Source organism: Podarcis raffonei, chromosome 3 (assembly GCF_027172205.1).
Source record: "Podarcis raffonei isolate rPodRaf1 chromosome 3, rPodRaf1.pri, whole genome shotgun sequence".
NCBI classification, from domain to species: domain Eukaryota; kingdom Metazoa; phylum Chordata; class Lepidosauria; order Squamata; family Lacertidae; genus Podarcis; species Podarcis raffonei.
Genome location: NC_070604.1, coordinates 34284031 through 34355809, shown reverse-complemented (window position 1 = coordinate 34355809; position 71779 = coordinate 34284031). Strand labels below are relative to the sequence as shown.

The following is a 71779-nucleotide window of genomic DNA, read 5'->3' as shown; positions in this document are numbered from 1 at the left end:
TCTCCGACAGCCCTGGCGGGTCTACACTGTGAAACCCTGGCTTCCATAAGTGCGCTTGATGCAGGCATCCAGCATGCTCCAACCAAGTGGGACCCGATGGCAAAAGTTGGCTACCAGTCCTTCAGATCTAACGTAGGTACATTTGGAGGAGAAGGCATGTATGAAGGAAAGCCACACCTGCATTATAACAGCAACCACGCTCCTTCCCCCTGCTGCCCGATCTCTCCAGAGGAGCCCTGCCTCATTGCAGATGCTGCCCATCACTATTACCAGAGCTCCTTGCCCCTGAAAGGAAACGAGTGGCACTTTGAAGAAGAAAGGAAATACACAAATCTGGACCACTGCAACAATGAGATGTTTTTTAACTTCTTCCCTTTGCGATGACACTGACACCTTTCCGTTGTCGCTCACCTCCTCTGTATCTCTTGGCAGTGCCACGGATTGTCTGCTATCCTGAACCTCGGGTGGTTACTTATGCTTTTGTGTTGTTGTTTAGTCGTTTAGTCGTGTCCGGCTCTTCGTGACCACATGGACCAGAGCACGCCAGGCACTCCTGTTTTCCACTGCCTCCCACAGTTTGGTCAAACTCATGCTTATAGTTGAGGCAAATAAAGTTGCTGATGTTGTAGTGCTGTTCCCCTCACTTTATAGAAAAGAAGGCGGACTGAATTTGTCAGATCAGAGAATAGGTTCCCTTTCCTAAAGAGGAAACCTTTTCTCCAAAGAGTGTACAGCAGTGCATAGGCACATTCATGTTATAAGATGCATAACACACTCATAGAGAGTTGCTCTTCTGTATACATTGGCTCTTCGGGTCCTTTTCAGTGGTTCATGTACTGGAGGGAAGGACCAGTGAAGTCCCTCGCTTACATTCCTCTATTGGGTGCAATGTTTTGCATGGTTTCAGCGCATTGGGTCAGCTACTGAAAAATGCCGACTGCAGCTCATAAACAGAGCCATGTAAACCAGTACAATTGTCCTTATTTTGACCTGAGCGGTGATCTTAAAAGTGCTGATCTGGCAACACACTTTACTAAAATAGATATTCTTGCTTCTCAATAATATGCACAGAAAGCACAACTACGCTGCACTAACAAACGTAATATGACCTTAAATCAGTTTGAATATATGGAGTGAATGCCTAGACGTATCTACTGAGATGTTAGTCCCATACTTCAGTCCAAAGAGATTTATGGCCAGGACAGTGAGTACAGTGGTACCTCGGGTTAAATACTTAATTTGTTCCGCAGGCCCGTTCTTAACCTGAAACTGTTCTTAACCTGAAGCACCACTTTAGCTAATGGGGCCTCCTGCTGCTGCCACGCCACCGGAGCACAATTTCTGTTCTCATCCTGAAGCAAAGTTCTTAACCTGAAGCACTATTTCTGGGTTAGCGGAGTCTGTAACCTGAAGCATATGTAACCTGAAGCGTATGTAACCTGAGGTGCCACTGTATAGGATTGCAGCCCCTGAGTTTAAGAGGCCACAGATCCCTCTGTATGGGAGATCTATTCTTTTATTTTTGCCACCAGAAGTTTCTCCTTCCCCGTCATCAGAAGCTGCCTTTTCTAGCTGAAATTTCCTTCCAGTTTTGGCTTGTTTAGCCCCTTTGTTAGAACAAGACTACATTGAGGGCATTGCCCATACCACTGATACATCCGTTAAATGCACATTTAATGCACACGACTTCCCCCAAATAATCCTGAGAACTGTTGTTTGTTCAAGTTGCCGGGAGTTCTAGCTCTGTGAGGAGTCGCTTCTGAGGGTTTGGAAATGCTACATATATCAAATCCTAAAGACATTCAGACTTCCCCAGTTTCCAGAACCGTACCTATTTTCAAATAAACTGAGGTGTGCTCGCGCTATAAAATTTTATTAATACAAGTCTGGGATGAGAATGTTTCAGACCTTGCAGCAGTAAACTACTTTATAGTACCTCACAAGGTGCTATTATTTGGCTGTTCTCAATTGGGCTCAGTCAACTACAATTTGTCTTTTGTTCTCCGGTCTCTGCCTTCTTAGATCCCCTTTGCCTCCCTCCCAAAGCACCTTGTTACTATGGGAACCACGTTGTCAGCAGCAAGAGTGGCATTTAGTGACATTGGCAGGAGCCGGCTAAGTTGGATTTATGGGATGTTTCAAAATTTACACAGCAATTTGCGAGCCTGTAATTGGTTTCACAACCACAACAGGTGCCTCACAGTGTGACAGTGGCTTTTCTAGCTATAGGTCAGCAGAGGGAAATGTAGGTTAGTCCGTCAACTTATGCCTCAGCTCCAGATAACCTCACATTTTGTGAATTTTACTCTGTTCTGTGAAGTCTACGAATACGTCCCTCGCAAACACCACCACACATGAAAACGTTTGCAACTGTGTGGATCCAAAAACGTTAAAACCTCTTGCGCTACCAGAACATGAATGTTGGATACCACTCACAATAATTAAATTGAATAAACAAATTAAAAACACCTTTTTATAACCGATTTTTATTGGTTTTTAAACAAATGCAAGAACCATCAAACACTTATCCAGCAGTACATCTAATACTCTATGCGTTGACGCTACTGATAAGAAAACTAATGCAGTTGTACCTTGGAAGTTGGATGGAATCCGTTCCAGAAGTCCATTCGACTTCTGAAATATTCAAAAACCGAAGTGCTGCTTCTGTTTGGCTGCAGGAAGCTCCTGCAGGCAATCAGAAGCCATGGAATGTGGGCATTCAGCTTCCACAAATCGTTCACAAACTGGAACAGTCACTTCTGCGTTTGCAGGGTCCAGGAGCCAAAACGTTTGAGAACTAAGCTGTTCAAAAACCAAGGTATTGGGGATTTGTTGGGGAAGAGATAGGACCCCACCCAACCCCAGAAAATGATATTTCAAATAATGAATACTGAACATAGTTCAACAGCTACCAGCATCTTTGATGACCTTCATCTACACTGAGACACAGCACAAGAGGAAACATCAGTGGGGTGTAGACTGTGACCTGGAAGAGCAGGGTTCAAATCCTTGCTCAGCCATGAAATGAACTGGATGACCTTTGGCCAGTCAGTGTCTCTCTTGGTCTAACCCACTTCATAGGGCTGTTGTGTGGCATAAAGAAGCTGAAGAACACTGCACGACCTTGAGCTCCAAAAGCTGGGATATAAATGAGAGTGAGATATGAGAAGCCTAAATGTTATCACAGATGGTTTGTAACAGGAATAAGGAAAACTATTCAGTCTCCCACTTAACTCCACAAGGAGAAAGCACACACTGAAAATCAGCATGCAACACAGTGAGCATAGTTTTGAAGAAGGACAACTGCCCTTTAGAGTTCTTTGCCGCCACATAGTTGGATCAAATTAATAAAAGACAGTAGTAATATGAGTCGATACTCACAAAGCTGATCAGGTCACTCAATACACTTTTCTGAAAACTGAAAAAGACTGAAAGGAAGTGAAAAAGAAGCTTTGCAGAACTCAGTGCATAGTGAAATTTAATAGGTCCAACACGGTGATATTTCTGCCCTTTCTTACAGTCCAGGGTGGCCAATGGGATGCCTTCTCAATGTTGTTGGACTACAACTCCCATCAGTCCTGGCCAGCATGGGCAATGGTCAGGGATGATGGGAGGTGGCAGTCCAAAATATTATGAGAACACCGTAACTGCAGCGAGAATACTACTGGCCCCAAAATGGAAACAGGAACAACTACCGACGTTAGAAGAATGGAGAATGAAACTGATGGACTATGCAGAATTAGATAAACTAACGGGGAAGATCAGATATTTACGTGACCAAAAGTTCATCAAAGATTGGGGAAAATTTTCAGATTATTTGAAATGTATATGTGAGGAGCAAACAACGCTAGTGGGATTTCAAGAAGCTCTGTGAATGTTTGAGGAATATTGTGTTGAAGAAAAATAAGAGGGTGAAGGCATATAAAATGCAATATAAAAATTAGGAAATGTGTAATTAAAAAATTGAATAATGGATGATTGTTAGAGAGGCTGAAGGAAGTCCAAAAGAGAAAATATGTGATAAATTTAGATTGGATATTATAAATGTATATTGGAAAATTAATAAAAAATATTTATTAAAAAAACCAACAAAATATTATGAGAGCACCATCTTGGCTGCCCTTGTTACAGTCCATTGCACAAACAATCCCAGAGGGAAAAGAGCAAAGTAATGTGAGGTAACAGGTTCTGGCCCCTTTGAAGAAGACAGGTATGGCTTGCCTTGTCATATTGCTGCATGAACAAGTTATAGCTGCTGCCATTTTCATTGTGCACGGCTAGGAAAGGTCCAAGAGTCTCTCCCTGTATTTTAAGAAGTATTTCCCTGGTCTTACCACTCCAGTTTATCTACCTCATTCATCTCTTTTCAAAGACATGGATTTTTGTGAGTTAACTGAAGAATAGGAGGTAGAGCAACAGATTCAGATAAAAGGAATGCAAAGTAACAGTAAAAGTCAGTCCAAGCAGGGATGCCAATTTGAATAACACATGGGGGGGACAGGTAAGCCCCGACCAAATGAGGCGGTGCGCACACACCATTTGAAAAGCAATGTCCATTAATTGGGGAGGGCCCGACCCCCTCTAATATTTTACAGGGGGAACCAAAGACCCCTCAGCCTCTAGGAGTTGGCTCCTATGAGTCCAGGGTAGTGCTGCTGATTTATTTGGGATATAACCTTTTAAGCTGACGAGCTCAAGACTATCAGTGACAACTAATCTTGATGGCGGTGCTCTCTTTCCCACTGTCAGAAGTAAGGACTGCTTCACACAGTCCACAATTAAACGACGAAATCCTCTCCCACAAGATGGCCACCAACTTGGATGGCTTTCAAAGAGGAGTCCACAAATTCGTGGAGGATAAGGCTGTCCATCTCCGCTAGCCTCAAGGGCTACGCTCCACCTCAACTGTTGGTGGCAGCAGGACTCCAAAATGTCGGTTTGCAAGTGGAGAGAATGCTGTGGCATTCAGTTCCTTCTTGCCGTCTTAAAACAAGTCACCGATAAAGCAGCTTCCCATTTCTGCTGGCTGCCATACTTAAATCATGATCTATTCAGGGAGAGTCCAAGAAGCGACATTCAAGGAACTGGTGTTGAAATATGATGGAGCAAAACTGATGGTTGAGGGGCGGGCCTCAGAGAGTAGCTGCTTGCACCTGCTGCATTAGAGGCCAAGTTGCTATAAAACCCATTTATTTTAAGTCTCTAAGGGGAAAGGGGCACTTTCGTTTCTTTATTTTATTTAAGGATTTAGAAACCACTTCCCAATGAATGCTTCTGAAGCAGTGCTCAACACACACACACACACACACACACACACACACACAAACACACACATATTTAAAAGCCTGACGTTATCTATTAGAAATAAAAATACATAACAATCTAAAAACATGATTTAGAAGCATCAAATTACAAAACTCTACCTAGTATACACTCTTCAGGGAAAGCCCTTTTTAAAAACAAAAAACAAGTGTTCAACAACCTCCTACAAGCTAAAATATTAGGTGCTTGTTTGATTGGAAGCCACTTCCATAAAGCTTGAGTCACCTTGCACTAAGGGTGTAAAGCAGCAAAACTGGGCCTTGAAACAAATTGGGAGTCAAAGCAGCTGCTTTAGAATGGGTGTAATATCACCGCGCCGGGTTAGACCCATCCATAGTTGAATGAGCCAATTCTGAACCAAAGTTCTGGATTGTTTTTAAGCCCAGGCCCACTTAGAGCTCATTAAATTAATCTAATCTAGAGGCCACCAAGACATGAATGACAATAGTTAGCAGAAGGTTTCTTTGTCCAAAGAGTGAGGTTCAGTCAACCATTTCCCACATGGCACTGCTTAGACATTTCCTGTCAAGCAGTTATCACATTCCCACAACTCCTATGGGACCTGTGAAATTTGAGCTGGTGGTAATACTCAGGTCACCAAAAGGCCAAAGGCTACAAGACGACAACCAAAAAAATGGAAGTGTGGTATGCAGCTATCTGATTCCATTTGACTGTACCGATGACAGAAGAATGCATAGTCAGGACAGAGAGATTGTGAGGGTGTTTTTGTGTAGGACAACTCGTATAAAGGCCAGTTGAAGATTCTCAGCTGGATGGTCAGGGTGACAGGGAAAATAGTTAAGGATTTTTTAGGACAAGATGTTCCTTCAGCTTTTCACACGGATGACCCGTAGCGGCCAAAGGTATGAGCCGTGAGCGAAGTAGTGCCTGGCTGCTGGCACAAATTCACCGGGAGGCCTTAGGTAAGCCACAATATCTTAGCCTCAGGACTCCTTTCGTAACATGGAGATAAGCCATATTGGCCCACTTTATATGGTTGTTGCAGGATTGCTGCCATAACAGATGTGCAGCCCTTGAAACACTGAAAGAACACTATTTAGTGGTAATTACTATTCTTAGGGTGCCTCCAGACAGTGGTGGCCGGCGGGGCTGTGCGGGTGCGGCTGTGCTGCCCTCCAATCTACCCAATGCCACACGTCCCTCTGTTTCCTGAGAGAGACGGGGGAGGGGAAAGGGTGCTGGGGCTTGATGCAGTGTGGGCCCAGTGGAAGAGCCAGTCCAATGCTCCTGCCACTGCGCCCACATCACAATGAGCTCCCCCTGCCCTGCCCCTCTCAGTGAGCAACATCAACACACGACATTGGAAAGAAGGGAAATGCAACGCAGCTCTACCTACTGCTAGTGCCTCCAGACTGTCACTATTTTGCAGGAGGGATTCAAGGGCATATATAAAAAAATTAAATTTGCTCTGTCACCCTAGTACAATTTAAAGCGCTCTGTCACCCTACTACTAGTAGTAGTAAAGTAAGTAAATTTTATTTATACAGTGCCCTCCCCGGTCAGAGCCGGGCTCAGGGCGGCTAACATCAATAAAATTTCAGTAAAAACATAATAAGAAAAAAAAAGAAAAAGGAAAAAAAAAAATTTAAAATACAGGTTTAAATGCAATTTAAAATGCAGCCTCATTTTAAAAGTCAAAACCATAAGGGGAGGGAAACATAAGGGTCAGACTGAGTCCAAACCAAAGGCCAGGCGGAACAGCTCTGTCTTGCAGGCCTTGTGGAAAGATGTCAAGTCCCGCAGGGCCCTAGTCTCTTGTGACAGAGCGTTCCACCAAGTCGGGGCCAGTACTGAAAAGGCCCTGGCCCTAGTTGAGACCAACCTAACCACCTTGTGACTTGGGACCTCCAGAATGTTGTCATTTGTGGACCTTAAGGTCCTCCATGGGGCATACCAGGAGAGGCGGTCCCATAGGTATGTGGGTCCTAGGCTGCAATAAAATAGAAGTAAAAACACCCTGCACAGCGGCGTCTGGGGCAGAGCTTTTTTAAAGGAGATCTGCCAAAGTTGCTGAGCTTTCTTTAGGAGATACCCCAATGCTGTTGAGCTTTTTAAAGGAGATACTCCCAAAGCTGTTGAGCTTCTTTTACAAAATCAACAAAAGTTGCTGCTGAAATTTTTGGGAGCAACGGACAGTGGCTCTGCAGCCCTGAAGTGCCAGTACCGCCAGTCAACTCCCATGCTGCCCTGCAGCTCCAATGCTGCCCAGCAGTCCCCCAGAATGCCCTGTGGCACCCAGTGCAGCCCCCCCCCACCTGCCCCAGTCTTGCTATGCTACTGATCCTGCAAGCAATTCAGGTGAATGCTCATTGTCATATGAAAAGCCTGCAGACAAATAAGAAGGAATACCCTGTAAGCCCTGGGCATATTCTAACCCAGGGGTCAGCAAACTTTTTCAGCAGGGGGCTGGTCCACTGTCCCTTGGACCTTGTGGGGGGCCGGACTATATTTTTTGGGGGGGGGATGAACAAATTCCTATGCCCCACAATTAACCCAGAGATGCATTTTAAATAAAAGGACACATTCTACTCATGTAAAAACGCACTGATTCCCGGACCGTTTGTGGGCAGGATTTAGAAGGTGATTGGGCCGGATCCGGCCCCCGGGCCTTAGTTTGCCTACCCATGTTCTAACCTCTGCAGAAGCACGTAAGCAAACCGGGATGAATGTTCAATAAACAGACTGTTTGGAGGAGCCATTAGATTAACCATAATTGCAGGTCATAGCTGGTACCCCTGAAGCACAGGCAGATTTAGAGCAGTGGAAGTGGTGCGGCCGCGCAAGGTGAGGAGGGTGCCTTCTCAAAGTGCTTATCCAGCTTTGAGAAGGAGGCAGGGTCCTAGCATCCTGCTTCTCCTTGCCAAAGCCAGGCAAGTGCTTACCAGGCTTTGGGAAGGAGGAAGGAGGGCTCTAAGACCCTGCCAGAGCCTATACCACCTTCCCAAAGCCCTGTGTAAGCCAGCGCTGAGATGACTGCGGGGAGGGTGTCAAATGTTGGTCTTGCACAGGGCAGCACATTACCAAGGTCTGCCCCTGTCTGTAGGTCAAGTTGTCCTCTCTTATGGGGAGGGGTCCCACTGCTTCTGGGCTGGAGGTACATACCCATTATTGTACTCCCCGCTGCAAAAGGAGAAGCTCATCATTTAAGGCACCCTTGTGCAGAACCCATAGCTTAAAAATGCTTCGCAATATATCTATCAAAAGGCTTCATTTATATGTCTGGATTGTGTTGTCATAACCAGTCGCACCTTTCCCCCAACCAGCATATTTATTACATCCATTGCACGCTACAAGGGGATTATTCTTCATTGTGAAATGCAACCTTACACAATGTACTCTTTCCCTGAGGACAACCCATCGTAAACAGAAATTAGCGAGGGCATAAAATCATTTGTATTTACAGCCGGTAACTTTCTGTTCTTGACCAACTTACCAAGCATTGGCTGCCATATGTACTGCATAGCCAAATGCGGTTTCTGGCATTCGAGAAGAAAAGTGGCTGACAGGATAGTTGAGCAAAGACGACTAAGGCTGGCTGTTCCACCTCCCCCTTGCAGAGCGATCCCGTGTTTGGGATTCACAATGGAAGAAATGATATGTCAATTTCCTGACTAATCCCTCGTGACATTAAACCAGCATTATGATCTCTTATGCCATTGCTAAGAATGCCAGATGGTTGCATGTCAACTCCACAGCTCTCAGGTGCTGACAAATAGATGCTGAGAGTTCAGCTCCATTAATCTTTATTATCATCCTACCTTCCCTGTATTACCATGCTATTGATTTTTCCAAAATGTTTCCAATTAAGATGGTGTTCTTCATATCCCAGATGTGATGTCAGACCATAATAGCATGCTTAACAGAAGAACTTGACACATGCAACACATTAAACTGCTAGCTTTTTTACAGAAAGTAATTAATACAATTAGTAATAGCGTGATTAGAAGCATTAGGCCAGTCAACAAATTAAAGGAGTTTGCTTAATTAACTGTTTGACTTAACTCTAAATTGACAGTATTTTCATTAATGATGTCAGGCTTCTCATGTAAGAAGTTACCCAGATACATTTTTGTCTACCAGATTGTATAAAGCTCAGAATCTGTATATATGCAGACATGCTTCATGCCAGTGTCCACTGAGGTCAAAATTTTCACATATCTAAATGGATCTGCATTGTAACATTCATTGGATAAGAAAGCCCTTGTAACCATTACTGAATATACTTTCTGAGTTGACAGCTGTACCTAAACTGGATGTGTCGTGAGTAATCTAAAGTTCAATAAATTAACTTTGCTTAATCATTTGCATTCCAAAGAATACCATCTGTAAAGGAGTCACCAGTAAATGTTGCCAAACAAATGCTTATCAAAGAATTTATTATCTTCCTTATCAAGAAATATTGGGCACAATCCTGCCAAAGGTCAGCATTTTTAGGTTCAATTAATTTTAGTGAGAGATTTAAGTATACACTGATGACTGAATATGCACCATACCATTAAAGCATGTTTGCAGCACATTCTTTCCCTCAAAGAATTCTGGGTACTGTAGTTTACTCCTCACAGAGTTATGATTTCCAGTAACCCTTCACAAACTACGGTGTCCAGAATTCTTTGAAGGGAGAGGAATGTGCATCAAATGTACATAAAAAGGTAAAAAACTGTCCCATTAGAACCAATGGGATCTATGAGTGTCGTCCAGAGAGACACTGCGGATGAATGTTCTTGGCAGAACTGCACTTCAGCAACAAATGGATGTCAATTCTTAACTTGGAATAAGTTAAAATGCCAGTTTTTCTCAACTTCAAGATCCCAATCAGAGAAACATAAAAAATCTGCCCTGAGGAGGAAATTTTTACACTCAAGAAGCATGTTAATCATATGCATTTACATTTATTATCTAGTTGGTGATCTTTCACTCATAAAAGCTCTTTTAATTAGCATCCCTTCAAAACAAAGAGGAAAAACCAGATTGAGATTGTCCCTGTCTTGTTACATACCCAGACATGCATTCATCTTTGTCATCATATTTTCTTTAGCTTTTCAGGTTCAACTAGATTTGTCTTTAAAAGACAATCCTACACACAAGAGGAAAGTAGTTTGGTTTTTTTTTTATTATTTGATATGTTTTCCATTTGGACTTATCAGAAACCAAGGATAGCAACTCTATTTTCATTTTCTATTACTGTTGATGAAATCAGGGTTGGAGGCAGAAAGGTTTTAACCTATTATTCTTCCCATAGTTAACTTTGGAAGAAGGGCTGAAAGCTGAACCTAGCTAGGACTAAGCAGGAGATGTCCTCACTTCAGCTGAAGTTGATGGTTCCTGAGGAAGCCAGCATCATGGAGAGGCAGGGACAAATGTTGCAGAGTTTTGTATTTTTTTTGTTTCCCAATGGCCCTTTGCATCTATGTTCAGGAATATTCTTCAAGTCACTAGTAGTGCTTTGATGATGCAAACTGATCTATCAGAGTTCCTGGCAGAGGTTTAGATCTGGGCAGATGAGATGATACAGTAGGGAATTAAATCCTCTGAGATCCAGATACAGCACAAAAAGAGATGCTTTGCAATATTAAAAAATCTTCAGAGGCTATGTACGATTCCGGGCACAATTCAAAGTGTTGGTGCTGACCTTTAAAGCCCTAAACAGCCTCGGCCCAGTATACCTGAAGAAGCGTCTCCACCCCCATCGTTCAGCCCGGACACTGAGGTCCGGCTCTGAAGGGCTTCTGACAGTTTCCTCACTGTGAGAAGTGAAATTACAGGGAAGCAGGCAGAGGGCCTTCTCTGTAGTGGCGCCCTCCCATCAGATGTCAAGGAAATAAATAACTACAGTGGTACCTCGGGTTAAGTACTTAATTTGTTCCGCAGGTCTGTTCTTAACCTGAAACTGTTCTTAACCTGAAGCACCACTTTAGCTAATGGGGCCTCCCGCTGCCGCCGCGCCGCTGGAGCATGATTTCTGTTCTCTCTCTCTTTTTTAAAGAAATATTTATTAAAGTTTTACAAAAACATGAATACAAAAACACATGAAAAAGGAAATACATGAAAAAAGAAAAAAATAGAAGTAAAAAATACAACATACAAAAGACAAAGAAAAAATAAGAAAAAATTAAAAACAAATCCGTTTTTCATAACTTTAAACTCCTTTGCTTATTTCTTTGACCTCCTCACACCTCCCCTTTTTGTATTCCCATTTACATAATCAAGTCAGCAAATCCTTACCCTCTTTCATTTACCTTAACTCTGTATCTTAACATTTTATAACTCTGTATTTTCACCTAATATCAATTCATTTTTGCATATTCTTGTTAATTTTGTTGCTAATACCCCTTATTTTCAATCCAACATCATTTTAACATTCATTGATTTTACAGTATTTCTGCAAGTAGTCTTTAAATTTCTTCCAATCTTCTTTCACCAACTCTTCTCCCAGGTCTCGGATTCTGCCAGTCATTTCCGCCAGTTCCATATAGTCCATCACCTTCATCTGCCACTCTTCCAGGGTGGGTAAATCTTGTGTCTTCCAATACTTTGCAATCAGTATTCTTGCTGCTGTTGTTGCGTACATAAAGTAAGTTCTGTCCTTCTTTGGCACCAGTTGGCCGACTATGCCCAGGAGAAAGGTCTCTGGTTTCTTCAGGAAGGTATATTTAAATACCTTTTTCATTTCATTATAGATCATCTCCCAGAAAGCCTTAATCTTTGGGCACGTCCACCAAAGGTGAAAGAATGTACCTTCATTTTCTTTACATTTCCAACATTTATTATCGGACACATGGTAGATTTTTGCTAGCTTGACTGGTGTCATGTACCACCTGTATATCATTTTCATAATATTCTCTCTTAAGGCATTACATGCTGTAAATTTCATACCTGTGGTCCACAACTGTTCCCAGTCAGCAAACATAATGTTATGTCCAACATCTTGTGCCCATTTAATCATAGCAGATTTAACCGTTTCATCCTGAGTATTCCATTTCAACAGCAAGTTATACATTCTTGAAAGTATCTTAGTTTTGGGATCCAACAATTCTGTTTCCAATTTTGATTTTTCCACCTGGAAGCCAATTTTTTTATCTGAATTGTAGGCCTCTCTTATTTGATAATAATGTAGCCAATCTAGCACTTTATCTTTTAGTTTCTCAAAACTCTGCAATTTCAATTTGTCTCCATCTTGTTCCAAAATTTCCCAATATTTTGGCCAATTGGCCTCCATATTGAGCTTTTTCTGAGCCTTTGCTTCCATTGGTGACAACCACCTTGGGGTTTTAGTTTCCAATAGGTCTTTGTATCTAAATGCTACACTGGAGAAGTGTAGCTGCACCTGCTTCTTTTGTACTGATGAGTCCTAGGAATAGGAATACAGTGGTACCTCGGGTTAAGTACTTAATTCGTTCCGGAGGCCGGTTCTTAACCTGAAACTGTTCTTAACCTGAAGCACCACTTTAGCTAATGGGGCCTCCCACTGCTGCCATGCCGCCGGAGCACAATTTCTGTTCTCATCCTGAAGCAAAGTTCTGAACCCAAGGTAATATTTCTGGGTTAGCAGAGTCTGTAACCTGAAGCGTATGTAACCCGAGGTACCACTGTATCTGACTTTTAGAAGACATCTGATGGCAGCCCCGTTTAGAGAAGTTTTTAATGTTTGATATTTTATCACTTGATGATGATAATGATGATGATGATGATGATGGGAGCTGCACAGAGTGGCTGGGGAAATGCAGCCAGATGGGCAGGCTATGTATGAATAATATAATATAATATAATATAATATAATATAATATAATATAATATAATATAATATAATAATTATTAGGCCATTACAGTCAAAAATTAGTAATAGTTACATGTGAAGCTCTAGAGCGTTGTCTTTTTCTTTTCCAGTAAGTGATCAAGGATTCTAGGCTGCCCTGGGTCTAAAATGCTACAACAAGTCTTTTACAAGAACGCATGTCAAGATGGAGACTGTCAAAACTATGGTGGCTTCAGGAAGAAGCTTCTGTAGATTTAGTAATGCACTAATATGCATATGGGTGCCTGCATTTCTACTGTGAAAAAACAGAGCTATCAGGATTGAGCTAGCTTCTCTGTTTGGTCTCGCCTCGGCACCACCAGTTTTCTCTAAGATCTTAGTTATCTGATTGCCCATCTGAGAACAAATACAGACCACTTCACCCATCATAAAACAAACTGTGACTGCCAACTTGGGTAGTGGACTTAGATGACTGGGTGAAGACAGTCACACAGTATGTGTGTGCATGGTATTATTAATTTAATCTTAGTTATGAAAATGATATACTGCCTTTCAGGCCAACAGAATTATTAGTGAGCACCAATACTTAAAGGTATATTATTATATCATCACAGCCACCAAACTGCAATGACTATGATTCTTTGGATGAAGTAGCAACAGTTGAACTGGTATAGAACCAATGTACCTCTGTAGCTTCAGGGAAACAATAGCCCCTTTCATCTCCTTCCACACGCCTCAGACTTGCAGAAGGTAAACAAGGCTGTGCCCACTGGTTCTCCTCCCTGTCCTCTGGGTGGTGTCCAACTGCTCTGTCACAATTTGTGTGTGCCATGCGGATAGGGAAGAAATTCAGTTCAGCTTACATTTAAAGCTGAATATGTCAAATCCACAATTTCTGAAGCAATAGGAGAACTGAAACACATCCAACCTTTGAAATTCGCACAAATCTGAATTTTGCGATACAATTCTCCAACCAACCAATGTACAGTGGTACCTTGGTTCTCAAACGCATTGGTACTCAAACAACTTGGAACCCAAACAATGCAAACACAGAAGTAAGTGTTCCGGTTTGCAAACATTTTTCAGAAACCGAACGTACTCAGTTTTGAGTGTTACGCTTCCGATTTGAGTGCGACACTTCCGTTTTGAGTGTTATGCTGAGGTCTGTCTGTTTTTGCTATTTATTTTGTGTTTTTGTTTTTGTGACTCTTTTTGTGTGTGACTGTGTGGAACCCAGTTCAGTTACTGATGGATGGATTGTGTGACTGCAGTACATTGTTTCTTGCTTTCATTTTATGAATCAATGATCTCATTAGATAGCAAAATTCATGTTAAATTGCTGTTTCAAGGGTTGTTTTTAAAAGTCTGGAATGGATTAATCCATTTTGCATTACTTTCTATGGGAAAGTGCGCCTTGGTTTTGGAACGCTTTGGTTTGGGAATGGAATTCCGGAACGGATTAAGTTTGAGAACCAAGTTACCACTGTATACGCAAATACATATATTAGGGGGGAGGTATGCCTTATTGGTAAAAGATAACATGCACAAATGCTTGGTATTAGGAGAAATGGCTTGCAAAAAAATATATGTTCATCAAAACTGCATATTAAAATGTGCTCATTAGGAGAAACTTGCTCTAAAAAGCTGAAGGATTCTCATGAGGATTTAAAAACAAATTGTTGCAGAAGTATGGCGAACTGAATTTAAAGTTGGAAAAACGAGAACAGCCATTGGCAGATCCTTCCATCCCTAGTGTGTGGTACAAAATACTTCTGTCAATCTTCTGCTGAGCTCACAGAAGTGAGGAGACAAGGTCAGTTGATGTAATCTCATGCACTTAGTAATGAATGGAGAGAAGGTGTTGAAAGGGGAGATAGCCACGACTAGATTGATGAAGCATAGCTGCATGGCAAATTCAGACGCTACTGGACAAAGGACAATTTGATGGCAGGTCAAGTTCCTTCCAGTATCATGCCTTTTAATGAGAAACTGGATGAAAAGCATCAAGTGATATATGCATCAAATCTCCTTGAATATTGAGTACAAAAGAGGAGCATATCTGGAAACTGACAGAGTACCCATAAATCGCTTGCTGTTATTACACATAGCTAGTGACAATGGTTCCATAGTCCTTATCCACTCTTCCTGATTAAAAAAAAGGATTGCGGTTTTATTTCCTCCCTCGCCCATTTATATTTGCTCCATGATAATAATTTGCTGCAATGACAAACCTAGACAGCACCTTAAAAGTTAGAGACATCACCTTGCAAAACAAAGGTCCGTATAGTTAAAGCTATGGTTTTCCCAGTAGTGATGTATGGAAGTGAGAGCTGGACCATAAAGAAGGCTGGTCACCGAAGAATTGATGCTTTTGAATTATGGTGCTGGAGGAGACTCTTGAGAGTCCCATGGACTGCAAGAAGATCAAACCTATCCATTCTTACGGAAATCAGCCCTGAGTGCTCACTGGAAGGACAGATCCTGAAGCTGAGACTCCAGTACTTTGGCCACCTCATGAGAAGAGAAGACTCCCTGGAAAAGACCCTGATGTTGGGAAAGATGGAGGGCACAAGGAGAAGGGGACGACAGAGGACGAGATGGTTGGATAGTGTTATCAAAGCTACCATCATGAGTCTGACCAAACTGCGGGAGGCAGTGGAAGACAGAAGTGCCTGGTGTGCTCTGGTCCATGGGGTCACGAAGAGTCGGACACGACTAAACGACTAAACAACAACAACAATAATTTGCATAGAATGAGGCATGATCGCTTCTGATGAATGGGAATCTCAGTCTCAATGATGATTAAAAGAAAATGTGGGACCAGGGCCAAGAAACTAGTATATATAGTGGGTCAGTGCATGCTGTTTCAAGAAGTGCTTGTAGATACAATCAGAAAGGAAGAGGAGGCAAGCAGATTCACATTTAAGTTGATGCTGTGATATACACAAGTGTGGTAATTGGTGGGATGGACATATCTCTCATATGTAGTTCATTGTATACTTTTTCTCCTTTGTGATTAATTAGCACCAATAACCTGGTATCTAGCCTAAAGGCTCTTGAACAACTCAATGGCTTAATGACTGGCAAAAATAGAGAGGAAGAGGAAGAAGAAGAAGAAGCAGAAGTCTGTAGTCTTCTGTGTATTTCTGCTGAGGAAAGCATCACCTGCTGAATTTTTTACCTTTGATGCAGCTGTTAAATGCAGGTGGTTCTGCCAGAAAAAAACGTGGCAATCTTAGTCTTATTTTCAGGGTTTGCTCTTCATGACACTGAGCGCTAGACAAAACAACACCCTGAGTCTATTTTAGTAGGACCCAAGTAAGAATGGTTCACGGTGAGTTTAGAGCAGAAACCAATGCTGTCAATTAATTTGCCTAACAGCTGTGTCTTCGTATTTTCCAGAAGTAAGGACAAAGGACAAGATTCTCTGTTTAGTCCCCACCACTCATGATTTTAGGTACCTTTCCATAAAGTTCCTTTTTAAGCCAAATGACTCAGTGTGACTACGTGTGACTATTCAGAAGTCAGTTCAATACTAGGTATGTGTGGATAGGATTGCCACCTTCATTTTTTTTTTCAACATGTGCCCCCATGGCAGAAGCACAACAATACAAATCAACTTGGCGTATTTACAGTATAGCTGCTTCGTAAATGCTTGACTCTGATTCTGACCTGTCAAGACTGTTGCTGTTTCCTTCGCCCCTTGATAGATTTAAAATATCATGCCCGTCCAACAATCAAAACCCTTCAAAACAATAATTTTCTGCTAATTTCACAGACACACAGTCATGATTTGCAGAGCTATCCAAAATCCCTTTTGTGCTGGGGTTTTGAAAAACGTTTCCCACTATTCACTTGTGTCATTTACACCTATGGAAATGGCGTTGATCTTCCTTTCTTCTGGAAAAAAACTAGTTATGCTTTCTGCAGCCTAAGAAAAGACCCACAGGGAAAATACAGGACAATGACTGGATGGTGGTGGTGTATGGATGCTGTTTGATGTGCTGAACCAAGGAGGCAATTCCACGTTAAGTATCGATGTCGGCCACCAGAGACAAAATAACTCTTCCATTTTCAGTGAGCCAATAAACAAGATATCCAAATCACCAACTGCCACCTAGTGGCAAGTATTTCAATTTATAACTCAGGTTAAAAGAGACTCAACCTTCAATAAGACAAAACAGCTCCTCTATGACACCCAAACATACCCTTCACCATTTCTGTTAGGGTGGGTGCCCATGTTTTGCTTGCTAGTCTTCCAGTCTCTATGTTCATATGCATGGCCTCTATTCTGAGTTCTTCTGTTTATTCCCTTTTCACTCTTTAATCATCCTACACCTCGTTTCTTTCCATCACCTTTATCTGCTGACTTGTACTCAGTTCTTTGAATGACGAAGCCTCTCTCTGATTTTGCCATGTGCGTGTTCACTATTCTTCCTCCATATTCTGTCTGTTAATCAAATCTCTCTAAATTTCCATTTCCTTGTGCTATTTCTCCTTTGGGGTGCTCTCTCTATTGTAGCTCCTTATACTCTTTTGCTTTATATTTCCATCAGGCCTCCTCTCTGCCCTCTTTCAGAAAACAATTTAAATCTTCCTTATCTTGCATTTTCCTTTTGATGACATTCTATTTTAAGCTTCTTGTTTTATTTCCTTAATAAGTGGGCTTTGTTTTTAAAAACAGATCCTCTGTTGCAGGAGCAGCCAACAGAGTGTGGTCCCTTCCTAATGTCTGGAACTACAATTCATACTAGCCCCAGACAGCATAGGCAATGGTCAGAGATGATGGGAATTGTAGTCTACAGCTTCTGGAAAACATCCTGTTGGCTCCCCCCACCCGTAACTCCTTTTAAGCTTTCTTTTAACGTCGCCCATGAAGTGTTAAGAAGGGCTTAGCAAAAATCACCTACCTAAATGGGGCACTTTGCCAAATTTTTGTGGATTGGGAGTGAGATGAAAATCTAGTTTTTCCTCAGAAAATTCTTTTTGCCCCATGTAACGCTGAATAAAACTATTTTCGGTTCATACTGCTGGATGAAGGAAGCACACAGCTAATGGCGAATGGCCCAAGGTCAACTGGTGAACTTCATGGCTGAGTGGGGATTCGAACCCCGGTCTCCTAGTCCAACACTTTAACCATTACGCAACACTGGCTACACCATTATCAGTGTAGTATCACTGCTGATACCTAGACAGCATCTTAAAAAGTAGAGAGATCACCTTGCCAACAAAGGTCCGTATAGTAAAAGGTATTGTTTTCCCAGTAGTGATGTATGGAAGTGAAAGCTGGACTATAAAGAAGGCTGATCGCCAAAGAATTGATGCTTTTGAATTATGGTGCTGGAGGAGACTCTTGAGAGTCCCATGGACTGCAAGAAGATCAAACCTTTCCATTCTGAAGGAAATCAGCCCTGAGTGCTCACTGGAAGGACAGATCCTGAAGCTGAGGCTCCAATACTTTGGCCACCTCATGAGAAGAGAAGACTCCCTGGAAAAGACCCTGATGTTGGGAAAGATGGAGGGCACAAGGAGAAGGGGACAACAGAGGAAGAAATGGTTGGATAGTGTTCGCGAAGCTACCAGCATGAGTTTGACCAAACTGCAGGAGGCAGTGGAAGACAGAAGTGCCTGGCGTGCTCTGGTCCATGGGGTCACAAAGAGTCAGACACGACTAAACGACTAAACAACAATCACTGCTGCCTTGGGGGCAGCACTTGTCATATTTTGTGTTGTTCTACAATCCACTTGTCATGACAGGGATACAGTGGCTGATCTTGGAAGGTGTTCCTTTTCACATACAGACCACAACCTTTTATACCCTGAATGTTGGAGGCAGATTCATCAGTAAAAGCATACCTTAAGGTTGGAATCTTCACAAAGCCAAAACTTTGTGAAAAAGCTTTGATTTTTCTGGCCTTGGCATAGGGAGGATCTACACACTAGGGGAAAAACCCTCTATAAATAAGTCAGAAATTAAATTGTTGTAACAAAATTAAATAAAAAAACCCTATGGGGAAATGCGTATAATTTTTTTCTGCTCTCTGGTGCCATCTGGTGTTGCATGTTTATAGCACATGCAAATCGTTGTTTCTTTACTAATATAGCTGAGTCCATGGTTATAAATGAAACTTCTTAGTTCTCTTCCTAGACCCTTCGTTCGTTTTCTTACCCTGCAGCTCTTCCGTCATTCAGTAATGATACCTTGTCTGTGACTGGATATACCAAAATCCTTTCTGGCAGGCTTTATCTGCCTCAAGTCTAAAACAAGGATGAGGAACTGGCGGCCTCTTAGTCAGGTGGTCCTATCAAAGTAAAAGGAGGGTGTGGAAGGGAAAACCCTGGAGTAATGATGGCTACCGTAGGTCCATCCAAACAATGGAGGTGTGGCGCTCGGACTTCCTATTCCCTTGTCACCATGGCCTGCTATCAAAACTAATTGATGAACAGTGCCCTAGAATTTTAAAGTAAGCCTAGCATGTTCCACATTATGTGCAGCTTACAAGGACCCCTTTTTAATTATAGCTTGAAGTTGTTGTTCTTTTTTGCAACCTAGCAAATATACATCCATAAACATAAATCACAATTTTCCAGGGCAATTTCCCATGATAAAAAGCTTAATCAGGGCATAGTTAACAGCCCTGTGGCTGCATTCTCAACGCAACAATAAATTCTACAGCACAGCATTTATTGGTTTATTTCCTCCAGATAAGGTATTGCACAATGTGTTACTTTATCATCAAAGAGAACCAGACTTATCCCAAGGGCAACGTGCTAGAAAACACTATTAAATGATAAATACACATTCTATCCTATTATGATCCATTTTCAAAGACTGGTCTACTTGCTTGCTTTTTTTCCAAGTTCTTCAGCTTATGCAATGAAAACAGATGAGTGCCACTACTATTACTGAACGTTAAGAAAGCCTATTTTTAAATGCCATGTTTACTTTTAGGGTGGAATCCAATGTATAAACAGACAGGACTTCCTTCTCCATCCTTTCTTACAAAATCTGCTCTAGAAAATGCCCCAACCTGCCAGTTTTGGGGACATGTAGAGAGCGGCGGGGGGAGGAAAAGGGGGGAGTCCCATTGCATGAGCAGAAGTCTGTTTCACTCGTGCACAGACCCCCCCCCCACTCAATTCAAACCCTCCACTTTAAATGAATACATTTGTACAACTCAAGTGCTTCAAATTTCTTCTTTAGAACAGGTATGTTTTATAACACAACATAGCCTTTCACTTTGATTGCCAGTTTGACCAGGATTGGTGTACCATGTTTAAACTTTCTTGTTCTGGTGAGCAACCTGGCACAGAATTCTGCACCAGCTGGAATTTCCAGTCTTCAGAGGCAGCCCTATGTACAACACATTGCAGTAATCTAACCTAGAGGTTACCAGAGCATAAATGACAGAAGTTAGGCTATCCCTGTCCAGACAGGGGTGCAGCAGGACCACCAACTGGAGCTGATGAAAGGCACTCCATGTCACTGAGGCCACCTGAACCTCAAGTGACAGCAAAGGATGCAGAAGTACCCACAAGCTAGGGAACCACCCATTATCAGTGCCTCAGCTTTATATGGATTGAGCTTGAGTTGGTTGGCTCTCATCCAATCCATGATTGAGGCAAGACAACGGTCTAGAACATCCACTGCCTCACCTGCAGATGTAAAGGAGAAGTAGAACTTTGTGTCATCAACATATTGCTGACAACGTACTCCAAACTTCTAGATAACCTCACTCAGTGGTTTTATGTAAGTGTTAAACAGCACAGGTGATAAAATCGAACCCTGAGGAACCCCACATTGAAGGCTTCACAGGGCTGAAGGGCATCACCTTCTAGAGACATCCATCCAAGGAGGAGCAGAGCTACCTCAAAGTGGTGCCGGTGCCTGAAACTTGCAGTCGCTCCAGAAGGGTACCACAGTCAATACTGAAAGCCACTGAGAAGTCAAGGAGAATTAACAGGGATACATTCCCCTTTGTCATGAAAATGGTTCTAAATTAACAACCAAGAGTGCAGAACATGGTTTAAAAAAGACAGTGACTTTTTTTCCAATCTGAGCAAATACTTCTGCTTGGTTTGAATGTGTGGATGGGTTAAAAAAACTGACCCTGAGCACTTCTCCTTGAACGGAGATTGCAGATGTGTGAATATAAGTTGTGTCAATTTACTCAAGAGTTCAAAAGTGCACTGGCAATTTATGTTTAAAGTAAACAACCTGTATTTGCAGGTTGAATTGAATTCAAAATACTGCTAGAATCCAGATGTAAGCAGACCTACTGTATCCCGAGGGACTTTGGACTTATACTTCTTCCACAAAAGCATGGCAAAGCACTTTTGAAAACAGCAGCAGGACTTCATAAGCTATTTGTGACAGCGCCAGCTAAGGGGAGGAAATCTACCACACCTAGATAGTTCTTTAGATCCCAGCCACTAGGTTGGATTCTCAGATAGTTTAGTGGAACCTCTATGGAATGGAGCTCTTTTGTCCTACAGTCCCTTCCTTGGACCTCCAAAAAGCTTGTCCTCTGGAATGGTATGTGATGAGACACAGGGACACTGCAGCAGGTCACTTCTGAAAGACATCTGTGGACCCAAGCCATTGTCTCCAAGTTTAGGCTATGACCCCCCAAAAGGTTAATAAAGAATGCATTTAATTTTACTGTATAAAATATTTTGAGATTCTGCCTTGTAGCTATGAACCGTAGCCCTGTGCTTTGTCCTATAAACTAGCCATTTGTTTTATTTTTAAAAGCCTGTCTGGTGTACTGAATAGAAATACTGTATATAGACTACAGAGACTTGAGTTCAAATCTTGACTCAACAACGAAGATCACTAGGTGGCCTTCAATAAAACAACCTTCTTGTCTAACTTACTTCATAGGGATGCTGTGTGGATAAAATGATAGCAAAAACAAGCATATTGTTCTGAAGTTCCTGGGTCAAACCTACGACAAATAATATAAATCGACATTTCAAAGGGATGTGCTCGATTGTAAATAAATAAATGTAACACAAACTGGGAGAAGAAAAACATTTAGAAACTTTAGTTTTATGTTTGTAAGTACATATTTATGATAAGCGTCATACAGCAGTTGCATTCAACTCCCAAAGTACATACGCAGGAGAAGCAGCACACAGTACCTGAACATCTGTAGGAGTCCCCAAAAGCAAAAAAATCAGTTTAGTGTGACAAAACACCCAAGAGGTGTGCAGTATTCTTAGCAGTTAGGTGAAGGGTTAAACAAAGAAAAGACAAACATACTTGAGTACAGCCCTATTCTCATTTGCATAACATAATTCAAACAATGCACTTTCAAGTTCAGTGCTCCAAATTGCTTTCTTGAAATCCTTTCCTGGATCAAGAAGAGGAGAGAGGCAGCCAGTTCCCCAATGTGACTTCTCGCTCATCTTCTACCCCTTGCAATGCAGTAACTACTAGTTGTTGAAACAATGTGATGCCAAAACAGATAGCAACAACTGAAGCTGAACTTCCGACTTTGCTTCCCTTGCTTAATTTTTTTGTAAGGCTTCAGCTTACAGCAAAGTCAATGTCTCTTCTTGAAAGGCAACCCAAATACATGTATTTCAAAGTAAACATTTATTTTACATTTGTGTAGGCCACACACAGATGTAGGACAATTTCTTCACATTTTGAGCCTTCCCCCAATGCACACACACCATGTCATATGTACAGCAGTAGGTTTAGAACGATTCCTGAACTTAAGGTGCATAGGCAGATGAAGCCTTACGCTGGAAAGAGAACAGCTTATAAATTTGCTCATAAAATGACATGGCAAAAATGCCTTTTATGTTATCAAAGTCTTTTCACAACATAAACAAGTTTAAAATAATGTGTAAACTTGACTTCAGAACCAATAAAATAACCCTGCCACCCTAAATCAAATTATTTCCAGTATATATCTTTCAAAAAGATCCCCCATTTTTTAAAATAAAATTCATATATATATATATATGTATATATATACACACATTTATAACTTAAGTGTTGTTTGCTGTAATTTTTCATGCAAGAGTAAGAGATGTGACCTTCTTAGAGAGGTCTTTCTGAAAATGCAGTAAAGCTCTTCACTCGTGCAAAGAACAAAGGGGTGTACATCTTGTCGATGTCAAAAGAAGAGACTGCTGTTTCACCAGTAGACCTATAAAAGATATTACAGAAACTCATTAGACCGGTGCTGCGATATTGCAGAAAATGGTACTGAAGACAAAATTCAGCTCCCCCAAAATCTTAAGATTTCATTTTATTTTATTAGTTTCTGTAACTTACGGCTGCAGCTTATGGTTGCAAAAATGGATCTGAAAGCCATGTGGGCCAACACCTTGTAAATGCCAGGGGGAGAAATGGAATAAGAATTCCAGTAATCTCATGATTATGAGTAATGCCACCTCATAAAGCAAATAATTATTTGAACCATTAAAATTTACAAAAAAGAAAACCAAACCCTGCAACTGTTGAGTATTAAAATGATCTAATCTTGATTTGTAAAAGCCTGGGGAAGCAAACATATCTTCAGCTGACATCTGAATACTGTTTATAGTGAGAACAAATTTATCTTCAAGGGAATGGCATCTCCAAAACCATGTGCCACTACCAAGATGACCCTGTTGTGCATTCCTGAACCATGGATTAATGCAGGACAACACAAGCAAAGCATCTTCCCCATCTATCTTAAGGACTGAGTTGACTGTATCAAGCCTCATCTATTTACGAATTCTTGTAGTGGAGGAAATCCAATTGTTTTTCTTTCGCTAATGCATCCATCAGTGGAATGGGCGTAAAGGCAATTTTTAGCAATTCCTCCCCCTGTCCCACAGACTGCTTCAGGACCATCCCTAGGGGCCACCACCATGGCAAAGCCCCCATCACCACTCTTCCCTACTGGTAGAGGCTGATGGAGGGGCACTGCATCCTCACCTCCTCCAGGCACCAAACATGAGGAGTGGGACAGAAGGGCTGACTACTCTCTGTAATTAATCCCAACCAAACAGTATTCTTTCCTCTCCCCTTTTTATCCAAAAACTTACTTGTAAGTAATGTGACAAGAGTGATGAATCCAAACAAGCTTGTTGAATCTCTGGCGGCCACTGGAACACAGCTGTAGCCCTACATGAAAGCTGTGATCAGTTTCTTGCACAGGGACACGACAGAAATATCTGTACTTGTGGTAGTCAATTGGTTTCTACATGGAAACAGAAACAACATAGTGCTGTCGAGAATATGTAACAGTAAAGATAGTTGCCAAAGCTGAAAATCAGAGTTAAGGCTGCCGAATAAATGACACTGCCTGTATATTTCAATTTGTGAAAATACGTAGGTTCTATATATGATAAGCTATCATTATCATAAAACAATCACAACATGATGGTCAGAACTGAGAAACTGTAAGCGACAGAAGGCTTTCTGGGTGAAAAATCATCACCTAAGCAGTTTGAGTTTATTTTACAGAAAAATGGATGCTCTTTATATTTAAACGGTTTATAAAGATCAAAATATCTGAAAACCAGACTTATAGTAGAAAGCCCCTATTAAAAACATAGCAGTGGAGGCCTGCAAAAAATTACTGGAGGAAGACAAACAGAGGAAACAAGGTCCTTCTCAGCACCTCTGCTGCCTTCAGCTTACCTCCCGTAAAGTCTTACCTCCACCTGAATTTCTATCCCTTGACTTCAACTGATCCTTGTCCACTTTATCTCTCCCCCTGCCCACTAAAATTCTGATGTTCTACTATTTCTTGCCCATAAGCCCACATTCCTCCCCCTAAACCCGCAGCTAACAATCATTAATTATTTGATTCAGAGCAGCAGCAGCAACAGAGAGATCACAAATGAGGCATAATCTAAAGGCATGTGCAGAAACCATGTATTTGCCCAACCCCCTTCATTTATCTCCCTCAAAAGAGATTACAAATTGTTGTTAACTCTGTCTACATTTAAATGGCATTTTAAGTAACTGGTAAATTAGGTGATACCAGAAGGCAGCCTAGCATAGCAATAACAAAACAAAAAACTAAATTTATGGGTTTTAAAAAGGAAATTGAGGGACTTTGTGGAAGTACTTTGGAGGTGTATGTATCTTCTATTTATTTTGAAAAGTTGTTTGTCTATCTGTTCTCTATGCATCTTGATACCTCTTAAGATATTGTAACCAAATTTCACATAATGGTTCTTGAGATTAAGAAGCAGTTTTTTGTCTATGTTTGGATAAAGTTTGACAACATTTTGAATCAAAATGGCAGGCCAATTCTATCAAAAGTGCGCTGATTTTTGTGTGTGTCTTGGAATTTCCAAGCAACGCTGGGAACAAGGCTGACAGCTTCTTTTCAATTAAGAAATTGTGTTCAAGAAAGCATTTGCTGCTTTCTTGCTATCTTAACCAATGTCTCAGTCCTCTAGCATTTTGTTTCATATGTACCTCTTCCTTCTTCTTTGTCATTACAGCAAATACTTTGGTTTGATTGTCCGTATCCTGGGAAAGGCGATAATGGCCAAGCAGGATTGCATCCGTTCTAAGGTTTAGAAGGAAAAGACTCCATTAAAATATACTTCTCAAAGAGCTGACAATACTTCACAGATACTGCTTTCCTCTCTTTAAGTGACAAATTGGGGCTGCAACTCTCAAGCCATTTAATTTGTATTTTAGTTTGCTCCTGAATGATAATGGTACAGTATTTTAGTGCTCGCACCTTACTTTAAATCCTGACATCCCCCTTACTTAAAAGACGAGGCGCCAATCCTTTCAATGCATGACAAATAAAATTCTGTGATACGTAAACTTAACACACCTTGTGTTTTTAGTTCGTAAACGAGGAACAATAGACTGAGGTTCTTCCGGAGTTGTTAGCATCATTACTTGGCCATCTGGGAAGAATCTCATGTACCTACAAAATTAAGCAACATTAACCCGGGAAGGATGATTTTCCTTCTGTAAAATCACATAAATTTGAAAACAAAACAAAGAAATACAACTTAAACCAAGTTCCCATATATGTTTACATTTTTCCTATTTGAAAACAGATGATTATGCTGCAAGGGGCTTGTACCTGCATACAAATGTCTGTGCAGGACCACCAGAACTTGTCTGACTATTTAGTTCTGACCACCAGAACTATTTCAAATAGTTTCTTATGTAACAACAGACTGCTCCCAAATGTTCCATGTTTGGGGATGTGGGAGTCTCAAGACCAGAAAGAGGCTCACCACACTGTGTTTTGGATCTTGGTGAGGGAATGCAGCAGAACAGCGTAGGTCCCCATAATTTCACAATCACAGATTCAATGGTGCTACTGGAGCTATACCAGCAACACAAGCAGAGATATCAGTGTGAAGATTTAGCACTGGGGTGTCATAGCCAAGAGCAGTTAATGTTCTGTATGCTCATAGTTTGAGAAACACGGAAGGGTTCACAATGTGAAATACTGAGTTCAAGTGATTTTCACTGGTTTTCAACTGAAAATAGAACTATGATTTAGAAATTAAAACCTTAAACCTTGTGAAATTATACATGAGCATTATTTGTCAAGTTAGGGTCTTATCTGCTGCAGTTATCACTATTAAGAATAACCAAGCTGAACTGCACAAAGTAGTAGTTGTACCTGTAATAATCCACTTGGTGCCATGCCCTATAGAAGCCATCAAGAGACTGTTCTCCTTGACGTATGTATGTTGTCTTGCTGATGTATACTCCTATGGAATAGGAAGTAAAAAAAGAGATATATAAATTTATGAATAATGACCCACTGAGTTCTTAAATGATTCACGCTTATAAAGTAATAATTTTTTAACTTTCAATTATATTATTCCATCTAAAAACCTCTTTGAAATCCATTGGATCTCTAATATAGAGGTCACATAGTGATCCTCATCTTTCTCTTATTAATTTACATGCTGCAGTCCTATCCATTGCAACACAGATATATTTAAATAAGAGAGAAAATGCTGCTGCAATTGTCTTAAGTGCTGCTTTTCTTGGTTAATGATTGCCTTACCATCAAATCGAACTCTAGGTCTTTCCAAAAACATTTCCCTCCATGAGGTATAAGGAACCAATTTGTTACAGGTCCTGCCCCAAACCTTCAAACAAGCCTGACGCCAGATTTCAGGGTCCCTAGTAAAAGAAAAGCACAGACATAAGAAAACACAAGGAAATTGAAAATACAGGGAAGAATGTATTTGGCTGTGATGAGAAGAGACTATTTATGAATGGCATTTATGCTACAGTTTAAATTTATAGACCTGTATTTTCCTCACAGTACCAAAACTGTTAGACTAAAGTTTGGAAAAATGAACCCTACACACATTACTTCTGAGTAAACTTGCATAGGATTGTGCAGTGATGAGGACGTTTCGCCTGCTCAGAGGTAAAAGAGCAGTGGTGTGTTGTTGTTTTTTTGAGAGGTGGAGGAAGAGTTGACAACCGAGAAGCAGTAAGATTCATGAGTACAGTGGTACCTCGGGTTAAGTACTTAATTCGTTCCGGAGGTCCGTACTTAATCTGAAACTGTTCTTAACCTGAAGCACCACTTTAGCTAATGGGGCCTACCACTGCTGCTGCTCTGCCGGAGCACGATTTCTGTTCTCATCCTGAAGCAAAGTTCTTAACCTGAAGCACTATTTCTAGGTTAGCGGAGTCTGTAACCTGAAGCGTATGTAACCTGAAGTGTATGTAACCCGAAGTACCACTGTACTGGGGACCATGCAGCTCAAACCAGAATTGGAGCTAGATCGGAGACAGAATGGGACAGCCCCAGATGCACCTTAGGTCTTTAGGCCCGCAAAGCAGGAGAGCCAATCATGCTTGAACACTCCAGAAGAAATAACAAAAATGCCAGCAGCCAAGTTCATGCTGGAGAGAGAAATCTGCTAAAGTTGCTAATGGTCACAAGAGTTACCTCTGCCATAAGCAGTGATTCTTTTGATCCTCCTCATCCCCACCCCCAAAGGAGGCATTGCAAGGACAGGCAAGATTTCCACTATTTATCTCCACCCCGTTTGCCCCCCCAAATTCATAAAACAAATCTGTGAATAATTTAAATAAACCACGGAGCTGATTGGCCAGCTGGCCTGCCTGCCTCTCCCCCCGCCCCCCCCCCCGGTAAATCAAAGGTTGTTCTGTTCATGTTCTTGCTGGTTGGTTGGACTGTCAGAATAGGCAGCTGCTACTATTGTCATTGGGAGTCATTTGGCTCATATGTGCATTGAAGAAAAGAACTGCTGATGGGGTGGGGGTGGGGAGGTGGGAAGTGCTAGAGCTTCTAAATGGGAATGATCTGAATCCCATGGACGAAAGGAAGGATGGAGAACTTCAGGGTAGAAGGCAGCAGGGTAACACACCACAGAGGTTCATACGGGGGTAAGGATAGCAGCACAGTTTCCCCTGCTGGCCATGTCCTATAACTTCAGATCTCTCAAATATGTGGCAATCTAGGACCCGCCATTACTCTCATTTTGTTCATTGCAGGAAGCAGAAAGCAGGATGTGACAATGAACTGGTCTGCTCTATACTTAGCAAAACTACCTTTATAACATGGCTTTTGTTTTTCATAGTTGCTGTTATTTTATTTATTTTTTATTATTATAATAGTTATTATTATAAAATTTGTATAGTGCCTCTCATACACAAATCCCAGGGCGGTTCACAACATCAAAACACAAAATATATGACAAAAACAAGAACAAGAAAACACAAATCAATAACCCCCTCCCCTATTTTTATTCCAAGATAAAAGTCAAAAAGAACTATTCCATGAATCAAGCACAATTACAAGCACAAATTATTACCATTTTAAAGAAGTAAATTTCATGGTTTCACAGTAAGTTTTTAGTCTGTTTTTGTACTTAACACAAGTATAAACTCTGTTTATGATTAAAATATCTTATTTGTTGTTTTAATAAGGTTAAAATGTTTCTGTAATTTTCATTTCTATGTATACTGTCCTGGAATTCATTTATGCGTGAGGGAGGTGACACTATAAAATAAACACATGCTTTAAGAATACTTGATCCTTTGGCCAGTCAATTTACCAAATATTTTTAACCAAATACCCAACCCCAATTTAATCCAGACTACCAAACTATGACAGGTTTCTTAAATGATAGTTGTGTTTGTACCTGGCACAAATGTAGAAGCCTCTGCAGACCAATGATAACTGTTCTAAAGACCTCAGGTCCAGATCACTGGAAACCACCCATCGAAAAATATACATCATCAGCTCCATTGGCAACACTTTGGAAAAAACAGATAAATAGTAATTGTAGATAATTACTCCAAGCCTATTTTAGATAGCTACTTCCAAAATAAGTGGTTCTTTGGATGTGTCTAAGAATTATTCACTGTTTATTTAGAATTGTACTATTTTAATAAAGATATCATAACTATCTTTAGCTACATTAAGCATAATGTGTTAGTTCCAAACAGCTGTTTCTCCAGAGACTGCGTATATCACTAAGCAAGTTAAAGTAATGATTCTGCATGTCAACAAAATGTTTACATGAAGCATGCAACCCTCTATCACCTGCAACAAAGAATTTCAGCATCTATAAAGCCAACTCTCTTCTTCTGATGACAACTGTGTTGGATACATCACATGCTATCACCAGCATACAAGGAGAAAGAATAAGTAAACTATCAAGAATACAACCAAGCAAGAAGTCTTTAGAGTGTTATTTAAAGGGATATGATTCTTAAAACCAGCAAGAAGAAGATGGCAGTGTAAGTTCTTACAGCAACTACTAACAAGCAGCAGATCATGGTCTTTACAAATAGGCCTCCATTCACTTGGGTCAAGAAGCCTATGAAATTAAATGCAAAAACAAAAGGTAGGATTAAAAATAACTGTAAACAAAAAATAAATAAATCCCTGCACGTCCCTATTTTTATTACACATTTCTGACACTAAATATGTATTTTTAACATGGAAATTATAGTGTTAAGCCTATAGCATTCCAAATTATAACAACGAAGGACAGTCCAGATACAGGTTTACCACTTCAGTGTGATAACTAGGCCAGGCTCAAATGAAAACCCATGTCTACCTTTTTACTGTGCACACTATTTCAATATGAAAACTTCCCTTACCTGAGATATGAGTCTGATTCATATCAAGCTCAGGCTGACACAGTTTGATGGATGATTCCTGAAGAGTAAATTGCTGTTGAAAGTAGGATAGAAGGTCAGCCATCTTGCTATCATTCTCATTATCTTCAATGCTAGAAGAAGGAAGCATAAAGAGATTAGATTATCATACAACAGCCCCTTAACCATGTTTATGCTGAACCTATTAATGTCAATTAATTTTCTTCCATGCATGTGTATATCTAGAATTGCAGCCTTGTTCCTGAAAGGTAATGTTCTTTCCTATTTACACCATGTTTTAGAAACAACCTTTATTGGTTTCTGTCACCAATATTCATACTTGTCAATTTAAATGAGGGTTTTTCACCAATACAATTCTATATTTTTGTAAGTAAATTTCCAGACAGGCTCTTAGTTCTGGAAATTATTATGATACAGCTCAAACCTACACATATCTACTTAGATATAAGTACAATTGAGCTCAGTGAAACATGCTTCCAAGAAGATAAAGCTAAGGGTTCACTCTTAAGATTGCATACTTATTTGGAATTCAGCTGCATCAAACTCAGTGAAATTTATGTTTGAGTAAACAAACATAGGGTTGTACTGTGCAAACTTAAACAGGATTTCTCGCATATAAAATAACAAATATGCATTCCTTGTACAGACTATGCTTACTAATGAAATGTGTGGAAAGTCACGGTCGTGGACATTAAAAAACTGAGGCACGTAATCTTTATCAGTACAGCTCTTGGAAAAATCAGACAAAATGCTTCCAGAAGAGCAACTGAGATCAGAAAACGGGGAGAGAGGATTATCCTGCCTTTTCTTTGTTCAAGATTGCTCCCTTTCAAGAAGTTTTCTTGCCCTGAATTGACAGATGCATGTAAACATGTATTTAGAAATTGGGGGTAGGAAGAGATATTTCAGTTAGATCAGGAAAAAGCACGCAAAGAACATATAAACTACCACCCCTGCTTCTGTAATGCAACTGTCCTGACGTGCTTTTTCTGATTTTATTAAAGAGAGTCACTGGATTATAGCAGACATGTCTATGTGTCAGGTGCAGTTTGAACCCTAGATAAATCACAGAAAACATGTTAGAATGATAAATACAAACTCTTTGTGAATTCTACGCCCTCTTGGACTCTCAACATATCATTTGGCTTCTAATTTTTGTTTCAATGTAACTATGTGGGTTTGTTGTTTGTTATGTTATAAGTTGCCTTGAGCAAAATAAAGTGACTACCAAATTTAATAAAGAAAACAAAAATAAAAATAAACTTTGATCTAAGGTAAGTGTGCATAGTGCACAGCAACCTAGCAGAATACTTCAGAAGAACAATAAATGAGATCTAAACCTAACCTTTTACCATCTGAGAGTAAACCAGTATTAATGAAGGCTAAAACACACACACCAGCTTTTCAGTTAATTTATATGTCTTGGCATTAAAAAAGAAAAGAAAAAAAGACTATGACCCTGTTCATGTATTACAATAAACAATGGTATTTTTGTGATGGGCACAAGCCATAAGGAGCCTCAGGCTCACGCTGATAAACCTTGGTTTATCACAATTTGCAAATGCGGGTGATAGCTGTTGTATTTGTATGAAAAATATATTTGTAAGTTTAATAACAAGATGACGTGCACATTTTTTCAGAGGCTGGTTCCAGTGACTTTAACAGAGTTTACTCACAAGCTAAATCTATTAAGTCCTATTGAACTAAGTGCAACTTGTGTCTTAGGATCATATTTCCTTCAGAGTATGATCTAGATATAGTACAACACTCAAAATATTTGCAGGCAATATGAGTTGGATATTTAATTACTGTACTGCAACTTTTATTTAAAGATACATTATATGACACCTTTGAAGATCCTTTAGCATGAAGGATTAAAATGACCCAATTGTGTCCAAAACACAGCACTGCTAAATTACAGTGGTACCTCGGGTTAAGTACTTAATTCGTTCCGGAGGTCAGTTCTTAACCTGAAACTGTTCTTAACCTGAAGCACCACTTTAGCTAATAGGGCCTCCTGCTGCTGCCACGCCGCTGGAGCACAATTTCTGTTCTCATCCTAAAGCAAAGTTCTTAACCTGAGGTAATACTTCTGGGTTAGTGGAGTCTGTAACGTGAAGCATATGTAACCTGAAGCGTATGTAATCCGAGGTACCACTGTATATTTATTTCAATGGCACTTGGTAGCAGCAACTGTGCATAGACTTGCAACTTTACAGAGTGATTTTAGACATGTTTACTCAGACATATAAATGTCTTACTGAGTTTGATAAGAAATCCTCTCTAGTAACAGCTTAAACCTCTGCAGTTAGGTGTATTTCAACCTACTGATTTCAGAGCACTTAGGCACATCTCACTGCACAGGACTAGGGTTTAAGTGTTTAGAATTGCAGCTATTCGGCATATTCCCTCATAAGCATCTTAAGCTTTCAAAATAATAAATATATTATACTTACTAGCTTTTCCCAATACTGTCACCATCTGGAGATCGGGTATAGGTGATCTTAAACTCAATATCTGGGACCAGTTGCATAGCCAGACGATAGAACTTAATAGCTAAAAATAAAAGTAATGTATACTTAAATGAACTGCACTTACTTTACTGAGCATCTGCATCAAAAGCATGCTTATTAGCACATTTCTCAGAAGGTTGTATCTAACAATGCTGGAAAACTGCTCCAAAGGGTTGCTCCCCACCCAGAGCACTCATAAAATACCAGGAGGCAGTAGGAAAGGTGGACCAAGATCAATATTTATTTATGTAAAATAAATGCATGAATCCAAGTTCATTATCATGAATGGTTACCATGAAATAAGCAGTGTGTAATACAAACACATCTTGGGGAAAGTCTATTCCCATGCACTAAATAAATTCATACAGTCGTACCTTGGTTTTCAAATAGAACACATTCCGGAATTCCATTCAAATTCTTAAATGTTTGGAAACCAAGGAGTGGCTTCCAATTGGCTGCAGGAGCGTCCTGCAGCCAATCAGAAGCCACGGCGGATGTTCAGCTTCTGAGGCAAAGTTTGCAAACTGGATACCTACTTCCAGGTTTGCGGTGTTCGAGTTCCAAGTTGTTCATGAACTAAGCTCTTCGCAAACCAAGGTACGACTGTATACACTTCTTACACCAACAAGGACCTTAAAGCTGAACCCCTGAATCATTAAAACTGTCTAAGGACCTATAAAAGTAGTCACAATCAACCAAAGATTAAAATGTCAGCATGTCGCCTTCTATCAGTCAGGAATAGGCAATGTGGCCTTATTTTTTCTGGTCCAGTCAAGATCTGGAATAAGGTGAAATGGGAGACCAGAGAGGAGAAATAATTCTCCTGGCAACTGTATCTTCCTAGGGAAGGCTACCTCACACTATTAGTTAATGCACTAGTGTATGTTCAGCTATCATTTTTAACTGACATCAATGGGAAAGACCCAAAGAACCATGTAACTAGTCCTACAGGTTGAGGAGGGATTTGGACTTGTATGTCTTATACAACAGTCCCCAAACAGCATGACGAGCCGCTTTTCAAACTCGAGAAGTTTGGAGAGTTTGTAACACAGCAGTAGCAGCTTTGCAAAAACAACGAAGTCTTTGGCAAACAAGCAAAATAAGTGAAACATGGTTTATGCAGAGAAATGCATTACAAGCTGGGCAGATAAGTTGGCCTTCCCCCTTAAAAGTTGCAGGTATGCAATATGTCCATGGCCAGTGTATAGCATCTATACATAAGCAGTGCTTGGATGGAGTGAAGATTCTAGGGTACAGAGGCAGGCCTGGGTGTCATCAGCATATAGACACTGAAAGCGTCTTTCACCACAAGGCTTATTTTTGCTCATATCAGATAATAGTGTTTCGTGAAACCTGTATAAATCCACCAGTTCTTCAATGCAAGTTGGTTACTATCTCCTTTGTGACTATCCTCAAAGCAGCAATTGGGAGCCACCAGTAAGAACAGGGACAGAGAACCTATGGCACTCCAGAAGCTAGTGAACTACAACTTCCACCATTCCAGGCTACTGATCATTCTAGCTGCGGCTGATGGGAGTCGGGTGTTCATCATCTGGAGAACACAGGTTAGTCTTTATAAATTTCATCTAGGCCTGTGACATCTTGGTGGGCTGGCCAGTTGGCACTGACCCATTAAGACATCCTTTTCAATGGTAGTTATTGAGTTGTTGAATGTCTCTCTAGTGATGTGTACCGGTCTCCATCATTATTAACCTGCAGAAGGAACTTAAAAACGTTCCAGTTTACAAGGCTTTTGCTGTCTGAAGAATACTGTTCCTGGAAACCCTAAGATCACTAAACGGAAGAATGTTTTAAATGCTTTTTGAATGTTTTTCACTGCAACTGATTTCAGGTTTTTTAAAAAATTGTAATCATTTTTGGAATGTTTTACAGTGCATTCATTTGTTTTACAGTGCATTCATTTGTTTTTAAATGGTATATTTCTTTACAGCCTTGGGCTCCGTGGAAAGACTAGGGCATAAATTCAATAATAATCTGAACTATGCATTTAAAGCAGCAGCACACCACTTTAAACAGTCATGGGAAGAGGGACTGATTCCTAAATTACTCTGGAAACTAGCTCTTTGAAGGGGATAAGGGTTTCCTAGCAACTCTTAGTGCCCTTAACTACAGCTCCCAAGATTCTTTGGGGAACGTTATGACTGCTCAGAATGATGTAATATGACTTTAAATCTATAGTGCAGATGGGGCCTTACTGACCGTAAAAAGTATAGTGGATGTTTCAACATGTCAGTGAAAATTATGTACTCTTATTCGCGCTTAACCTTCTGTTTGAATGAAGGGAATGGATCAAATGCAGCTAGATTATAACTATGCTTTATTGGTTAAAGCATGGTGCTGATAAGGCCAAGATTGAGGGTTGGTCCCTGTATGGGAAAGCTGCATATTCCTGCATTGCAGGGGGTTACACTAGATTCTATGATATCAAATCCCATTGATTTCAAGGTAATTTATTTCTTGATCAATCAGTTAGGATCCCAGTCTTAGAATGGTAGCTCCATTAGCATCTTTCTCATATTATTCGTACCGAGTAATACAGCATCTTAAGGTCTAGCTTTATTTATTGTTAAGTAACTTTTGTAAAAGATATTACTTTTTTAAGCATTTCATTTAGTAAATGCTAGGACTGATATTGTACTCATTTATTTTAAATGGTAACAGCAGCAGTGATTTTTATAATGGGGCAGTTCAAAAATGACCTTTTTCAGTTTAGCCATGTCCAAGTCCATTTTGAATCTACCCCAACCCCCACCCTAAAAACCCGGGCTCAATTTAGGAGGGGGTTCAATACAATGTGAACTGCCCTGAGACCTGTGGGTATAGGGCAGTATGTAAACTTAATAAATAGTAATAACAACCCTTCCACACCCTTTCCAAAATGTAGAGGGGGAAAGAAAAATATAAGCAGTTAAACCTACACACTCCTCCAACACTATTGGGAATCATGAGAAAACATACTTCACCAATGCTTCCCAGTTCAATCCATATTGCATTATCATTTCCTATAATCCCTTATGACAACCAAGGAATGATCAGGCCTCTGCTATCAGGTGGCTTCCTTGCCACGGTCCTTGATAGCCTAAGTTTGGGAAGAAGGGTTTGAGGGCCTGCAGGCCACCTATTATTCGCCCACTATCAGCAACAGGTGTAAAATCTGGTTTGTTTCATACTTAGGTCCTTGGAATCCACCTGATGAACTCTAAGACCATTCATTTGAAATGGGCACATTCGGAATCAAGTTAGGGCAGAGTAGTGTACTGTCTACTACATATATATCCCACCTCTTATCCAAGGAACTTGGGTTGCAAGGTTCTCCTCCTCTCCATTTTAGTCTCACAACATCCCTATGAGGTATGTTAGGACGTGAGACTATGACTGGCCCAAGGTCACCCAGTGAACTTCATGGATGAGCGGAGGTTTTGAACCCAGGTCTCTCAACACTCTAACCACGCTGGCTTATAAAGGCCTACTGGCATGCAATGGCCCCTACATGAAAGTTGTTATAACATGAAAGAGGCTATATGATACATGAAAGGGGATATAGTGTGCAAGTCATGACTCATGGAGTGTCCTACAAAAGGGCACTATGGATATCACCAGAGTTGCATCAATTAAAGAGATTAATTTTGTGAGCATCTCTTAAAGATTATGCTTCCCTTTCAGTAACCTTCTGTGTTGAGACTGTACTGTAAGGACTGGCACTCTACCATATGTTTATGGTATAGGTGCATCTTATCAATCTCTCTTTTATAGAATAGAACATATTGTTCCAGTGCATCTTCTAGTAATAAATGCACTTTCTCCCATCTTCATTCTGTCTCATTTTGCAGAAATACCAAGTTATTCACACACAAGAATTTTATAAAGTTTTTTATTTAAAAGAACAGAAAGGTTAACATCACAGAACCAACAAGACTCAGGTGAACTAACCTAGCAGCCTGGAGTGTCGAAACCAAAATAGATGAGGTTGAAATAGGTGAAGTTGCAAAGTCTTATGCGGCAAATGCAGCACAGCCTAATACAGTCTTAGCACATCACCGAAACTGGATAAAATTCTATTATATGGGGCAAGTTGCTTTATTTTAAAAGTGTGGTATATGGCTAAAACTATCCTGTCCTAGCAATATTACATATTAGTGCAGCATCCCAACTGCACAAAGATAATATTCTATTTTATTTTAAAGGGTATACAAACAGTGCAACTCTATGTATATTTACTCTGGACACAGTAGAACTTTAAGAGTTTTACTCACACTTAAGTGGGCATACGGTTGTAGCCTAATGTTCTTCTTTGACAGGAATATCAATGTTAGGATCATTAGAAGTCATTCTTGAGTACGAACATTTTTATATAAAAGCATAACTTGCTACCGCAATTCACACAAGCAGCATGTTTCAAAGCGAAGCAACTATTTTAAGGTTCTTTTTTAAAAATAGGATTTAATAAGCATGGAAACTGGGACAGGAGCTAGTTTGTGTTTTTCAATATCGAAGTCTCTGAAAACCAGAGACAAGAACTACCCTCAACAAATAGAATAGTATGCTATTTTGTTCAGGTTAAATTTAGCAAGATCCTAAAAGACCACCCACTGCTGCCTATTCTATATGTCAAGACTACTTCTCAAATTAGCATGCTCGTAAAAATTTGTTTCACACTGAACAATAAAAGTGAAGAGAGGGATCCTTAAGAGAAATCTTATTCAAGTCAAATTAGACATCACTTTGACTTTTTTCCAGCAAAAAAATGGGATTATTGGCCAAATATCTCACTTGTACAACAGCTTTAAATTTCACTATTTTTAGCCTTTTAAGACCCCTGAAAAGCTGTTTTCAGGCAGCGGTAGCATATAATAATTTCCTGTGTGAAACAAGAGTTATTACCAAAACTTCCTCCTAAGACCATTCAAAAATGAAGATGACAAAAGCTGCATAACAGTATGTTTAGAAGGCACCTAGTCACATTGTGATCAGTAAAGCCATTTAGACACAGGCCAATATTTATGTGACTTTTTAGCACAGTATCCCTTCTGCACAGGAAATCAGCTTTCCCACAGGCGTATATATTACGTTGTGCCATTTGGATATCAAGACACTCAAGGGTGAATTTGCATGTAGAAGAGCTTGCTTAGCTATGAAGGTTCATCAGTGTCAATAGCACCTATCTGCCACTGACAGATGCTGGGTTTGTAAATATAACCAAATTCAATACAGTGGTACCGGTTATGAACTTAATTCGTTCTGGAGGTCTGTTCTTAACCTGAAACCGTTCTTAACCTGAGGTACCACTTTAGCTAATGGGGCCTCCTGCTGCCACCGCCACACGATTTCTGTTCTCATCCTGAGGTAAAGTTCTTAACCTGAGGTACTACTTCCAGGGTAGCAGAGTCTGTAATCCGAAGTGTTTGTAACCCGAGGTGTTTGTAACCCAAGGTACCACTGTACTTTATATCATTGTGGCATGTTAGCACACCACAGGTAAGACATTCTTGGATTTTGAATCCTTCCCAAGCAAAGGAACTAGGCTCCTGACAATTAATAATTTTCTGCCAAGGAGTACTTGTCAATTTACATGTGCAGTGCTAATAGAAAAATGTAGCAACAAGTTCTATATATTCCAATACATACTTCAAAATGAAATTGTCAGTTAAGTTTAGAAGTTCTTAAAAAGAAAAGGGCTTTAGAATCATTTATTAATCCTCACAACATCCCTGTGAGGTAGGGTACTGAGACATCTCTTCCCTCACCATAAGGCGACCTAATTAAATTAATGACTGAGCAGGGCATTTAACATGGTTCACCCAAGTCAAAATCAATATTCTAGCCAAGGCACCAGAGGCCCCATGTCATCTGAACTGTAGTTAGTGGTCCTTCACTTTTGCAACAGGATTCTTAATCAGAAGATGAGGGGGTGAAAACTGTCTAGCTCTCAGCTGTGTTCACAATTCTTTCCTCCCAACAATTACTGTACAAATAGTAGTTTTCACCCACAGCAGCCTATGAATTCAGTTCATATGCAACAGTTAAGATCCAGAAATTTACTGTATAAAGATTAAAACACAAACATTATATTACCTTCATAAAGAGCCCCATTTTGTTCTTGTTCCACTGCTTTCAGGAACAGTTCTCTTGCCTGTACAAAAATTAGTGAATTGTTTAAGAGTCCCTTGCCAGCAAGCCAAATAAAATTACTACTTAATCATAATATATGGCAAGTTTTATCAGCATTAAATATAAAATAAAGACACACAGAAGTGAAGTTTATCTTGTCCAACTAAATTTAAATAAATGGATTGTGTTTGTGATATGTTATTTTCTTAACCTTAAATTTTCATCACCTTGCAATACCATTTTACTTCTACTATTTGTTTTGCAGTTTTACAATTAAATCGTCCATCTACGGTAGTTCTGAAACTGGCAGTAATTCCACTCATCTGAAAATATCTCAATACAATGACCACAAGAGGATGTGCCATTGTGGATCTTTACAGCAGTTTTTCCAAGAGTAAGATAAAATTATGATTTGATACTATCATGGTGACTAGCATCTGCTGGGGGAAAAAAACAGTAACTCCTTGTAGATTCTACACCTAGGGCAAAAATCGGTGACGTATTAAGCAAGAAAGCACCTGTGGGATGATTTCCAAAAGTGAAGTCTAAGGCAGTTGTGAGAGAAAGCACAGTCGTCAGAGCACATTACAGCTGCAATATTTCTGCCAAGTCTTGCAATTAAGAACAGAACACACAAATCAGTGAAATAGAAAGTTTTTCCAACATATTGTGTTATTTTTTATAAATAAAATTTGCTCCAAAATTTCCTAGAGCTTCGAATGAAAAAGACACGGCAAAAAAGAAATGGGAAAGGGAGATAGTTATTGTCATTCCACTTTCCTTCAGAAGAAAAACTGTCTAGCTTACTAGAAAAAAGTGATTGAGGTGAATCAAGTTCTTCAGCATTTTCGGTTTTGACATGCATCTTCCTTCTGTTATGAATTCTTCCTATTTACACATGCAAGTTAAATTAGTAGGATTTTTGTCATTTTTATCTTGCTAATTTATCTATCCTAATAAAAATTTGTCCCCATCACTTTACTAATTTATCTACAATAAACATGGCTAGTCCCTTTTCTTCATTGAACTTGGATCCAGACAAGCATTTTAGGAACTGTGAGCAACATCTTCCAAATAAATATTTTAAAGCATCTTTCTGTATTTCCCAGCTTTAAGGGTAATATGTCCATATTCTGTTAATTCAGAAGATGAAACAGAATGAGAAAGTAGGGAGAGATGGCACAGCGGTAGGAACAGAAGGAGAAAAAGTAGCCCATGCTTTTTAAGTGCTTAGCCCGTAGAGATTGCATTCCATTAGCTCACTGAAGATAAGAAGCTCAAGTTCTTTACCTTTTCCTCTTTTGCTAGTTCCAGCTTTCCTTTGGTATCTACAGCCTTTACTGAAGGCCCTCTTGCCGACGTTCTGCAGGATCGAACCTCCAAACCCGTAGAGCTCACCCCTGGGGTAAGTTCAAACATCCATTGTGCTCTGAACATCTGGAGCTCTGCCTAGAAATCCAGAAACTAAATCCAATATTTGGGTAGACGTGTCTACAAGTGCAAGATATTTAGATAATTTCTTCCATGTAATGAAGCAAATGATTCTTGGTATTTTACTTTTTTAAAAAATCTGAAGGTATTATTTATTCCAGTCAGTAACTGACATTTTGCTGCTGAATTTTAGTGTATTCATAGCTACTAATTTTAGTGAGAAAGAATCACTTTGCTGTGGGCCTTTCCAGGACAAATTTGCAAGTTTGGAAACAAGCAAAATAGATTCTGGTACATCTTGTCAAACCCAGTGCAACTGAAACATCACAAAAACATGGAATGCCAATAAATGGGTTCTGACAATCATCTAAACAAACTGTTTATTATATAGTTAAGCCATCTCAGCAAGTGCTTTCTGAACAAGATTGCAAGGTCTTAATCACTAATGAATTTCTACTATTTTCTAAGCCAGTTTCTGAGTAAATATGGTGAAGAACTATTTTGGGGTATTTTCATTTGGTGAAAGTAATTGCGCTGGATCATTTAACTTGCTGAAAAATGAAGTGAATTCCTCAATCATTATTGCTGCTAAATTATAAGCTGTCCCATTTCCTATTTATTGTAAGAAAACTAAGAGTTGCAACATTCTTCAAATCCTTCGGATAAGTATGTGGCAGGTGTCACAATAAGATGCTAAGATGTCCCAATCTACACAAAAAGATAATACCCTAAAGGAAAAGGAAAAGTCTATTTGCAGAAAGAGCTTACTATAGCTCATTCTTCAAAGAGTGACCAATATACACTATGTCAGTATTTTAAAGCTTGGAAGTTAGAAAGAAGCCAGGAATTACAGCATTTTGTATGAATTAATGCACTCCCTCAGATTGTAAAGTATTTCTTATCCACAGACAGAACTTACTTCTACTGCCTCTGGAATTACTTATCTTTATGAACATTATAGCACAATAAAATCCTTAAAACTTTTCAGTCCAAAGAAACAAACGAGGCATGTTATCAAATTGCCTATCTGTTCAAAGCATTCATATACATTGGCTCTAAAGTGCAGATTGGGACAAGTATACCAACGAAAGGGCAAAAAATACACAGACCAAAGAACTAAATTATGCAGATGAGTCCATGCCCTAAAATACAATAGCAGACATACCTGAAGATTTGCTTCCCCAGACCTTTCATTGTCATCTGCTCTTACCATGTCAGAGTGACAATCTTCTTCACCTTCTGCCTGAGAGAATAAATCACATGAAATTAGTACTTATTTTAATGAAATTAGTATTGTCCCATAATTTGTTCTTATCCTACAAAACACCTAATCTAAAATCATACCGAATTTTTAAGCAGATGTTATAGATGAGCCACTATTCATACTCAAAGTATACCCTCTGAAATTATTAAATATTATAAATCAAATAATAATAATACGTATTTGCATGCAGGATTCTATGTCATTGCAACTCTGGGGTTTGTTCATCACTGCTTCATACTACAGTGGTGCCTCGCAAGACGAAATTAATCCGTTCCGCGAGTCTCTTCGTCTTGCGGTTTTTTCGTCTTGCGAAGCGTGGCTTAGCGGCTATTAACGGCTTAGCGGCTTTAAGAAAAAGGAAACAAACTCGCAAGACGTTTCGTCTTGTGAAGCAAGCCCATAGGGAAAATCGTCTAGCGAAGCGACGCAAAAACCGAAAAACCCTTTCGTCTTGCGCGTTTTTCATTTTGCGAGGCATTCGTCTTGCGGGGCACCACTGTAATGAGATGAATATTAATTGGCTACAGTTTATTAATGGGATCGTTTACTAACTTTAGACTGTGCTCAATGGTTGACCTGTCTTCTGAAAGATAACCCTGTAGCTATTTTTAAAATGAGATCTCTTCATGCAACAGATTTTTTTTAAAATAATATTTATTACTTTTAAAGATTACGGAAAAGGAAAAGAAAAAGAAAAGAGACAAGAGAAAAAAAGAAAAGAAACAATACAATACAATATATAAGCAATACAAAACACAACCTAAACACATTAAACTAAACTAAACAAAACCCTAACCCACCTTAACCCTAAACAAAACAAAACAATAACCATTTAAAAACATACATCACACCTTTTCCATACTCTATCTTTCATTCCCTTGTTTCCTCGACTTCCTCTCACCTCCCTTTTTGTATTCCACTTCTATTAATTGTTTCAGCAAATCCTTTCCATCTTTCTCTATTTTCTGTCATATTATAATTATCTTAACATATTTTTTATCATTAAAACTAGAATACTTATATATGCTTAACTCCTTATAACATTTCTGCTAAGGCCATAAAATTTCTTTCCACCATTTTTCTATCATTCATTAATTTTACAGTATTTCTATATATAAACTTTAAATTCTCTAATCTTCTTCCACCATCTCCTCTCCCTGGTTTCGGATTCTGCCAGTCCTTTCCGTCAATTCCATATAAATCAATTCCATATCATCAACCTGGAGATCTTATGTCCGAGGCTCTTAACTCTTTTCCAGGTCCCTTCTGCGGGTCTTTTTCATATTCTTTAATGCCAAAGAGCAGATCTCGAGAAGACTCCAACCTAACAATGCTTTTATTCCTTCCGGACAGGTCAGCCAAATTTCCATAGTTGAAGCTGAGGTCTATAAGATGTTTCATGACATGTTTCAAAATTCCTCCAAATCCAAAGGCCCCCAGAACTCCAATCTCCTCCAGACCCAAGTCCATGTCCCAAAAGTCAGTTAATCCCTGCATCGAGGGATCTTTCCAACTTTCCTTCTTCCGTCCAAGCCGGGATCCAATCCTCAAAATCTGGCTTTTTCTTGATTCAATCATAGAAGGCCTCAACTTGTAATCCTCAATTTGCTTCTGTAAGGCTGAGGATCCCGCTTGTATTACTTTAGGCTCAACAACCACAGCTTTCTCTTTCTCCTCCACAATCTGTCCTGCCAAAGTAGATTCTTATACCAAGTCCTGAATTATTTCTGTGTTGGTGTTCACTTTTTGACTCCAATTAGTCACTTTTTGGTCCAAATTGTCAATTTTAAAAGACATGTCATCCGTCTTCTTATGAAGCTGTTCCAGCAAGTAGCTTATCTTACATAATACCGTCACAATGGCTTCTCCTGTCAACATTATGAATGGTCCAAGGTCAATCTCTGGTTCTCACAATTACTTATCTTGCAGCTGGTGATTCCCCAGTTGCACTCCTGTGACAGTTTCAAAGACTCCCTCTAGAGGGAAACAGTCTCCACTTGTATCAATCCTTTCGAACACAATTCAAGCCATAAAAATAGTTTCAATTTCCAGTTACTTTTCCTCCTTTTTAAACGCAGAAGTGGACAATGGAAACAGTATCTTTCTCTTATATAACTAGCTGTCAAAAATGTTCTGTTCGCAGTCAATGAACTCTCCCAAAACTTCACTTTTTCTGGCAGCCCTTTTCTAGGTTCGGAGCAGTGATAATTTGGTTTTTCACTCTCTCCTGCAGGCTCGCTAAGTCCAAAATTTCCCCCCTCTTCTCCTGCTTCCAAGGGGGGTTTTGTAGTTTTAACCGATGAAAATTTAATCCTTTGCCAAAAGCTTTCAAAGACTTTAGCTTATAATGTCTTTGCTTCAATCTATTTACAAAAGGGGAAGGCGGACTTCCTGTTTAAGACCTTCCCCATTTCGGTGCCAAATTAAGGTATTTAAAGATCCAATTTTCCGTTCTACTCACGGGTAGTTGTTTAAAATCCAATTGTCCACAGGAAAAAGTCAGCGCTCTCCGGCAACAGCAATGCGGCTTCACTCCGTGAAAGAAGCAGTCAATTCAAAGCACCGTGCCACTCACCCCACGTTGCTCCGGATCCCTAAAACAGGGTTTCCCTGCGAGTGGGGAGGCGCAAAAGGTGCCAGCCGAATCCCAGGTTCACAAGCTTCTCCCGCTTGTGATTTCAATGTGTGTCCGCCTTCGCCGTGGCGGTCAGACCCTGCTTTTCACAGAGCAAGTTCCTCCCAATCGGAGGAGCTCCGCCATTGCCGGAGGTGCCAACCCGGAAGTCTCCTCTTCATGCAACAGATAAATAAAAACATAAAACAGGATACATAAAACCATTTACACAGCCTTGCAGAAGACAACCAAAAATGTTTTAAAAACATTTAAAGATGTGTTTCCTAAGATATGCTATCTTTTGGAAGAAAAGGTAAGTGGACAAATACTATTATTTACTATTAAAACTAAGACATCTATAGCTAAGCTGTGAAACAGAAACTTTTCGAGTGTAAATTTAACAATGTGGCATTCTAGGTAAAGAATTTTGTATTCACCTCATTTGTATAAAGCAGTGATGAACAAACAAGTCACAGTAACTTGACGTACAATCCTGCATGCAAATACAGAACCTTATCAGACCATGCATGAAGTAATGCTGTATTTTATTTGTTCCAGTCTTATACGCCATTTGCTCCAGATGAAAACATAGGGCAGTTTGAAACAATAAAAAATGTATATAATATATAAACCAAAATGAAGTCATTCATCCATTTAAAAAACAGCAACACTAAGCCTCAACAGTATCAAGACTATCAAGGCCTGGACAAATACACATGAAAATAGACTGTGTATATGGAATTAGTGTAGCAGCTGCAACAAAGAGCTGAAGGTGGAAAAATAAAAAATCCTCCCACTACCTCTCATGAAAGTCTCTTACTTCCATTCACAGAAACCTTCAGCCACACTCACAAGAAAGCACAGAATCAAGACAGTGGGAAGAGGAGTCATTTTAGGTGGCTTGCTATTTGATTTTTCACACTAGTTCTTGACAGGAATATTACCTGGATTGAGTTTTCCTTCACTGTGGGATCCTAAAACTCAGAAAAATCTTAATTGCAACCTGCTCAAAAGCAGGTTCATACTGGCAAAACTGATGTGCAGCACCACACCCAGCTCAGCAAATGACTCATTCTTGCTACATGGGATATAAATGCATGACACCCAAGTTCTGAGTGCTCAATACATATACTGTATACAAACCTATTAACTCATTATCAGGTGTTAAAGAAAATCATAGATAGCTTCAACTAGACTCATCCAATGAACAGATTCAAAGTTTGGGACCAAAGTGCTTTCAAAGTGGCTCAAACACTCTAAAAATATCTTAATGCTAATGTTTCCACTATTGTTTCATATAAGATCTTCCTCGAGTTCTGTGGGCTTCACTGGATGGATGGCATCAGTAGCTCTTGTATATTTATTATTATTTATTATTTATATTATTTTTATTTTGGTTAGTCGCCTCCTCTCGCCATAGGCCACTCAGGAATAGAAGCTGCTGTTGGCAGTGATGAAGTCTTCTCCAAAGACCTGGGTGTTCAAGGCTGCTCCCTGTATGTATGATGTATTTAAGTATATACAGTAATTCTACATATTCATATACACACATGCATACACACACATATTCATATACGCGCATATTCATATACACATATGTGCACATTCATATATATGCACATGCACACACACAAAATAACAGCGGTCATATGCTTAATTTTGCATCTTGGTGCTCGTATCATCTGCCCTGGACTTCAAACATGATGGATCACTGGGGAGAACTTAAGAATTTCCCCTCCAACATTTCTCCCATGACAACAGGGGTGCCGTAAGGAAAAGCTGGATCAAGTCAGAATCCCGGGATCAAATCAGAAACCGGGATGGCTTCTGCAAATCCGGAACGGCCCGTGACACCTGGGAGGGTCTGCGCACGGGACGAAAAGGAGGGCAGGTAGGAGGGAGGCGAGTTCCGCCCCGACGTGCCCCGCCCCCCTTCACGCGCCGCCAACGCCCCCCTCCCTTACCATGCTGAGGCCGAGGCAATTCCTACCCCAGGCCGCCCGTCCAACGGTCGTTCTCACGCGGCTGCGGGCGCTGTGGCTGTTTCAAGGCGCGAGCGGCCTCTTCGGCTGGTTCTTCGCGAGCGTCGGTGACGACCGGCAGCCGCGGGCCCCGTCTTTTGTGCCTTGAATAATGTCTGGTTTTTAAGTTTTCTTCACCCCCTCCTCTTACGAGCGGTTAAACAAGCCGGGAAGGGAATTTTAGTAGAGTTCTCGGTCGGAGAAGCGGACCACGCAGCGGGAGTCACTGCGAGCGCGGCGTACGGCAGCCATTTTCTCAAGGAGAGAGAGAGCGAGAGCAGGTCGCAGGCAGGCAGGCAAGCGCGCGAGCGAGTGTCGCCAACTGAGCCGCGGAGCGGACGAGGCGCGCGGTGCCAGATGGGACGCCGCTGTGCGCACGCGCGCAAACCTTTCCCCTCCTCCCACTCGGGGCGCAGAACCAGAGCGGGTGGGTGTGGCGAAGAGGAGGGACCTACTGTACCCAGAAGGCAATGCGCTAACGGTTGTTTTTTTTGGTCTTCCGTTACCCTGCGCTGCCTGCCGGGAAGTGTAGGCGGCGCAGTGTATGCCGGGAGCTGCGAAAGCGTTCTTTAAGCATTCAGCTGGGCGGTGATTGGCTGGGATGAGGCTTTCAGAAACGTCGCTCCGTGGTGTGCGATGGGGATTGTAGTTCGCGGTAGCTGAGGGCCGTTTAAGCACACAGAGGTGTTGGGGGGTGTCAAGTTGTAAACCAAACCAACCATCTGGACTTTGTGTGGTTTCAGGACTTTGGCTCTCCCCTTAAACTGAGTAATGTGCGTGACCTAAGCATGGTTTCCCACAAGCAAATCCCACGGGCCTCGGTAGCACTTCCTTGACTGGTAAGTGGCGAAAGGAGGCAGCCTAAGCGACAAGTGTTTGCCCATCTCCAATTGCCTTCCCACCACCCGAGCTACTCCCGTTTTCTCTAGAGATGCAACCAGTGCTCCCCCCACTAAAAATGTTTAGGGGCACTCTCATTTTCCTACTCATGTTGAAATACTGCCGCTCAATGAGGCCAAACTTGGATTCACCAAATGTTTAAGGTGCCATGCCGGATTTACATATAAGCTAAACAAGCTATAGCTTAGGGCCCCATTCTCTTGGGGCCCCCCAAAAATCTTAAAAGGAAAAAGAAAACTGGATGTACATTTCCAAAATATAAGATAAAAAACAAATGAAATAAATCCTACATACAGCAAAAGTTTTGTGTTGTGTATGGACCTATTAGGTTCATAAATTACCATATAGCATATATTCAACACAAAAAACAGTGACAATTTGTTGTTGACAAAGGACAGCTGGACATATAAAGGGCCCCATTACCTTCAGTAGCTTAGGGCCTCATCAAACCTAAATTCAGCCCTGTTTAGGGGTATGCGTCCCCCCAGAAAAAAAGCACTGGGTGCAACTAGGGAAAGCGGGCTGGCTGCATGAGGAGCCGGTGACAGATTTGGATACAGCATCTGGGAAGACAGACCCAAATATATATTCCCTTTTTTTAGCTTTTGGACTACATTCACGGAGAGACTGATAAGCTGAACTTCTCCCTCTCTTGACAAAAGCGTTTTGCATCCATCTTTCGGTTTCCGTCTCAAGTTCTTTCCCATCGCTTTCTGCTGTTTGCTTCCTGCAATCCTCATAAGCAATGCTGTTAGGTTTAGATTGTCCACCCATCGTGTAGGTGGCTGTTTCCTTGGCCTTTTAACATTGTAGGTAGGGTCTTCCACAGTGAAATTTATATCTTCCCAATCCTATGGCATTCGGTCACAATTCCTGTACAGGCAAGTAAACGATAAGGTTTCGTTTAAAAAGGAAAAAACTCTCTTAGGCTGCAGTGCTAAATATAATTATGTCTGGTTAGATGCAGTGGGGTTTAGTTCCAAGTAAGCATAGAATTGCACTGTCCAGCCTTCATTCTTTGCTGATACTAGGCCTAAAGTACTCTTCCTAACAAGACAGGACTGAACTGAATACCTGCTCATCCCTTGTTCTTCATCTTCCTCATTTTTATTACTTCTCCTGTGTTGAATTTCAGGTTATTCTTTGGGGCATGGGCCTATCATCTTTCCTTGCTCTATGAAGAAGTCATACACATTGATGGCACCAGTGTTGTGCATAGTGATATATAAACAAACACTGTTTATGTTGTGCTTAGCTTCTACAATGATATGTATCAAAGCTCAAGCCTTCCTGTGCAATGCTGACCGATCCTACCACTGTTCCCTCAAAGCCTGCTGTGTTGGCTGATACATTGACAAGTTCAGTGTTCCCAGTTGTTGCTGCATGTTTGAAAAAATGTCCAGGGGCCAAGCTTTGCTCATCTTAGGCTTGCATGCATTGAACTTGCTGCTTTTCCAGGAAATAAGACAAAATTTGTGCTTGCCTAACTAAATGCCATACGGGGGAGCTGCTGAGTTGCTTTTACCAGGGAAAGCTCTTGGTTGTCCCTGCTCAGTGGCCGCGTTTTCCTTTTGTGTGTGTACAGTATGTTTTTCTCTTGGTGGGCGGAAAGCTTCCCCTTGCCCATCTGAGTGTGATGAGTCTGCCTCTGCTCTGGTTTCCTTCTGATGGAAGAATCTACGGCTTCCACTAGCAGGGTTTGTACTGGCTATACAACTGTAGTTTTTAATCTTGTTTCCAGCAATTGCAGGACTTGCTTCTCCTGAAAGGGTGCGTGTGAAGCTGACAGACTTCCTTTGGAGCACTGATGTAAATTTTGTATGTCAGTCCCGCAGACATGACAGCTTTGGGGGCTTCGTAAAATCAGGTTAATCCTCAGGTTTTTGTTTATTGTCCAAATTCCTGAGATCTTAGCCATCCCTCCATGTCTGACAAGGAGTAAAATAAGAGTAGAAACTTCATTTGTTGCTTACATTTTGAATAAAATATGACTTTTGCTACTATTTTGACATCTCAAGAAGAGGCCTAAAACTTGTCTGCTTGCAAGAATATTCTGATTCGGCCTATTATCTACTGTGGGAAAGGATGTAGAGACATTGATAGTTTTTTGTTTCTGTTTGTTCGTCCTGTAGCCTTTTAGTGTGATTTGTTGACAGTATTTTAATACAAATGCTTATTTTGTGATAACGGTGGATAAAAAATAAAAACTGATCTAAAAGCAACAACTATATAATGTAATCACTAATTTTCTCTTAAAGAACAGATTAAATAATAATAAATTCTGGTGTTTTTTTTTAAAAAAAACTTGTTTCTTAAAAATAATCTGAATAATACAGGCCACCAGCAAAGTTATATATTGGGCAGCATCATCTGTAAGATATTCTAAGTTTAGTAAAAACCAAATAAAATATACAAAGCTGTCTCTTTATTTACAGTACATAAATCATATTATATTTAGTTGTAAATTTACATAGTTTAATAGATATTCACTATTAATTAGGTAATGTAGGGGAAAGCATCAATTCAAAACCTTTAAATAGCATTTTTTCCTTGCTTATTTCAAGCATGATCTCTGAGAGGTCTAGAGGGTGGGTTACACAAGGCCTTTTTGGTTTGTAATGAATTATCATGGCCCATATACTGCTCACATTTAGCTGTTGCTGTGAATACTGAGATTTTTGTTTTATTCATTGCATTTATATGCTGCCTTTCTGCCAAGGCACCTAAGGTAGTTTACAATTTACTGTACAATTGGGAGGAGAAGCAAGAGAAGGAGACCGTCTGGTTGGAGCAGGCTGCTAATGTTGCCTTTGCCTGCCTGCCTCCCTCACATGCTGCTTCCTCCTTACTGAGCAGATGGTGTCTGTTGGCCCTTTGGGGACAGGGAAGGGGCATGAATGTGACCATGTCATCCATTCATTCTTCACTACGAAACTCATTGTACTCGCTATGGAAAACTGACTCTGTAACCTCAAATAACATTATTTTAAAGAATATCTCTAGAACATCTTCTTTGCCTATATCTGTCTGTCTATCTTGTAATTATGAGTAATGTGTTTTGCTTTGTGTCACTTTCATTTATGTACTTAGTTTTCAGGTAGGAGTCACTTGAAAACAAACAGGAGGCATCCTTCTGCATTTCTCTTGATTTCCCCCCAGGGCAAATTAATCATATTGTCTGTGATGGGATTGAGCGCTTTGTTGTGTTTTTCATTTGCATGACTTAACTGTGGGAATTGCCAGCAAAGTTCAGCTTTCTCATGGTTATCTACTATATATTTTGGAATGTTGATTGTTTACCAGATCGCTATGCATTTGAACACCTTTAGTTATTGTAACCAAGGTTTGCATAATGGTTCCTAAGATGAAGGAGCAGGCTTTCCCCTGTGTTTGGATAAAATTGGACATGCATCTTGGTGGACTGAACTTTTCAAAATTGTGCTGTTTTGAACCTCTGGTTTCAAAACTGTTGGATGCAAGACTGCTAGCATACTATATAGCAAGGGATGCAGGTGGCACTGGGGCCTAAACCACTGAGCCTCTTGGGCTTGCCGATCGGATGGTCAGCGGTTCAAATCTGCTCAGTGGTGATATTGCTCTGTCCCAGCTTCTGCCAGCCTAGCAGTTTGAAAGCATACCAGTGCAAGTAGATAAATAGGTACCATTGTGACGGAAAGGTAAATTGTGCTTCCATGTGCTCCGGCTTCCATCCTAGTGTCCTGTTACACCAGAAGCAGTTTAGTCATGTTGGCCACACGACCCGGAAAGCTGTCTGTGGACAAACGTCGGCTCCTTTGGCCTGAAAGCGAGATGAGCACTGCACCCCATAGTCGCCTTTGACTGGGCTTAACCATCCAGGGGTCCTTTGCCTTTTACCTTATGTAGCCATTTTCACTTTCAGATTTGCAAACCAGTTAACTTCAGAATCGTTTGGCTGAGATCCCATTGAAACCTGCAGAAATTTTACACTCATTTTGAGCACTTAGACTCAGAAGCCTCATTTAAACAATAGGTCTTATTTTCATGAAAATCAATAAACCTAGGACCAGGGATTGAGTCCTATATCTTTTCACATTATACACCAAACAAGAAACGTTCCTTTTGTATCCTTACCACTGACTTTGCTTTTGCTTGCTACCTTGATGCTCAGCTCTTGCTGCAGGGTGGGGTTAGAATTAAAATACTAAAATGTCTCCATTACGGCTTTCAAAATGAGTGCTTTTAGACATTAACACGATTAATTTCCATTTGCCAAGATGCTATTTAACATTTCTGAAGCAGGGTCCATTACATTAAAATGACAAAAGCTTCCTTGGAAAATTAAGAATAATTAAGACCAGGGGATAACTATGTACCTTACCAAGAGTCCTATGTCTGGGCAAAGTGATATATATGTAGTGTGGCCCTCTATCCATGTGTGTGGCAGAACTCCAGGCGTGCATTGCTGGACCAAAAAATTCCCGCCTGGGTAGCATAGGGAGGATATGAATTTTGTTCTCTGTACATAGAATCAGATGGTTACTTATCACGCAGCAGACACTTTAAACCACTTCCCTACCTCCTTCCCGCTTATGGTTCCAACTGTGCAGAGAGTCAGTCTGTAGCCTCTGGCCATGAATTTAACATATCACACAATTAGGCACAAACATCACATAACGAATGACCACGCTCCACAGTTTCATCAACTAAAGCAGAATTAAAAAGCAGTGAGTGATAGCTCTGTTAAGAACCATTTTGAACACACAGTTTCATAACAAAAGCTCCTTTCCAAAGAAAAATGACAATGCGGGGTGTTTTTTAAAAGAGCTTCTTCCTTAAAGATGAAGAGCAGAGAACAAAAATACTCGGATTAAAAATATATATTAAAAGATTTATTTGCTTGTGATCTTTGACTCGTGATGAATGTTTGTCTTCAATAAAATATATTCATTGTGGCAACTAAATAAATATGTTGAAAATTTATTAACATTTTACGAAACGTTTGAGAAGAAAATCTACTGTGCTCTGAGTCAGCGACCCATTGCTAATCTTTTAATAATGAAGGCTGACATAGGGTTCCTTGTGGCTACAGGAAAACAAACACTGTGGTGCATGAATTTTCCAAGTGCTCCCCCCCTGCACTGGTTTTTTTTTAAAAAACAACCAACAACAACTATGGAGGTATCATTTGAATATGATAAGATTATATTTAGCCTTCCTGTAAGTAAGCTGACCTAATCATAAAGAAAATGATTGACAGATGGTAGACAAGAGGGAATAATGAGTCTCTTTTTCATCTCTCTTCTGAATCTGAGACAGGGGCAGCTGGTCTTGTTGATAATCCTAAACCTTCTGGAATCAGATTAATCATTGGTCTATGTTATGCTGGGATAACATTGTCCATTTATGTCTTGCATCTGTCTGGTCTATCCATCTAAATATGATTTTGACGATAAGAAATTATTATAAATTAAAGTGCCTTATTTTATCAGAATTGACAGGACTATGTCTTTGCCATTAACAAACTTTCTCTTGAATTCATTCTTCCAGTTCATATTTTTGTGCCTATAATTTTGTCAGTTTCTGGTGCTAGTATAAATTGCATTAAGTAGTTCATGTGGGCCATCTTATCAGTAGAGCACACCACACCCTCATTTGATCCCCTGTCTTCAGGCAGACCAGGAAAAACACAGATAATGATTATGAGCCACATTGAATATCCAGACATTTTGGGCTTGGAAAATGGTTAGCATTTCCCTGTATTTTTACAGACGCAAAGCCAATCCCTGAAAATATGAGCCCGGACAACATTCACACTGTTCCAGATGCTTTGTGTTTGTGCTGCCACCGGAAAAACTTCACTCTGAGAGGAAATGCAGCTGTGGAAAACGGCATCCTAGGGACTGAAATGAGTTTGCATTCTGGAGGATCTCCATCATGAATAGATATACAACTATTAAACAGCTTGGAGATGGGACTTACGGTTCTGTTCTCCTGGGAAGAAGTATTGAATCAGGGGAGCTGATCGCCATTAAGAGGTAAGAGGCTCACGTATGTTGTTGTACAACTTCAGCATTAACTCTCTGGAGACACCGTGCAGCTTAAATAGTAGGTGACTACAAGTTGACAACGTGTTTGAAGATTGTGGAATCCAACTTTGCTGGTTTTGAAACTGGGCCTGATCCATTGGATGGGGGAGTCCGAAGCAGTGTGATGTGGTACAAATATCAGCATGTTTGATAGGCCACAACCAGGGATCTGTGTTTGTTGCTCTTCAGCAGACCTGTAGGACTTGGTATTGAGTTAAACTGCAGCTTCTTGAGAATCTCTGCTTTCTAGCCTTTTGTGGCTAGGTCATGCCTGTTGAAATCTCTGAAGTTACTGGAATTTTGTGATGGAGTTACTCTACCCTTAATAGCTTCTGATCTCACTGCAACAAAATAAATTATGGGAAAAGATAAATTTACAGACTATTTTGTGCAAAATATGTTCAATTATCCACATTCAGCTTTTCAGCGAAGAATTTGGTTGCCTAGGTACAAGTTTATTTAGCACAGAATATAGAAAGCCATGGTTGTAACCAACCAGTATGTTACAGTCACATCTGTCCAGCTGACCAGATGGCTTGTGATGGGATTTTGACTCCCATGTCAATGTGGATGTGTTGTCTGTGCATGTATTGTTTATGTACAGCTTGCAGTATTTCACAATGTACTTCTTCAGAACCACAATAACAGATGAATAGCCTGGAGAAGAATAGCAGCAATGCATTTGTATTGGGAAGGTTGGCATCAAATTCATCCACAATTCATGCACTGCAGATTAATGCACTGTGCAAGCAGGAAGCTTTGTCTTCACATTGAGCTAGTTTCAGTGTTTTGCCACATACTTTTTGCCCAAATGTTATTTAATTTCCTGATCCTCAGCTTTAGTTGGATCACAAGTACTTTTAAAAAAATGTCCTGGCTCTATGCATGTTTTGATGGGCAGAGATGACTAGAACTGCAGGCATGTTCCAAATATAATGTTAGCCACAATCCAGCTATTTTTTGGTTTGTTTTAGGGTAGAAGATTGTCAACAACTGCACATGAACTAGTAGAAGGCATCATATAGTTAGAATATGTTTAGTAGCCATAGTTTAGGTTGAGGTTTGCTTTGAAATATTTTTTGAACTGCTGCCAGAATGCCTTGTTTCAGCACAAATCAGCAATTTCTCTGGCATTTTTCTACTAGAGAGAGAGAGAGGTTCTGATTTTTTTCCCTTCATTGAGAAAAAGAGAATATTCCATATTTTTTCTTGTGCTAGAGGGAGAGAAGGAGCCACTGACCCAGTTATATTTATGGCTTTGGGAGTATGTGGCACTTACATCACCATAAGGATTGCCTGATCATCATTTCACAGAGTTGTTTGAATAAGATGCTGTTCTTTCAAGTCTCATTTTGATTGAGCAGCAGTGGGAAACCTGTGACCCTCAAGATGTTGATGAATTACCACCATCCCTTACCATTGGTCATGCTGGAGTCCAACCACATTGAGGGGGGCACAGGTTCCCAGACTCTGTGCTAAAGGGTTTTTGGCTTATTTTCCAGCTAAAAGTGGAAATCTGTGGGTAGGGAGACCATTGTGCTTGTATTAAATGAATTTACCCAATCGCTTGCATTTGGTGGTGGGCAATGCTGAGGAGATGGTACAGTATATTTGTATACATGTTATAGAACTGAAGTATCATATAGGAAAACACAAACACTTTAGACAAAATCTCCAGAATGTGGAATGGACAGGATCATCAGATCAAACCCTTTACCCTGAACATAAAACAGCCAAGACCTCAAGATTTCCCCTTATGCTGAAAACCTCAATATAAATTGCGGTATAAAACAATGCTTATTTAGGGGAAAAAATCGACAACAATAAACTTTAAGAAATATGGTTGTGTGCTTTTTTAAAAAATTCAGCAAGCTGACCTAAATCACATGCAAAGAAGAATACCATGTTCTCATTTTGCGTAATTCTACTTCTGCAAGTCATGAGTGCCTCAATGATCTTATCAGAGGTTTGCATGACTTTTAAACCTCTTCAAAGCCAAAAGGAGCAAAAATACAGATTAATTAATAAAACAAAAACAAAAAAATATGTGTGCTGGCCTAGCATATGGGTGGAGTCAGTGGCGTAGCGTGGGGGGTGCAGGGGGGGCCGGCCGCCCCGGGCGCAACATCTGGGGGGGCGCACGCTCGCACTCGCAGCTCTCTGCCCCTACCGGGTTAGGGGGCACAAATTACTTGCCTTGCCCCGGGTGCTGACAACCCACGCTACGCCACTGGGTGGAGTGCCAAAGAGCTACCATTTAGACCTGTGCACAGTGGGGGGTTTTTTTCCTCCCACCACCACCATATGTGCTTTAAAAATCCTCTTAGTATTGTAAATGTGTTTCCATGTGACAGTGGCAGTGTTCAAGAAGCACAAGCCCAAAGACCTTGTTGGGCATGAAGAATTAGGGTGGTTGTTGGATCCCAGCCATAAAAGAAGCACAGCTCTGAGTATTGTGAGCTTCCATCTATTCCTTCATGGACCTAGTACATGAGTAGTATCAGATTGTGATACTGACTTCTTTACTTTGTGCTTCACAGGATGAAGAGGAAATTCTACTCCTGGGAAGAATGTATGAATCTTCGAGAAGTTAAGGTGCGTAAATCCAAAATTGCACTGGATTCCTTCAGCTTCGGGTAGAGTTGTGGTTGAAAGTCCATGGTCAGATGCTGTCTTGGGCAGCATTGCACATTTCTCCGGGGAATTGGAGTGCCTCTCGGCTGAAGAACGGATTGTGCCAATGTGCCCACTATCAGCATTCATCTTTACAAGGCCAGAGGAACATTGGTCATAACTGACTCTAAGAGTCTGAGAACTTTTTAACAGCCAGGCGCTTAAATTTAGCAGTATCTCAACTTATGTTTCTGGGACAAGCGTTCATTGTCACTTATCTTAAAGCCCTGTTTCAACAGTGTCTGTAATTGTCTTATCTTGCATTCCCAGTCCTTGAAGAAACTCAACCATGCCAATGTGGTGAAACTGAAAGAAGTTATCAGAGAAAATGATAATCTGTACTTTGTGTTTGAATACATGAAGGAGAACCTTTATCAGTTAATGAAAGAAAGGTATGTTGATTTCCACCCAAAAAAACCCCCCACCATCCAGTATAACTAACCAAAACCATGAACTACCATTTACCAAGCACTATAACTATGAAATCGTAATTCATGGTAGCGAAATCACATCAAGTATATTATAAGCATGATATTTAGGTTTTTGAACTGAGATTGCTCAGCTCCCACTTTCTTGTCTTGGAGGTCCTTGACTGGCAACTGGTGATAAGTAGGCCATGATCCAGTGAAAATGCCCGGAAGGACCAAGGATGGGGACAGGAAATGCTGCCTGAATAATCCTGGCACCACATGTATAGCATGTAGTTTGTTCTGGTACTCCTAGACTTGAATGGTTTTATTGTGAGAATATTTTATAAGCTGCTTCTGAGAGCCTCTTGGCGCTGTGAAGTAGAATTTTGAGCAGAGCAATCCGAAAGGGGGGAGGAACAGGAGGACGAATCAAAGGCAGACAAGGTGCCAGATCTGATTAAGACTGAAGGCAATGATGGGTCACTTTTCCTTTTCCGATTCCCCATCAGCATTGCAATCTGCAACAACAACAAAAATCCCTTCCCATTGCTATCAATGGGAGAGAAAATAAATATGCTAGTTCCAGGTGTGGCATACTTTTCTCCTCAAACCCGGAGTGTGTTAGAGGAATGGGAGGCCATTAGATCCAGTGGAGCCCACCCATATCCACTCCTGGCATGCTCTTTTTTGCCTTCTCTGCCCTTGCAGCAGCGGTGGTGGAGGAAGAACCACAGATCTTTCCATGGGTGCAATGAGGATGCCTGCTTCTTGGGCAGAACACCTCTGCCTGCAGATCTCCTGCTCTGTGCACTGTGGCACCCAGAACGTCCTCCTCCAATAAGGGATATATAAACGCATGCTTATTACTGCTTGTATAACTGTATCCATTCTAGCGTTCAACTGTATCTCCAGTAAATAAAGAAGTACAGCTAAGAACTCCCTTGTGTGAACATAAATCCCCCTCCTATACTTTTACCTTACAGGAACAAATTATTTCCCGAATCTACTGTCAGGAATATTATGTATCAGATTCTTCAAGGACTTGCATTCATACACAAACACGGTAAGACCTGACTAAAGGCCAAATTGGATGAGTATCTGTGACTGTATTGATGGCATGGTAGGAAGTGATATTAACAAATACTAAAGAAATATTTGAGCAGGCACTAAAGATTTTTTGTTTGTGTTCAGGAAGGTAAACATGACTTGTCGAGAGTGGTATGAGTGAGGCTGAAAACACACTCTTCTCCAGTGTGTTCCAAAAAGGCTAATGTTCGTTAAACAAAATATATTTATTGTAGAATTATACCATTTATTGCAATTCCTAATTAAGGCTGCAGCTGGAAACATCCTTACTGTTGGGGTGTAGCCCCCACTCAAGTCAACAGGACTTGCCTTTGGGTAAACATGCAACAAGACTGAGCTGCACAAAATGTATCTGTAAAGCCTGGTTATTTGAATGAACAGTTCTATTGTTAAACTGACCTCCTACCCCTGTTAGAGGATTATGGGTTGATCATGGGATGTCATCCCAGGCAGGAGCTACAGGGTTCAAGGAAAGCTGCCAAGACTGTTTTGCTGCAAAAGAAGACAGAAAGTTGTGTGGCCAGATGCCGTCTCTGAAGCCAACGCAGACCACAGTAGTTCTGTGCAATTCTGGCAATAATAATACTGACCTTGTATTGCATCATGTTGTTAAGTCGCTTTGAGACCTTTGTTTGTATAGCGATAAATGCAACTGTTAGTACTGTTAGTAATAATACAGTTGCATGGTTTACTGATATATTTGAAATGTCTTGAACATTTGCACAATAGTAATGCTAAGTGTGATTATCGTTGTTTTCTTCATGTTTAGTGATAGTGAGTGTGAAAGAGAAATTATTACCTTTCACACTTTTTTTTTTAAAGAAAGAAAAGATATTTTACCTGGTCAGATCTTCACCTCAAAATATAAAGCAGTATTAGAGGAGAACATTTTGTGGTTCATAATAGCTCAGTTTACTCTCTTGGCAACTTCTCTTAATAAAGTGTTATAATGGCGGCAATGAAAGGAGATGGGGGTCAGATATTATGTAACCGGAGTGAGGGCTTGTTATTTCCTGAATAAACTCATTCCTTGTAACTTCCAATGCACTGCAGTTTCAGAAACATGAAACAGTTTCATAAAGTGAAAACGAAGTGGATGATTTGATAGAATGGCTTTGTCTAATTAATTGCCGTTGTGTTAACTAGATTGTAAAGCAATTCAAGTGTGCCTTGATAGCTCTTTTTGGACTGTGCCACTTGGTTTGACCCTTTCCTGTTGCATGGAAGAGTTTTTAATGCTCTATTAATGAATTTCTAGCAGGAGGTCTTTTGAGCAGGGACCTGACCTCAGATTCTGTTTGCTGTGCCAGGAATCAGCCCTGGAAGATTAAGTAATACTAAAATAAAGAACCTCATAGCATATGCAGAGTACACTGAGTCACCTTTGCCAGCTGCCACATTTTGGGGTTAGGAAACAGACCATCCAAACACCCCTTTCTCAAAATTAACCACTGATTATTAGGGTTTCCAGATCTTTATATCCCCCGCCCCGGCTCCAACATTCTATGCCTTTAACTGCTTTTGCTCTGTGTACATGAGCAAATTATAGCATTTGAGTGATTCCCCAACTATAAGTCAGAGTGGACCCACTGAAATAAATTAATTTAAGTCTCTCAATTTCAATGGGTTTGCTCTGTGTATGATTAACATTGACTATCACCCTTTATCTCCATGCCGTAAAAAGCTTCCATCTACTGCTCGCAGCAGTTTTCTTCCACTGTTTGAAGAGGAGTGGGAAAGCCAGATATTTTTTTTCCGGTCAGTTGACAAGCCTGCTAGTAACTAACCACGCAAACATGCACAATGAAATGAAAATGTGGGCGGCAGAACAGACTGACTAATGTTTGTTTTCATAACTACAGGGTTTTTCCATAGGGACTTGAAACCTGAAAACCTCCTTTGCATGGGACCGGAACTTGTGAAGATAGCAGACTTTGGCCTTGCACGGGAAATCAGATCCAGACCTCCCTACACAGATTACGTATCCACAAGATGGTAAACACTTGAGCTCATATGCCTTAAGCTGTGTTCACGTTACTCATGCTCAGAGTAGATCAAATGAAATTAATGAACACTACTCATTTAGGTCTATTAATGTCAATGGGTCGACACTGAGTAGGCTATGGCTGTGTATGTGGTGTTAAAAGATTACTTCTATTCCACTCTGATTGTGATTTTGGGAATAATTAAGAGCTATCTGACGCTAACAACTTTTCAGTGCCAGGTTAAGACTTTCCTCTTTAGCCAGGCATTCGATGGAATTTGAGTTCAATGCTTTATGTTACTACCAATTTAGATTACTGATAAATTCACCCACACTCCTGGAAGCTGGTATTTCAAGTTTTAAGTTACTGGTTTTATTGCTCACATTTTGATGGCAGTGGTTTCTAACAATTTTGGACGCTTTAAAACTTGATTGTAAGTTTTCATGTTGGTGACACATTTTTTAGATGTGCATCAATTCTCAACAGTAATTCAGTTATACTAGCAAGATGGAGGTAAACCCCTTTCCAGCCCTGGGAAGAGCATGGGGTAAGGTAAAAGGTAGGTAAAGGACCCCGGACAGTTAAGTCCAGCCAAAGGCGACTATGGGGTGTGGTGCTCATCTTGCTTTTCAGGCTGAGGGAGCCGGCGTTTGTCCATAGACAGCTTTCCAGGTCATGTGGCCAGCATGACTAAACTGCTTCTGGCACAACTGAACACTGTGTTGGAACCAGAGTGCACTGAAACAGCGTTTACTTTCCCACCACAGCAATACCTATTTATCTACTTGCACTGGTATGTTTTCGAACTGCTAGGTTCGCAGGGGCTGGGACAAAGCAACGAGAGCTCAGCCTGTCGTGCGGATTCAAACTGTCAACCTTCCGATTGGCAAGCCCAAGAGGCTATGGGGTTTTAGACCACAGCACCACCCGTATGCGACACACCTACACATTGCGGCCAGCACACTAGTGTGTCACAACACACAGTTTGGAAAGCTCTGGCCCAGAGAATGTCCTGCGTTAGGTGATTTACAAATAAAATAAATAACAATTGCTCGGCACCTCACCACTTTGATTATAGTTTAGAACTTCAAGGGTTAATTATCCCTGCAAGACAGAGGATATATTGGGGAAGATCTAAGCCCTAGACAGGACAAGCAACCCTTGAATAAAATTGCTTCAGCTTCTTACCTTGAGCGATGCTCAGGGAGGGAGGTTGCGTTGGGAAACATTTTAGAGGCTCTTGTTTCCATGCTGGCAGAGAGACAGGGACCTTTTGCAATTGCTGTCCAGTGCAAATGTACTAGTCTGGTGTAAGGTTCTGCTTGGCATATTTTGTAAATGAACCCCGCTGTGTTTCCCCCTCGCTTTTGGCTTTCAGGTACAGAGCTCCTGAAGTGCTTTTGAGATCCACTAACTATAGTTCTCCCATTGATATCTGGGCTGTTGGTTGTATCATGGCAGAGGTTTACACACTCCGGCCGCTCTTCCCAGGAGCTAGCGAAATTGATACTATTTTCAAGATTTGCCAAGTGCTGGGGACGCCAAAAAAGGTAACTGTGAGCCTGTCTTCAGTGCACATGAAGGAGTATAACTCTCTGAATATGTTCTGTTCTCCCCTCCCCCCTACTATTCAACTTCTTTTCTGCTATTGACACTGGATAGCTGATTGCTAAGATGTCTCCAGTTTTATACAGTCTTGATAGAGAAAATAGTAACTTGTACTAAAAAGGAGACATTGTATGGGATGGTGGGGAGCAAAGGGAAGAAAAATGTGCTGCCTTGGAATTCATTCCAGTGGAATTCAGCATGCGTGAGAGGAAGCTGTGACCGCTCAAACTTTAGGAGAGCATTCTGCATATGCTTGGAGTCATTCTTTATTGTTGAATTGCTGTCCATAAGAATTCTATGCCAGGAACTGGCTCACATTACTGTGCCTTGGTGCTGCGAAAGAGAACACACATTGCTTAAATGGTGTACAAGCATATAGTGCATATTGATATGAGAAAGAAAGATACAATAAAGGTACAATGAATGCAGTAGAATAACAGAAACAAAATGCCTGACAACGGTCTACCTATTGAGTGGCCTGGCCAAAATATGGCGGTGATCAGCTAACCTAGGACTGCCTTACTCCACCCTGTCATTGCCTTCACTTCACCCTCCAGCTTTCTAGTCATGAGTTAGGACTTCCTGGTCTTCTCACGTGCTCTTGATTCTCTGGGATCACTTCAGCCTCTTACCTGCCCCTTCAAATATGTGAGCTGATCCGCTTGCTTCAATTATCCCAGGATCAGTTCTTAATGCAATGTTGGAAACATTGCTTATGAGGGCATGAGGGTGGCATCTTGAGCAAGGCTGCACCAGCTACATGGGTATTCATTTCCTGACCAGGCATGCTTCCGTCCTTTTCAGAATGACTGGCCCGAAGGCTACCAGCTTGCCGGCACCATGAATTTCCGCTGGCCTCAGTGCGTCCCAAACAACCTGAAGACCCTCATCCCTAACGCAAGCAGCGAGTCAATACAGCTCATGAGAGACATGTTGCAGTGGGACCCCAAAAAGCGGCCAACGGCAAGCCAGGTTTGCTCTTCTTTCATGAATATGTCTTTACAACTCTCTGCCTTGCTGACAGCTCACTCAGAGGAACAGAGGAACTTTCAAAGGTTACATGGAGGAGTGAGTTCAAAACATGTGTTGCAGACTGTTGGTTCTGACCACTATTTCCCACCTCCAGTCCCAACTCAGTGGAATATTTTTCTGATTCAGGGAAGTCTCAAGTCTCTTCACCCACTGCTGACACAGCTCTGCTTTTCTCTATTTCTTATTGTAGTTTCTAACTCTATACCTCGCTTTGTTTCTTCTATGCATTCCCATCCTTGCTATTCAGAAAAGGAGCACATGGAATTGGATTTGTGTTCACATCAGCACCTCTTAAAAACTGCAGCAGGGCGGACAGCTTTATCTGATCCTTTATTCGTTTTCAGTGGAAATAAAGCAGTGAGAACAAAACTCATACTTTGAGAATAAAGGCTGCCTGGCACTAATTGATTAACATGCACTACTAATTGGTTTAATCAAAGGGCCCTAATAAAGTGAGATTTTGTCTATTATGTTTATGATTTCTTACCTGTCCTTCACCATAAGGTCCCAGGGCAGGTTACAGCAATTTAAAAAACTGTTTAAAATAAATTGCGGTCACTGGAATAGCGTGCATCCTGAAAAAAACATTTCTCAGGTGTCAAATGCCATGGTAAAAAGGTAGCCCAATATGAGTTATGCCAGAGAGAAGTCTCTGGGCATGCAGACTGTGTGGGGAGGGTTGTGTACAACACCATAATTTTTTTTTAAAAAAATAAAATTTTGCACCCAGACATTCCAGATTTTGCCTATAGTTTGTAAATTGTGCAGATTAAACACATTATGCAAACTGCAAAATTGTTTGTGGCATGGATGAGTTGCTTTTCATTTTTGCATAAATCTGATTTTGTTGTGGAGGGGGAGAAGGAGGGTTGCAGAACATGGAAGACCAACCCGTTTCCCTTCTGAGATTTCAACAGGCATATATTTGTAGCACTAAGAAACCTACTTTTATAAAAAATGAAAGCAGCAACTACTAGAAAGTTGAATTTTGCATGTGCTATCATATTTTGGGTCTTCCTTGCCCTTAGGTGGTATTGTGGCATGCACAGAGCCCTAGATATTGGGACTGAGAAACTGCCTGTTTCTGCTTGCTTGACTCTCCTTGTTTAAAAAATTTATCTCCCTTGACTTTTAGGCTCTTCGATATCCTTACTTCCAGGTTGGCCAATTACTGGGCACCTCTCGCTCTACTCAGGAGCTGGGAAAGCAACAGAGAGACCTTCCTGATAAAGCACAAGTCCACATGAAACCCATTCCACCAGCACAGCCTCCTCCTAAAGCACAAGTTCGCCTTTCCTTCAGACCATTCCAGCAGAACCAGCCCTCCCACTCCCTGATATACCCCTACAAAACAGACACCACCGTGAGTGACCATTTAAGAGAAGACAAGCCTAGCCAGGTGGCTTTGCCAGAAATTCACAATAAGATTCCTCAGCAGGTAAGACACAGTCTTGGATGAGATGTCTGCCTTTCTAAAATGTGGATATTATCTCACTCTTGTATTTTAAATAGGATTGGCTGTGTGATTTTAAGTGCAAATGCAAAAACAGATTTCTACTTTTCTTTTTTGTTTCTGGATGCTAGGAGCTTGTTCATGTTGAGCTGATCTTTCCACAGTTGCTCTCAACACAGAGGCTACATAATGTTGCATGAATGCCGCGGCCTCTCCCATCTATTCTGCGTTAGTCTTGGGAACTCTTGACTTGGTCTCCAGTGAATTGGAAATCAAGAGTTCCTTAGTGTAGAGCAGGCAGGTGGGGCAGACCTTGGCTCTACTGATACATGGGGAATGTTTATTGAAATATGCCTGTTAGGAAGGATCCAAACTTCTACTCATTTGAACATCTGGATACTGATGGTTATACATGATCTTCTTGGGGAGGAAGTATGGTACAACCATCAAGTGAAGTTGGAGGTCTCCCCATTTGGATGACGCGTGCAGACCCAACTTCTCAAGATACATGCTACACCTTGCTCTGAGCAGGCAGTTATGTCTCTCCTGCCCATGGTGAGGCAGTAAGCCATGGGCTTCCATGGCTTTCAATTGGCTGCAGCAGCTTCCTGCAGCCAATCAGAAGCCACACTGTGATTTCTGAATGTTTTGGAAGTTGAACGGACTTCCAGAACAGATTCCGTTCGACTTCCAAGGTACGACTGTAATGGGGATTTATTTATTTGGCAGAAACCGTAGAAGAGAAAATGAAAGTGAGTGGTGGCCAGTGAGACCAGATTTTGGCAGTAAAATCACAACCCTGTTGCCAAAGGCCCATTCTCTGCCCATTGGAAGCACTTTCAATATTTATTTTGCTCATATCGCAGTTCTGATCTTCACATGCATTTCTGTTTTCTTATTTTCCTCCCGCAATGTCAGAAAGCAGACATTGGGACAGAGAAGACAAATGGGGAACTTAAACCAAAGAACCGTCGTAGATGGGGTCACATTCCCGGGACACTAAAAGACTCTGAGGATTGGGAAGACCTGGAAGATGGAGGTGTTAACTCTTCACTTGCCAGAAAGGAGCTTAAAAACAAAGGGCAGAGTGATGAAGCTCTTTGTAGGCAAGTTACTGGCCTTATTTTTCTTTATTTTTCCATAGAAGTATTTCTATACTGCTGTATCATACATACTGCTGTATCCTGCGGTATAAACATGGCTGGCTGATTTTGGTTTCAGATTTGAAAGTATCCTGGATCTCAAGCCGTCAGCTTGCTTAGGAACTGGGAACAGCGCCCCTTCCTATCTTCGGCAGGACACACCAACGTTGCAAGTTTCTGCAGCCAAACAACATTACTTGAAACATTCTAGGTATTTACCTGGTTAGTAAAAATAAATATTTACTATGACGCTTCGTAAAATATAACTCACTTTTGACGTGAGTGAGTAACCTCTAGTCCCAGACGTCCTACTGCTTATTAGCTGCAATCCTAACCACACTTACAGGGACTTCAGTGGGATTTACATCCCAGTAGATATGTTTTGTTTTCATGAAGCCATTTCCCTTAAATTTGCTACAAAATGCATTTTTGCAAACTTTATATTTAGCAACAAAAAATGTTTGGGAAACTATTTTATTACTGACTGTTGATTAGGTGTTGATCAAACTGTCTCGAGTTTATGATTGGTTGTAAAATAATGTTACATTTGTATACCATCCTTCCTGTAAGTTGCTTAGAGTGTGTTTTATTTGTGTTTTAGCTTCAAACAGTCCTGTGAAGTAAGCTGAACTGTGGCTTAGTGAATTGCTCAAGGCCATATACTGAGTTTCATTGCCTGGCATAGGTTTGTCCCCGAGTTTCCCAATATCCAAACCCATCATGTATTGCAGCTGGTTCTTTTCTGGTCTCTCACTAGAACATGCTCAGCTTACATTCTACGTGGACAGCAACCACAACCTAATGCCCTTCACATTTAGGCATGTTTAACCTAATTGTGTGGAATATCTATGAAATTAACATACAAAAGCAAGGTATAATACAACCCCAAAGCGCTTGACATCAATGGGCAACTGACGAGCGAGATATGTATATAAATAAATGTATTCCTGCTGCATTTTTACAGCGTCTTACTTCTTATTCTAGGAATAAGCACAAGAAATAATTTAGTCTCCAGTTCAAGCAAAGATTCCATCCCGTCCAATCCATGGCCCAGTTCTAATTTACCTGGAAAGACATCGGTGGTGGCAGGAGGGATCACCAGGCTGAACTCCAGTAAGGAAAAGAAAAATTGTCTTCTTCTTTTTTAGTTCTACCTACTTTGACCTGTTTGCTGACTGCATTTTGTGATAGTGATCCAGTGTTTGATGTATTGACATCCTTGGCTGCTGGGTATTTACTGCATAAGACAGACAAAACAGGGTAAAGTGGCTGTGATCCTAAGTTTATTCACAGCTTTGATCCATGCACATTTACTTGGAAGTAAGTCCCGCTGAGTTGAGTGACATTTCTTCCCTAATACTTCTGCATAAATTAAATTCCTGCTGGTTTTACACTGAAGATCATGACATCATATACATAAAATATCATATTTTTTTTCAAAGATAAAAGTCTCTGAAGAATCAATTCAGACACTTAGGGCTCATCCACACTTCCCACTGCTTTGCCCTGGGGAAAACCGCTCTTTAATGCTCAGTGAGAGCAAATGGCAATCCAGGTTTTCTCTGGATTGACATTTGCTCTGATTTAGCACTAAGCAGTGGGTTTTCCCTGGAGCAGGGCAAGATGGAAACTGCTGGGACCTGTGCCTAGAAAGTGTGGGTCAAGCAGAAAGCCACTTGGACTCTATGCACAGGACAAGTAGAAGTGTGGCGCAGTGCTGGTGCAGTTTCAACTCTTTCTGGTGACAGTACCATCTTATCACAGAAAAGGAAGGTATCACATCACATGGGCTGGGACTTTAAGACAATAACTGGATTAAGCATTGGCTGGATTATTAACTGGAATATATATATATATGGTTGTTTGTGAAATTTTGTACCGGCCTACTGCATTGACCTCCGATTTTCTTTCAGGCAACACAGGAGCCAGTGGGCTAAGGGGTGCTTACCTCCCTTCATTTCTAAAGAAAGAAGTTGGCTCTGCTGGCCAGAGGGTTCAGTTAGCGCCGATTATTGATGCATCGTCCTCAGACCCATCTCGTAAGCTCTTTCTGTTTCTGAAAATGGTGCTGGGGAGCACAGCAAGAATGCCACTGCACTGCAAAATGAGGGCGCTTCATCTGTGACTATCTGCAGTCCGCACCTGCCTGGGCTTCAGCCTTTATCTTGTTCGTATGACCATGGCTGCATGCACACCCGACATTGAAAGTGCGCACACAAACACATATCCCAAAAATGCTGGGAACTGAAGTTTGGGAAGGCTGCTGGGAATTGTAGCTTTGTGAAGGGTAAACTACAGTTCCCAATGCTTCTTTGGGGTCATGCTTTAAATGTATGGTGTGCATACAAAGCACAAGAGGGGCAATTGTTGAACCAGCTTTCCCACTGTGGATGAAAGAGTAACTCCAGAAAGATAGGCATGCTTTCTGGGATGCTTCCCATGTTTTGTTTTGCAGTACCCAGTCAGATACATGGAGTTGTACTCACACACTGGGACTTCCCCTTCCTCTTCTCTTCCTGCTTCCCCCCCCCCAAAAAAAAATCTGCTCCAGAAAGTCCTCCAACACTCTGGAGCCGATTTTGAGAATATACAGAAAGCTGCAGGGGAGATCAGATGAAGGGGAAGTTCCATGGCAACCGAGGGACAGGGCCTGTAGTTGCTAATATTGCAAATCTAATCTTTTTTCAGTAGTTGAAATGGCTGATACAAAAGAGCCACTGTTTGTCCGAATACCAGCAGACTGAATTTCCTCTAGGACTACAGACAAGAATTCAGTGTCCTAAGGATTTTGGCATTATTATTATTATTATTATTATTATTATTATTATTATTACCCCTGGCAATCATATTTCTAGACCTTGTGATGGCAACAATGTTGGACTATAACTCCCATCATCCCTGATAATTGACCATGCTGGTTAGGGCAGATGGGAGCTGAAGTCCAATAAAATCTAGAGGGCACCATGTTGGCTACCACTAGCACAGACAGTACTTGGTTAAACTTTAGGATTCAATAATGTAAGCAGGGAATTGAGAGCATCTCAAAACTCTGTGTTGCTACCCACAACTAGTGGTAGCAGAAAATAAGCCATTTCAGTAAAAAACAACCTAAAATACTCCTTTCTTTGGCCCTTGACAGAACCTAGAGCAGTAGCTCAAAAACACCGTAACTTATTATTCCAGTGAGGCAACTCTTTGTCCTGTTTTATTTTTCATATGTGAAGTGAGAGAGCAGGTCTTACGGTATCTTAGTTGACTTCTTCAGAAGCATTCAACTAAGATAGTTTAAAAGCATCTGCATAGAAAGTTGTGGATTGGATTCTGCGTGCTAGTTAAAGTATATTTTTTTTAAAAAAAAGAATAGTTCTGCTTATCAAATTGGTGTACAGTGGTACCTTGGTTTAAGAACAGCTTAGTTTATGAACAACTTGGATTAAGAACACTGCAAACCCACAAGTAGGTGTTTTGGTTTGTGAACTTTGCCTTGGAAGCAGAGCATGTTTCGCTTCCTGTTGAGTGTGTTCTATTTGTAAATTGAGTCCCCCGCTGCTGTGGGAAAGCACACCTTGGTTTAAGAATGCTTTGGTTTAAGAACGGACTTCCGGAATGGATTAAGTTTGTAAACCAAGGTACCACTGTATTCATTCAGATTCAGATTTGGTGACAATGGTTTGGATCCAGAAAAGCTTTCCGTTAATGGAAGGGTCAAGTGGAGCCTTCTGCAATCACAATTTTTTATTGATTCTCCACATCTCTCACACTACTCTGGACAGCCTCCTAACTTCTCAGAGCAAGGGAGCACAGGAGCTCTGAATCACCCCTCCCATTTGAAATTCTCTAAGGATCCTTTGGTCAAAGTCACCAGATTCTGTATCTGAATTTAACCCCTGATCCGTTCTCTCCTTTCACACTTCCTCTCTTTTTCCTTTGTAGAATACACTTCTCTGAAGTCTGTCAGACCTCATATAGGGAGGCCGTCGTTTAACATACCTATGAAAAGCACACCAGGGCTGCTGCCCCACCCACCTCCAGTTCAACCAGTCCATGGACGAATTGACTGGTCTTCAAAATATGGCGCTCACCATTGAACTCTTGAGCTGCAGTATACGTTCCATGAACAGTGACCAATGATAAGACTGTCTCCAGCAATATTTTATACGCTGGCAATTCTGTCGATCGTTTTTTTGTATGACCAAGATATTTCAAGACCGTCGAAGAGGGTTTATTTTTAGTTGTATGTATTTGAAAGCAAATCTTGGACCTTTTTTCTATCATTTTTATTATGCGATTGGGCAATTATTTTCATAGAACCAATACACATTTGTATATCAGGTTTAGTATTGTGGGTCCCTTGCTTTATTTGGCATTTTTATATGATGAACTTGTAACTTTTTTAAAGAAAACTATTTTTCCTTTTTTTGGCCTTTTTTATATAAGTGAATAAATGTAGCAGATTGAAGCAGTATTTAATATAAATATGGTGCAGGTAGACATAAGGGCATTTACCAAATACTTTATAAAGTTAAATTTTCAACCTGGTATGTTGGAAAAATAACCTGTTAAGCTTAGTATCCAGAGCCGCCTTTCAGCTTCATAATTCAGCAGCCACAGTCATGTTACTGGTCTCGTCTTAGCTATAGTAAATCATAAAAACAACTGGGGCATGAACTCCTTGTTCTTCATGTGACTGAGAATTGTTACAGCTAGTTGATCAGCAAGATAGAATAGTAAAGCTTTTCCTTCAGGCTGCAGATAAGAGTTTTGTATGTTCTGAACAAACCTGAAAAACCAAATCCTTGCATATAAAACATGAATTTGGCAGGTGAAAAGATCCAGCCTATTTTTTCAGTGTTCATTTGTTCCCTACATACAGCTCATATTGGTTTGGTCCAGGATAAGCTTCTCACTGCTGACTATGTAAACTGGAAAAGGGAAAGACTTGTGACAGCAGGAAATTAACTTGACCACATGCTTCTTCATTCTAGCCTCTTTTCACAATGCACACTAAACCATCTACAGATGGAGTCATCCTTCAGTGGGAAGCAATATGGGTTGCAAGAGTAGCAAGGCCCTTGGATAATATTTAAAGCAATATTAAATATGACAAAGCTGGTTCGTAGAGTAATATAAATGGAGTATTAAGATAAATACCAGCAGCAAAGTTAAAATATTTTTTTTATATATTCCACACAGCCTACATTTCATTTTTATGGCTTGCCTTTTTGGAAACGCAGCTTAGCGACTTCTTTTACAGGGTTGACAAAATTTATCCTTTATATAATTTGAGGTTTACATTAAGAAATGAGTTGACATGCATATTTATATACTGTAATTTTAGGATCGAGTTCCAGCCGTTCTAGAATGGCAAGATTTTAGCAGATGTCAGTAAGCCAGAATTTTAAAGATTGAAGCTATACAGCAGAACATGGTATAGAAAATGGCAGATTCAAACCTATGCATTGTTTTTAAATGAAAACAAAGAGTTGAAAAGGTTTTAAGGAGACTGCCCTGCTTGGCAAGTGTTCAGCTGAAATGATACATCATTTTTTAAATTGAGGTGGGAGGAATGGGGATTAAGATCTCAGCTCACAGAAAAGGCTCTTTCTCAGGGAGAAATAATTACCCAAAGCCAGTAGATGGGTGTTTCTGTCTAGGCAGTTTTTGAGTATAGAATGAGCATATTTTCTATGTCTTTGTTTCCAATCTGTGGTAGGAATCACGCTGTGTCTTGAGCCATATTCTGCCATTCCACCTTCTCCGTCATCCATGAGGGCAGGAGATGCAAGTAGGCATGCTAAAATTGTGTGTCAGCACGTTCCCATTCCGATGATCGGCTGACAAGCCGAAGGAAAGTCCCCTTTCTTTTTGCATTGTGGTGTCTGGCCCTCCTTCACTAAAATACAAACAATTCTGCTTCAAGCATTTCCACACAGCCAGCGAAAGAGGTGGGCAAATAACAGAAATGCAGAGGGAAATTGAAAGCAGAGCTGTGGATGATTCTCTCACAGAAAACATAGGGTGGAGTTGGCAATCAAACAGCTAGGATGGCAACAAAGGTGTTGTCAGTTTTTTTTAAAAAGCGTAACAGCTGCATTGTTCTTTAATGCATGGATGTGAGACCTACAGCCCTTCAGATGTGGCAGGACTCCAGTTCCCATCACCCCTGCCAGCATGGCCAGTGGTCAGTGATGGTGTAAGATGCATTCCCAGGTTGCCTACCTCTGCTCTAACCTGTCACAGGCAACATCCCAACTCCATAACTTTTGGGAAATCAGCATTTTTTTCCTCCAGAAGGTAATAGGATATGAACTCATCACTTGCCTTCAGCTGAACAGTTGCTATCTCCCTACCCCAAAATAACAGCATTTGGGGGTTATCCCACCAGCTGTTTCATTTCCCCTATTCCCTTTGTTATTGAGGGAAAGTTCGTACGTAGCTTTGGTTTCTGCAACCATGGAAACACAAGACTAGCAGCTATTTCCCTCTCTCCTGTACATGAGCTATATTTGACCAGTATTTCCTATTTGTAGTAAAGCACAAAATGGACCAAGAAGTCATTATACTTTCTTATCAGAGCCTACACAAAGCCTTTCTCTGTTTCATTGCAGTCCTCGGTGGCTGCTATATGAGACAGATGAATTTGGAAGGAGATAAATTTGACCCATTTTTAATTGTGCAGTGACAACGCAATTTTCAAAATTCATTTATCAATAACTATAACCTGTTAAATCAATTTACTACTGACATGGTATTTGTAAATCCTCTGTTGTGGTATTTGTATATTCTTTGGTTCCTGCTTCAGGGACTGGGACAAACAGAAACATACTTTTGCTTTTATTCTATTTGTATATTCTTTGGTTCCTGCTTCAGGGACTGGGACAAACAGAAACATACTTTTGCTTTTATACTGTTTAGAAAAATATGTGGAGGGTCCCCTCCAATGGAAAGCAAAATTGCCAGTATTTAATGGAGGATTATTTCATTTAGAACTTTTTTTTAAAGGAGGACACTAGAGTTACTAATTATTAAATGGTTTAGCTTATATTTAATTTTGCTAATATGTTTTCCTTATTAAGCTGCAGTTCTCACCACAGTTACTAAGGAGCGAACCCCACCGGCATTTACTTTTCAATAACTGCTTAGGCTGTAATCCTGTTGGCTCTCTTACCTGAAAGTCCTTTTCAGTTCAGTACATGTATAGGATGTTCAGGCATGTAAAGGATTGCAATGTAAGAATC

The 71779-nt window shown here is 40.6% G+C and overlaps 3 protein-coding genes across 17 annotated transcripts in view; 2 read left to right on the top strand and 1 right to left on the bottom strand.

Annotated features, from left to right (window-relative positions):
* The window catches only part of GCM1 (glial cells missing transcription factor 1), a 14902-nt gene extending 14270 nt beyond the window's left edge, over positions 1 to 632 (top strand). Inside the window, exon 5 of the mRNA XM_053381077.1 lies at positions 1 to 632. This exon is cut by the window's left edge and continues 351 nt beyond it. Coding sequence (XP_053237052.1) covers positions 1 to 384 — 384 coding nt within the window. The 3' untranslated portion in view covers positions 385 to 632.
* A 21496-nt stretch (positions 633 to 22128) lies between these two features.
* Positions 22129 to 46495, bottom strand: FBXO9 (F-box protein 9). 13 transcript variants are annotated; one of them, XM_053381062.1, is made up of 15 exons: positions 46128 to 46492; positions 44601 to 44656; positions 41451 to 41528; positions 40145 to 40303; positions 39662 to 39742; positions 38819 to 38876; positions 32669 to 32768; positions 30195 to 30325; positions 29228 to 29342; positions 27106 to 27224; positions 26713 to 26803; positions 25903 to 25998; positions 25533 to 25626; positions 24146 to 24300; positions 22129 to 23259 (listed from the first exon to the last, which is right to left on the bottom strand). In XM_053381062.1, the coding sequence occupies exons 3-15, from the start codon at positions 41496 to 41498 to the stop codon at positions 23151 to 23153; spliced, it is 1356 nt and encodes a 451-aa protein (XP_053237037.1). In that variant the 5' UTR covers positions 41499 to 41528; positions 44601 to 44656; positions 46128 to 46492; the 3' UTR covers positions 22129 to 23150. The 13 variants fall into 13 exon arrangements, 12 of the variants coding, with proteins under 12 accessions (XP_053237037.1, XP_053237036.1, XP_053237039.1 ...); XM_053381061.1 differs by lacking the exon at positions 44601 to 44656; XM_053381064.1 differs by lacking the exon at positions 44601 to 44656 and having other exon boundaries at positions 46154 to 46492.
* A 173-nt stretch (positions 46496 to 46668) lies between these two features.
* On the top strand, positions 46669 to 69000 carry CILK1 (ciliogenesis associated kinase 1). 3 transcript variants are annotated; one of them, XM_053381058.1, is made up of 14 exons: positions 46669 to 47023; positions 52835 to 53101; positions 55693 to 55747; positions 56096 to 56217; positions 57219 to 57298; positions 59184 to 59316; positions 60685 to 60856; positions 61719 to 61886; positions 63082 to 63384; positions 64318 to 64505; positions 64621 to 64763; positions 65526 to 65654; positions 66455 to 66580; positions 68475 to 69000. In XM_053381058.1, exons 2-14 carry the CDS (start codon positions 53001 to 53003, stop codon positions 68627 to 68629), a joined length of 1875 nt encoding a protein of 624 aa, XP_053237033.1. In that variant the 5' UTR covers positions 46669 to 47023; positions 52835 to 53000; the 3' UTR covers positions 68630 to 69000. The 3 variants fall into 3 exon arrangements, with proteins under 3 accessions (XP_053237033.1, XP_053237034.1, XP_053237032.1); XM_053381057.1 differs by lacking the exon at positions 46669 to 47023 and adding an exon at positions 48002 to 48781; XM_053381059.1 differs by lacking the exons at positions 46669 to 47023; positions 66455 to 66580; positions 68475 to 69000 and adding an exon at positions 48001 to 48781 and having other exon boundaries at positions 64621 to 64752; positions 65526 to 65648.
* The last annotated feature ends 2779 nt before the right edge of the window (positions 69001 to 71779 follow it).

What these genes read in the sequence shown, in the direction of transcription:
- FBXO9 (XM_053381061.1), bottom strand. An exon ending in AACTAGCAAAAGAGGAAAAG is followed by an intron (nt 39,743 to 40,144) that starts GTAAAGAACTTG and finishes ATGTGTAAATAG; the next exon opens with GAAGAATTCATAACAGAAGG. An exon ending in GACAGTATTGGGAAAAGCTA is followed by an intron (nt 30,326 to 32,668) that starts GTAAGTATAATA and finishes TCCTTCTTCTAG; the next exon opens with CATTGAAGATAATGAGAATG.
- CILK1 (XM_053381058.1), top strand. Translation starts at nt 53,001, where the DNA reads ATGAATAGATATACAACTATTAAACAGCTTGGAGATGGGACTTACGGT. An exon ending in TGCTGGGGACGCCAAAAAAG is followed by an intron (nt 60,857 to 61,718) that starts GTAACTGTGAGC and finishes CGTCCTTTTCAG; the next exon opens with AATGACTGGCCCGAAGGCTA. An exon ending in ACAATAAGATTCCTCAGCAG is followed by an intron (nt 63,385 to 64,317) that starts GTAAGACACAGT and finishes CCGCAATGTCAG; the next exon opens with AAAGCAGACATTGGGACAGA.